The sequence below is a fragment of the Haemaphysalis longicornis genome, unplaced genomic scaffold (genome assembly GCF_048455015.1).
Source record: "Haemaphysalis longicornis isolate Haplotype H1 unplaced genomic scaffold, Haemaphysalis longicornis Haplotype H1 scaffold_7, whole genome shotgun sequence".
In the NCBI taxonomy this organism is placed as follows: domain Eukaryota; kingdom Metazoa; phylum Arthropoda; class Arachnida; order Ixodida; family Ixodidae; genus Haemaphysalis; species Haemaphysalis longicornis.
Genome location: NW_027526422.1, coordinates 162,453,050 through 162,525,138, shown reverse-complemented (window position 1 = coordinate 162,525,138; position 72,089 = coordinate 162,453,050). Strand labels below are relative to the sequence as shown.

Here is a 72,089-nt window from a genome sequence, read left to right as displayed (position 1 = left end):
TGAAATTGCACCCCCAAGACATCCTTTTCGTCCCCGAACTTCCTGGAAGCCTCCTTTGAGGTCGCCCGACACCACCACTGCCCAGCTTAAACCATTCCCCCTATTTTCTCCGACCCTCTCGTAATCTTGCCTCTTTCTCTACTGCGGGGTCCTGTCACAATAACCACACCTCCCTTTCCCTCTCACTATTTTCTCCTTTCAACAGCCCGTTGACCCCTCTGTTGTCCTCCTTCCGGCCCCGCTCTTAACAACCTTCGCCCTCTCTCTCCAACTCAATCTGTATCTATCAAACAGTGTACCAGAGATGACTCCTGATGCCTTCAATAAGACAAGCCTCCTTGTCGAAACGCTGGCAGAGGTCTGAGGCCGCTACCCTCTCCAAAGCATTATTTCTATCTGGTGACCCTCTTCAAAGCCCTTTCTTTCCCTGGTTTTCATCTACGATGATGACTGGAGAACGTAAGCAACCTCTCCTCTCTCTTGCACACGTAGCTCTAATTGGAGGCAGCCACTTCAAATTCGTTCAAGATCACTTTCCGTCTGGACAACATGCACCGTAGATTAGATTCCAAAGCGGAACCACAAGACAGGACATTAAAAAGCTCATAGATTCCGCCCAACGCAACATCACGCACTTCATGTTTCATTTTGGAACTAACAATCTAAAGTACAACAGCGCTGAAAACACTTTCAAAGCCATCAAATTTATCGTACGAGATGTTCAGACAAAACGACCCAACGTGGAGATAACACTGACAACAGTGCTTCCCAGAATTGAAAACAATCACCAGCCACTCACACCCCAGTTACCCGGAATGAGAGTAAATAGCTCACTACGAGCGAACAGTTAAGCTCAACGACGCTCTCCTTGACCTAGAACTCACCCACCAAACGTGGACATCATCTAATACACAGAAATTTGTCATGACCCCCAGGGACATCTGGCCGAAGACGGTGTACACCTCAACTTCCCAGGTGTTTGGATAATGGCAAATAACATCAAGTACACCCTGCGCAAGTACTTTCAGGTGACGCTCTCCACTACCGGCACGACCGGCCCGTCAGTGGCCAGCAACGAGCAGCAGACCGAACCTGACATTCCCCAAAGTAGCGAACCATTTTGTCGCCACAAGAACCCCACATGCGACGCGAGCACACAAACGGTAGATGCAGCCACAACACCATCTGAACAGCACGTAGGAGAACAACATCCCGACTAACCAAAACATCCCGCTCAATGTTCACAAAGACACTAACACGCACTAAAGCGCAAACAAGCACCCAAACCGGCATCGATGTGGACATCACCGCTAACAGCCCTCCTAAACAACAGAATCCGTACAAAAAAGAACCATCCTGTAGGTCCACTCAGAACAAACAGAAATGACCTGCACCGCGTAGACTGCAGGCCTTGCCCCTCAAATCCCGCGCTTTCCTAAGGGTTCGGAAACTCGCCGGCAAACAAACACACTACCTATTCCTCTTACCTCCAAACCACAATAATCCCCAAAGGCCCCCGCCCTAAAAATATTTGTTCCCTCGGAGTTCTACCCCCTCAACAAGAAGCTAAATGGTAGGACACTTTGAAGCGTGCATCGCTTTCCCTTCTAGAAATTTTCAGAGAGAACTCTGACAAACAACTTAGCGTTTTAAATCAGCAGATTGAAATTATTCCACTCACTGTGCAAGAGAACCTTGATCTTGTTGCCTTTAGAAGCCGTAAGAAACACGAGCTGAGCAAGAAACAAAGAGTTAAATTTCAACGTGAACTGCTCCTTTTGCCTGACACACATTGCACCATTGAATCTCCTGTCCTTGGTAAGCCTAGTGACGTGGCACTAAATCATCTGGCGGCCCCCGCAGAAACATGAGAATCTGGTACGGTGGAATTTTTCTCTCCCGCTAATAACCAAAATGTAGAATCTAGCTCCCACAGTAGGAGTACAAGCAACATGACACCCCTTACAGAACAGAATGTTGCTTCTGCCTCACCCGTCACGTGTAACAGCAACGTTATAGATACTTCAGAAACATTATCGACAACCGAAAAAAGTATCCTAGAACGAGGCCTCAGTTTCTGCCCTACCAACAACCAGGTGAATGATTACGAGTTGCACAAGGATCTCACCGAATATTTCAGCAGAATGAGGCTGAAGAAAGTCTTTTCCGATAAGATGACAATAGTGAAATCAATGACCACACACTTCGTGCACCAAGCACTTGTACGCCAGATACCAAGGAATCTCCAGAACTAGATTTGTAACTAAAATCAGTATCAAAAGAAATAATAATCTCAACCAAGAAATCAAATAAAAGCAAGAACTAGACCCCCTGAGAAGAAGTCACTCTAAATAACCTAGCAGTCGTAACGGACATAATCATTAAACCTCTAGACAAAGGAGGTAGCGCTGTCATTTTACCAAAGGAAAAATGTAATAATGAGGCCTATGGGTAAGTTAACATCTTTTGTCAGTACCAGCCTTTAAACCATGATCCCACCAACAAATACAGTCATACGATTCCCATATAGCATTTCAAAATGTCGTCTTGTATATATGACTACTGTGAGTAAAATAGCTGTTGCCCAGGCGCAACAACTGAGAAGCGGGAAAAGCTCGGCAACAATAAATGCAGAGCTGTCATAAAATTAGTCTCTATCAAGCTGAGCATTGCTTGTTTCGACTCCACGCTCGAACGAAATCCTTGTAAACAAGGGACACGCATCGAGGGAGACCCAAACGTCGTCGTAATTTTCGTAGATATACCCTTCACCTCAAAAATATTTACATTTGGGCGTCTTTCTAGCTTACACGTTTTTCACAGACGCGCCACAGTGACTTTGTGTAAGTATCGCGGCATTGAATAGAGGAAGCACTTAAGCCCACAGTCGTTTATAACGAAGTGTCATGCAGGGGCCCAAACTTTTTTCAAAACATTTGGCAATAAAAATTTACTTCCCATTCTTAAAGAAAGTTCAGACACGCGCGAAAGATTTCTACCATCAAAACTATGGTAAAATTGCGTCAAAACCGTTGCTAAATGTCCTTCCAACCATCGCTCAAAATGCGTCCAATCGGTCTTGAAACTTTGAAGACCGAACCTATGCAACAATTTTTCCACACAAAAATAAACGCATCTAGAATTAGTGTAAGTGGATACCGATATGTCGTTTATAAGATAAAGGCATTCTATTTTACTCCTTTTTCATTATCGAGGCTCGTATTGTCCTATCTGGAACTGTTCCTTTGTCGCAACTTTCAAGTAACTGTTTTAACACAATAAAAGCTCGGCTTCATGTATGCTTTGAGTGTCCAGAGATCATATAACAACTCTTGGTCGACTAACCGATATATCGGAAAATGCGGGAGTTTTTTCCCAGTATGCCGTCGGTACCGATACGAAAGCTTTCGCTTATATAGCCTTGTTGTTTGATAGTTTTTGCTATCTGCGAGCAGCTGCTGAAAATCCGCTTACGCCTCCAGCTGGAATCTATTAACATTTGGCTCTAAGTCATGTTATGTTCCGGCGATTTTAACACCGTTGTGTCGTAGGCAGGTCTAGGCTGACAGTAACGTTCTCGGCAGAAAGCAGTGCCATATTTGTATTTTACAGTAGTGCCTTTATCGCATTCTCTCTTTGGTTTTTGATGGTGTTCGGATTGTTTGATTCCTGTAACCTATAAAAAACAGTAACACCACCTCTTCGCTCTTAAGCTTGTATATTTTATTTTAGCAGGTAAACTGCATCTTCAACAACGGATTAGATTTTTAATGTTGGGCGTCAAGGTAATCTTTCAGGTGTGGCAAAATTGCAAATATTTGATTCTTTATGTTGTTCTGCCTGAACAATATAGAGCTAAACTTATTTCAAAGTTGAGGAGGAACGTAATGGCTTCATTGCTTTTTTAGACGTCCTTTTAGACGTATCTTGTCGGGCTATCTGTTACATTGCACTGAAAAGGAAGCGCAACGTTTACCTAGTGCAGCGAATTTTCGAGAACGATTTGCGTTGCCCTCCCTGCTAAACCGAGCAAAACAGTTTTCTCAGACGCGGAAAGAATAAATTATTAAATGAAACCTATTTAAACAAAGCTTAAAATTGGATACTCAATGCTTTCATTTCACAAAGAAGAAAGCAAAAGGGTGACCATGAATTAAAGTCGGCAGCACGACACTGGTGCGAAGGCAAAGTGTACGTCACGGTAGGTCCCGTTGTGTTGCAATAAAGTATGCCGCACACGTCACCTCCACGCAGGCCGCTTTTTTTTCAGAAACGCACATGGCACTTCACGCGAGTGCCCACTGGCAAGCTGTGTGTTGACCTTTTCTATGTGAAAGGTCACACACAATTCAAAATAATAGCTGTTCTCTACAATAGTTTATTCGCCGAGTGAAATTTTGTGTACAGAGGAGAAACATTCTATCTATAAAGGAGACTGACACAGCCCCGGAGGGATGTACCGAATGGTAAAGCGTACAAAATGCAATTGCCTAGCTTTGTCACAAGATCGGACATTGACGAAACGCGCTAACATTAAGTTTCGACTGCGGGCGTAATTTATCATCACTCTTTCTGCTTTGATTATTTAGACATGTCGCCGAACCACCTAACAGAACCAATGGCAGTTTGCGCCTAAGATAATCGAAATACCTCTCGCGTAGTAAAGAGTGCATCAAACCCCGTCAAGAGGCATCGTGAACAAGGGACGTATCACCACCTTTTAAGAGCGAATGCTCTTTATAAGCGACCCCAAACCATCCACCGCCGGCGTCGGCGGCGGCGGCGGCGGCGTCCGCAGTGCTCCTCTATAAAGAAAAACAGCATCCGGCGCCAGGTTTCGATCCGCGGACTTTGCGGCCGCAGCGCGACGCTCTACCGATCAAGCCACGGACGCGACGGTGATATCTGTGTTGACGCGCCTTATATCTTTAACGCATTCAAACTACGTCGTCAGCGGCGTGCGTTGGCGACTCAGCGGCGTTATAGCGGCTTGATAACTGCGTGGTGTACACGTGATACTACAAACCCGATGGAAGAGATGGAAGAGAAGGCAGCGAGGCGGTGGGCTGCGGGGGCCGAGCGCAAGCGCCGCAAGCGGGCCGACAACCGTGCATTCGCACTTTCACATTCTCCCCCTCGGGGAAATGCGGGGGAATTTTTTTTGTTCCCTTTTCGTTTTTCTCCAATAAACGTATGCCCTACTAGTAGTAACAAATACACCTAGGCGTTTACCTCCGCACTCCACACGGTGGCCAAGATACCCGCACTGGTACCTAAACATCGAACGGTTCTTTTTTAGTGAGGCAACACTACTCTACCTCGGGCTGTCTTCACGGTGTAACCAGTTTTGCCCTTGAGGGCTAGAGGTCAAACCACACCCACTTCCGCAAGCGCCCTGCATGGAGCAGCGGCCCGATAATGGGAGAGATAGCCGGCAGGGGAGAGATAAGCGAGGAGGTAAAGAAAACGGCGCGGGATCCCTGCGCGAGACGTGGTGGAGGAGGGCCAGGTGGCAACCGCTGCATCGATAAGCGTGCGTCACGAAGAAAGGCCACGAGGCCACGTGCGACACAGAACAGAGTGCGACAGAGGACGACGAACATCCAGCTGTGGTCCCACGTACAGTGGTGAGGGTAAAACAACGCGGTGAGGCGAAACAGAGGAAAAACGCCATGGATGCGTACAACTTTGCTACCTTCAAAGCCAAGGTGTGAGCATCCTTCATTTTTTCATTTTTCATGGAATTTTTTTGCTACTAAACACCATGTGTATAAACATCCCTGTATGTGGATGGATAATGCGATGTACAAAATGCACTCAAGTATTATGATCAGCAGCTGGCTGCCCTTAGTGTCTATAGTGAATGTGTATGTGCTAGAAGGCCGCGGAAGATCAGAATGTCATCGGTGATCTCACGAATATTTTTGTCAAGTGACCAATAATTCTCTGTACTAAAGCGACATGGGGGTATATGTAACCTTCTAGCCAAACCTAGGGACGATACAAACATGCGTAACTGCTTCATGTGTATGCTGTTCACACCACACCTTAATGACCACTTAGGGGAAGTATCATTGTCTCTTCTTGGGTGAGGTAGATATTGCGCCCCCTGATCCCCGACCACCTGTTGTATCAAAAGAGCTTACAAATTTGCCCTCACCCCGGTTTCCTTTTTTTTTTGACACGCACAAGGCGGGAACATCGAGAAAAGGACTTTTTACGTAGAAAACCGAGTGATACTGCCCACCGTGGCTAAAGAATTTTATTAAGAGCTTGGGTACTCAGAGCACTCATGTCAAGGCCACATGATATCATCTTTACACTGCTACAATTTTTAAACAAAGTCTTTACGAAGCGACGCGAGAGTCGAGTTCTGAGTAGGCTTGCAGAAAAGGGGTTGCGACCTACTCAAAGCAAATTTAAAACAAATTACCGACAAAGGCTGTTCTCGTTTTCCGCCTAACCACAATAAAAGTATAATTTTTTTATCCTGCTTTTAAAGGTGCGGTCATTCGCGCATACTACGTTTGGCTGGCAAAAATACTGAGGTTTCTGCTGAGGGAACGTAAATAGCCAGAAATGCCGCTTACCACGCTACACCAGGAGACAATGAATTTGGAACCAAGGCAGAAACCCATATGTTGTGAAATAAGTAATCCCTGAAAGTAATTGAAAGTCGACGTAACAGCACAATTGTATTAGCGGCAAAGTGGCATATATTGTTTGTTGGAGAAGCTTCTATGAAACAAACCTTACAGCCGTGTTGTGTAACGACACTCCTCTTATACGTGTGCATGCACTGAGAGAAAGAATTCTTCTTGGCTCCTCTAGTCGCAATACCAGCGGTGAATTGACGGCCTGGCCCACTTTCGGAGTATTTATCGCCCAAAAAGAGTTTCTGCAGCTTCTCGCAGGTAACTTAAGGGCAAGTGCTTTCCAAGAGACCGATGCGTGATCCGGACGGAGGCGCGGACAGCCTTAGTGGCTACCAGTGTTGGGCCTTGGAATGGTAATTCCATAAAAATGTCGGTGATATAGTCCTCTTAAAATTCGACGAAGCCTTTTCCTCCTGCACGACGAACGTGCGCCCACTGCCGACGCGGACATTTCAGGTCTCGAACACCAAGTCCTACGAGGGAATTTATGATGGCCAGGTTTCGAACTGACACCTTAGAAAGCAGTGGCTGGAGCGCAAGTCGTGGTCTAGATCTCCTGGGTAAAACTAGGAACGAGCGAATTATTACACTGACCGGCTAAATCCTACTTACTGATTACCGGCAAGTAGGGCCGGACTGACGTCCTTGGCACGATCCCATGGGAGCCTGAAGATTGGTGCTCCTCTGAGCGAAAGAGCAAGCTGGAGGAAGACACAAGAGGTCGCACAGAGAGGAGCGATCGGGAGGGTATACCTGTTTTAGTGGAAAACGCTCTCGGGAGCCCCTGCTGTCACAACCACATACGTTTTGTCGGCCTCCGACTGTCGGAGCCCAGAAAGCAGCACCTTCAGGTGAGTGGCTACCCGTCGAATAGGCCGCAAAATTTGTAAATTGGCACAATTCGACGATCACCCCGAAGTAACAAATCAGGCCGGAAAACGAGTAAGACATCCTTGTATCAGAAGAAAAACTTGCTGTCCCCATTCCCTTCACATATCTGATATCCTCTTTTATTTCCCTTGAACCCAACCCTTTTCTCTACGTCTTCGGTGCGATAAGGAGCGTCCTCACGGGTCCGTACTTCTGGCTGTGAGTCAATGTGAAGCTGTTCACCTATATTTCAATTCCACCTACGCATAATGAGGCTTGCACTTGCCAGTTGGCTAATCCAATCACTTCACGATTATCTTTAAAGTGGCTGTAATTTGTGTGGCACCGGTCCAGACATTTGATTTTTATTCTTTTCTCTAATTTACTCAATGTTACTGATCATAACTCAAGCTACAAAAATATGTAAAAACTTTGAAGAAGATTGGGTGGCAGTAATTATAGCGAAACAAACTATCCGTACTCTTAGCATGTTCCGATTATTAAGGATAGCCTGTCCACCTAGGATTGAATCGGCAAGCTTAGACAAGAACCGTGTAGTTATTTATATTACCTGAAATACCATGTAATTAGCAAACATTTCAACATTCATTTCATCTACGTGAAATCCCGAAGGGCAATTAATGGCAATGAAGTAGCAGACGAGCTAGCTAAACCCGCAAGGAAAAAAGAAGAGTTCCTCAATCAATGCGGTTTACCATCAAGAAAATAAAAAGACTGCTTCCCAAATTGGCATAACACATGAACGGTGAGGGTCGAGAGGCATCATTCTACCCATGGCTTAAAAATGCGAAGCACTGTGATGAATGGCCACGCGAGCGGTTGACCGCGCCATTGAACCAGCAGGATATGATGCAACGACGACGAGGAGGAGCAGCCGCGCGGTGTCGGGATCGCGAGGGCTCGAACGACGACGGCTCTAAGGCAAGCGGCGGAACAGGGCACGGTTCGTGGGAAACAACCCCGTGGGACGCCTGGTCCGTGGGCCACCTGGAACAAGACCGTTGTCACCCGTTGTCAATGCTCGAGAGCGCGTCTGCCCACGCACCGTCATCGTAGTACTGGTGCACCAATTGCTGACACTCCGTTCCGGCTGTCGGGCGCTGCCGTTCCTGCTGTTGAGCCGCCAGAAACGCATCGCGACGGAATGTGAGCTTAATCGCACCGGGCATTGTCCTCAGACCTCCCGAACTGCCAGAGTGTATTGTGTACCGGCAGACTTTGTTGTGCTTTCCCCATCGCATCTTATGCTCCCGTCGAGTGCTTGTTCTTCATCTCGTGAAATATAGCGTCAACGTGTGAAACAGCGTTCGTCTCCGCCTGCGTGGTCCTTGGTCCATTCATAACAAAAGTGGCGAGCCTGCCAGGATCCCACCCATAACATCTGCAGAGAGAAGTTGAGTACTGTGAAAGCACGTGATTGAAGACTCCACCATGAAAGCGGGGAAGCTAATGGCGATCGGGACGCAGCTGGGTTTCTCAGTACTGGAACTTCGGCAGTGGATCGACACCCAGCGGGAACAGCAGCGTGCGGAGAGGGCAGCTGAAGGAGAGGCACTCCGTGAAGCTGCAGAACGAGAAAGAGAGGGACGGCGAGAAGCTGCCGAGGTAGCAAAGGAGGCTGCTGAACGGGAAAAAGGGGGATGGCGAGAAGCTGCCGAGATAGCAAAGGAAGCTGCCGAGATGGCCAAGGAAGCTGCCGAGAGGGAAATGCGAATCCTGGAGTTGAGTATTCGTCTTCAAGAAGGGTCGCAAAGCACCAACGTCGTTACTGCCGGGAACGAAATCAACCCAAAGCGCCCGTCGTGAATCCGCAGACGCTCCTGGCCCTGTTTTATGAAAGACGCGACGACCTGCGCGCGTACTTGCAGCGCTTCGAGCGCGTGGCGACTGGACAGGGGTGGCCACAGGAAAAATAGGCTGTCGGCCTCAGTATGTGCTTGTCAGGGGAAGCGCTGATCGTGAATGGCCGCATGACGGCAGAGAAGTCGCTTGAGTACAGCAAGGTCAAGAAAGCGCTGCTGCAGCGGTTCAGATTCACGGCAACAGGGTACCAGCAGAAGTTTCGGAAAGCCCGAGCTGAAGACGGCGAGACGGGAAGGCAGTTTGCTGCGAGGCTCTCGAGCTACTTCGACCATTGGGTGGAAATGGCCAACATTTCCAGAACCTACGAGGGTCTTCGCGATTTGGTAATCTCGGAGCAATTCTACGGTTGTTGCCACCCGAAACTTGTCGTCTTCATGAAGGAACGCGAGTGCGCCACCCTGGATGCCTTGGCAGATACCATGGACCGTTTCCTGGAGGCGCAAAACCTTGCGAACATAGGAAAGGCTCCCACTGACGTGCAAAGAGATGTCAAGGCCACAACCGATACACAGAAAAGGTCGGTGCAGAGGTGTTTCTTATGTAATCGTCCCGGACACCTCGCGCTAGACTGCCGAACTGCGATCAGAGAGCGGGAACACTGTTCTAAGTGTGACAGACTAGGGCACACTTCCGACAATTTTCGTAGCGGTTCGGGAAGCAAAGATGACATGGCTGCTTGTGCTCCTAATGCACTTCCAAGGAGGGCCCCAGTAGTGAATATCCAGAACCCTAGCCGTCTGACGCAACTGGTCATGACTGTGAAGACACCGGGGAAAATTCACCGTTCCTGGTCAAAGGGATGCCAGTTGTTCTTGGACGAGTGCTTGGAAAGGTTGCTAGGGTTCTTCGAGACACTGGGAACAACACTGCCATCGTCCGCCGTATCTGGTCGACGGCGACTGTTTCACTGGGAAAACACGCCGTGTTGTCCTTCTAGACGGGTCCATCAAGGAACTACCGGAGGCAAGAATCCAAGTGCACACGCCGTATTTTGTAGGCGAGATTAGTGCCGCCTCCATGGCCTGCCCCCTTTACGACTTGGGTCTGGGCAACATTCCCGGTGTCAGGGAGCCTCACCAACCAGATCTTGACTGGGAGTATGCAGTTGCTGGCGACAGGGAAACACCGTCGAGCAGCCTGGGCCGAGATCTCTCGTCGGACCCTAGTAATTTAGTTTCTGCTGTTGCGAGTACTCAGGAATCAAGGACATCACCTTTAAAGGTGGCTGCCGTTCCCCACGTTGATGTAAACCGTGGCAAGTTAGCTTAAGAACAGAACCACAACCCAACCTTGACTCCCTGCTACCGGAAAATTGGAAAGGAGTTTCGTTCGGGAAAAGGAAATTACTACACCTTCCTCGAAAGTGAGGGCCTTTTGTATCAGAAATACCACCTCGCGACTGGGCGAACATTCAAACAATTAGTAGTACCGAAGGCGTTCAGAGATACCATCCTTCGAGTCGCACATGCGAGTATCATGGCGGGACATCAGGGCATACGGAAAACGAGCGATCGAATTTTAGAAGAATTTTATTTGCTGGATGTACAAGCGGACATCAAACGCTTTGTGGGGTCGTGCGACATCTGCCAGCGAACCACCCCCAAAGGGAAGGTTAGCGTAGCTCCCTTAGTCAACGCGCCATTGATCCGGACACCATTTCAGCGCGTCGCTGTTGATCTGATAGGGCCGCTCTCTCCTAACTCAGACCGAGGCAACCGCTACATATTGACTCTAATTGACTTTGCAACCCGGTATCCCGACGCCGTAGCCCTTCCTGCGATGGACGCCGTACATGTTTCCGAAGCTCTCGTGGAAATTGCTTCTAGAGTTGGAATACCCCAGGAGATAATTACGGACCAAGGGGCCAACTTCACATCAGAGCTCATGAAGGAAGTGGGTCGGCTACTGTCTGTCAAGCTTCTCCACACAAGTCCTTACTACGCTATGGCTAACGGTCTTGTGGAAAAATTTAATGGCACACCTAAATCCATGATTAAGAAAATGTGCCAAGAGAAGCCACGCACATGGGATCCTCGCCCCACTCCTTTTTGCATACCGTGAGGTGCCACAAGCAAGTCTCGGTTTCTCTCCTTTTGACCTAATTTATGGACGTCACGTTCGTGGCCCATTGACTGTCCTGAAAGAACTCTGGAATAACGAAAACATCGACAGCGAAGTTCGCACTACTTATTCCTACCTCGTCGACCTTCGGGATCGGCTAGAACAGACCTGCCGACTAGCCCACGAGAAACTTCAGAAGGCCCACATCAAGCAGAAAAAATATTATGACCGCAAGTGTCGTCGTAGGAAACTCCATCCTGGGGAGAAAGTTCTCATTCTGCTTCCGACTGCACTCAACAAACTGCTGATGCAATGGAAAGGGCCATTCAAAGTCCTCGAGGCAAAGAATGACACACTACTTGATTGACCTGGGTGGGAAGAGCAAGGTGTTCCACGTGAATATGTTGAAGCGCTACGAAGACCGAAAACCTTCGCCGTCACTTCAGGCATCATTCGCTATCACAACCAACGATGTTTGCTCTGGCCCTGTTGGAACCGAAGGCTGCGGAACAGAAGATTGCCCCTTATCCGTACCAACCCGCCGTACACAGACGGCCACAGCCGTCAAGCTCGCTGCTGCCCTCGATGATACCCAGCTCACTGAAGCTCGAAGTCTGCTCCAGCAGTACAAGACAATCTTTTCGGATTTGCCAGGTAAAACTAACCTTGTCCCCTGTGCATTGAGTTTAACATCAGAAAAACCGGTGCACATTTCACAATTTCCCGTACCTCTCGCCTTACTCGAGGCAATCGAAAGTGAAGTCCAGGAAATGCTGCGAATGGGTATCATGAGAAGTCCCAGTCCCCATACCACGCACCCATTGTGGTTGTCCGGAAACCTGACGGCACCATCCGACTGTGCATTGACTTTAGGAAGTTGAACAAGATTCTTCTCCCCGATTCAGAACCTATTCCTCGCATTGACGTTGTCCTTGCGCGTGTAGGTTCGAAGAAGTTCTTTTATAGTTTGACCTTACAAAAGGATATTGGCAAGTGCCAATGGACCGTGACAGCCGTGAGAAGACTTCGTTTTCCTGTACGTCGGGTCTCTACCACTTCCGATATATGCCCTTCGGAATTAAGACGGCCCCAGCTGTTTTTGCCGGTCTCATGCGAGTTGTTCTGGGTGACTTACCGAACGTATACCACTACTTCGACGACGTGATAATTGCCACCAATACGTGGGCAGAACACCTCGATGCCCTCGGACAAGTTTTTGAGAGAATCCGGGAAGCCAACCTGACCATGAAACCCAGCAAGTGTGAAATAGGCGAACACAGCATAACGTTTTTGGGTCATCGGATTGGTGGCTTCCAAGTAAAACCAATGCTTCAGACCCTGGAGAAGATCCTTGGTTCAAAGAGACTAGAAACCAAGAGAGCTCTGCAGTCCTTCCTGGGGTTGGCTAATTACTACCGGAAGTTCATACCGAATTACGCCACGATTGCCAAACCTCTTACCGACCTGACAAGGAAGGGACAGCGCAACAGAATTGCCTGGGGGGCAGCACAAGAAGACGCGTTTAACGCCCTAAAGCGCTGCCTTGCCTCCGCTCCAATACTGCGCGCACCGGATCTCACCAAACCGTTTGTACTACGCACTGATGCCTCAAACACGAGCCTTGGGACAGTGCTTTTGCAAAGCGTTGGTGACGTCCTGCACACGGTGGCGTACGCCAGTCGAAACCTGTTGCCACGAGAGACACGGTATTCGACCATTGAGCGTGAGTGTCTCGCCCTGTATTGGGCCGTCTAGAAATTCCACATCTACTTGTATGGCAAGCCGTTTATTATTGAATCGGACCACCAGCCATTGCAATACCTCCAGACGGCAAAACACGTCCACAACCGAGTTCTGCGCTGGAGCTTGGCGTTGCAAGAATACAGTTTCACCGTCCACTACATCAAGGGCGCCGACAACGTGGGCGCAGACTACATGAGCAGAACTTGATCGCTCTTCCATCCTCTCCGACTGCGTCAACTGATTCTTTTACTTCAGACTGCATTATATGTGTGACAACCTGGAACCACATCCAGTTACTTTACACTCCCGTTAGGACGAATAGTTGTCTGGTCCCCTACCAACTTTCTTAAGATGGGGGTGGTGTGATGAATGGCCACGAGAGCGGTTGACCTCGCCATTGAACCAGCAGGATATGCAGCAACGACGACGGGTAGGAGCAGCCGCGCGGTGTCGGGATCGAGAGGGCTCGAACGACGACGGCTCTAAGGCAAGCGGCGGAACAGGGCACGGTTCGTGGGAAACACCCCCGTTAGACGCCTGGTCCACGGGCCACCTGGACCAAGACCGTTGTCACCCGTTGTCAAGGCTCGAGAGCGCGTCTGCCCACGCACCGTCATCGTAGTACTGGTGCACCAATTGCTGACACTCCGTTCCGGCTGTCGGGCGCTGCCGTTCCTGCTGTTGAGCCGCCAGAAACGCATCGTGACGGAATGTGAGCTTAATCGCACCGGGCATTGTCCTCAGACCTCCAGAACTGCCAGAGTGTATTGTGTACCGGCAGAATTTGTTGTGCTTTCCCCAACGCATCGTATGCTCCCGTCGTGTGCTTGTTCTTCATCTCGTGAAATATAGCGTCAACGTGTGAAACAGCGTTCATCTCCGCCTGCGTGGTCCTTGGCCTATTCATAACAAGCACATTTCGCGGCACTTCACTACTATTCATTTCACGACGCAGGCATTAAATGGCCATGGTCGTCTGCCACATTAAAAATGGCAGAGCTTGGAATTAAAAAAATGTAGCCTATGTTAGTATGGGGAAAAACTCTAGGACATAGGTACAGACATACAGAATTACAGATACAAACAACAACACACAGTTACAGAATTGCCAAGGTAGTAAAAAATTTATAGACGCACTTACAAAGAGGCATCCCGAAAAATGGTGGAGGCCAAACATAAAATTGAAAAACGATAAGACCTAACTAGAAATCATAGCGTCAATGGTCAGGTTGATTTGTTTAAGGGAAGCATAGGTTTCATAACAATGGATCGTCCCCTCCCTAACATCTCTTACTTGTGCTCATTTCGTCTTGTTGGGGTTTCTCTCCATCGCCAACTATAGTTAGCCCTGGCTTTTCCCGGAATTTTTAAAATTTGGTTCGGTTCAGTAGGTTGCGGAAACAAGGTACGTCACCCTGATCAGCATCCAACCCACAAACATCGTGTAAAATGACAGCTGATGCAACGGCCACTGCACCGCGCTTTTAAAACCACAATAACAACGGAGAGTGTTGCTCGGTAGCTACCCTCGCCACCCTCTTCGAGCAAGATGAAACTTGGAAGTTTGCGGCCGTCGGCCCTTTGTCAGGGTGGCTCTGAAGACTTCCCTCGGCCTCCGCTTGTTGCAGATTCTACCTTTAAGCGAGATTCACACGACGGAGAAACCCTCTCACGGAGGCGGACGGATATGTGACGTCAACAGCACGTGACCGGATTATCCGGCCGCATCCACACGTGTGGAGATACACGGAGTGACTAGCATACGACAGCGCCGAGGAACAGGTTCCATTCCCCGCCGAGGGCCACCGCCGTCGAGCGAAAACATGCGGAGGCATTTTCTTTCGCGGAGCAACCGCGGGCTATCCCCACCGAGGGGCGGAGCCTAAAACCGGTTACGTGAGCGGGTCCCGCGGGCCAAAAAGAGAGGGTTTCTCCGTCGTGTGAATCCCACTTTAGGAGCTCCGAAGGTCCACGCGGACCGTCCGCCAGGCTCCTACGACTACGATGAAGTGGACACCGCTTTCCTTAGGCGTTGGAGGATACCGCCCTAGGAGTGGTCTGCATAGGGAAACGCTGGAACCAAATGTTACAAGGGCTGTTACACGTGGATTTGCTTTATAATTAACGCAGAAGTGAATCGTTTCGAGTTGAGCAGTACTGGGCACGTGACCTGCCATGCCACCAAAGAAGCCCGGTGTGGTGTTCATTGCTGCCCGGCACGAATACCGGCTCGAAGAAACAAGGTTCGAGTCAGTCGAGGAAGCTGAAGGGCAAGATTTTATGCGCAGAGTGTGTGTGCTGGCGTCGCCCCTCGACCTGCTCGAGGTAGAAACCCAACAGCACTGGGTGCACGTTAGAGATTTACAAGAAGAGCTGAAAGGTCAACAAGGTCAGCGGGGGCCGCTCAAACAGAAGGTAGCGCAAATAGCGGGCAATCTACTGGTGAGGGACGCCATTCTGGCCAAGAATGGCGTACGCAGCAACAAAGGCGCGCCGCGTGTGCTTGACCCCAAGGAAAACGGTGGCGGACAGGGAAGCGGTGGTACCCGAGGGAGTGCCAGTGCGGTCATTATAAAGGGGGGTAGCGAAGCAGGAAAGGAGGCCGAAAAGGGTCCGAGGGATAAGGAGGTCAGGCTGACTCACACGCAGCCGGAGCATGTGGCTGCGCCAGGGCTCATTCAAAAGAAAGGAAAGGGGCGCATTGTGATCGTGGCAGGCGATTCGAACATGGGCTACTCCGAGGGCGAGATTAGAGGACAGGTGAGGGGAGACCAGAGAGTGGAGGTGAGCGTGTTCCCTCGTAAGACGGTCAGGTTAGTTTTGTGAAGGCGAAGGTCAAAATTTGGGAAAACACAGTGGCTGAAACTCGTGGATACAGCCGGAGGGACTAACGACGTTCTGCAGGGAAGTGGGACGGGTGTGAGAAAACAGCTGCAGAAGGGAGTGAGGGAGCTTAAAACGCTGTGCCCAAATGGGCAGCCAGTCGTGAGCATAGTAATCGAAATTTTTATGAGAGTGGTGGACATCGAGGCGGAGGTTACGGCTGTGAACAAAGCTACGAGTGCTAGGTAAGGCAATGGATTTCGCAGTGGTCGAAAAAAAACGTATATCCGACGAATGGGCTGGAAGAGGGCGTTCCAGCGGGAACAAGTACACTTCAGTGGGCAGGTGGGAGAAGCCGTCGGGCACAGACAGCGCCGGCATTTGTGAAGAGGGAGTAAACGGCAAGCAAAGGGAGATAGCTAGGTTGGTACAGAATGGTCCAGGAACAAAAAGGGGGAGACGCCAGTTTGTGAATAAGAGAGGGCGAAAGCTGAAGATTGCGCACATGAACATACAGGGTGGCAGGAAACAAGAAAAATGGGAGGGAATTCGTAAAAAGCTAGAGAAGGAAGACACCCGGGTATATGCACTGACTGAGACGCACCTAATGGACCCGGAAGAACCTCCGGTAATCGGAGAGTATATTTGGGAAGGTTGCAATAGAACAGCTGGGTCGAGAAAAGGCGGGCGAATATGTATACTTTTACGTTAGGGGGCAAATTGGAAAATAGTGAAAGAAGAAAGTAAAGAGCATGTGTGGGTGAAAGGGATGTTACGGGGTAGGGAGGTGTCTTTAGTAGTGGCGTACGTATGAACTGTGGAAGATTTGAAACGGTCCGGGGAGGTACTTTTGGTAAAGGACAAAAAACGCGCACAATAAAGATATGGATGGGTACACAGACAACAACGTACATGTAATTCTGGATATATGTGCGGAAGAGAAACTGATCATAGCAAATAAGGAACAAAAAAGCGATGGTCAAAACACGTTCGATTTTGGCAGGAGACAGTCGAGTATCGACAACTGCCTCCTCACAGTAGGGATTAAGGCTTGGTTGAATGGAATGAGCATAGATGAGGAAGGGGGCCAAAGCCTGGTCAGTGACTTTAAGCGGATACAGCTGACATTTGAGAACCGGGGGCGGAAACCAGGACGAACCAGGGCAGTACGTAATGTTCAGCAGTAAAAAATTGCTGCTATAGCCAAGCGTATAGAGGCGGACATACATAGAAAGAAATCCTGAAGAAATATTGGAATATGACAGGCTCATCAAAACTATGCCGAAAAATAGTTAAGGCAAAAACGCCGATCAACAGCAAGAAAAGAAAGCGCCCAGAAGCTGGTGGAACGCAGAAATTTAAGGAAGCTATGGAGAGGCGTAAACAGGAGTCTAGAGAACAGAGGCAGGCAAGGAGGGCAGGGAAGCAGCAGGAAGAGGTGGATATAAAATGGGAGCAATATAAGCAACAAAAATTAAATTTTTAACTGTTGGTCCAGGCGAAAAAAAGGGTCACCGAGTGATGGGTGGTGCAAATACAAGGGAAGCGTAGAGTCACGCCAAAAAAATTTTGAAACCATGTGCGGGCATTGGGGAAGTGCAGGGGTCATACGCAGGTAGTACTTTAGCAAAGGAAGCAGGGCAGTTGATGAGGGGAGAGAAGATATTGGCATACCTTCAAAAAATTATCACTGAGAAATTCAGTAAGGTTGATAGAGCGGCCCCACAGCGTCACAGTGAAGCCACGAAACAGAGGCCGAAAGGTGTGAAAATTTGGGGGACAAGTTCAAGTGGGGAAAAGAAGAGGCAAAGGTTCCCACAAATGCTGCGGTGGGCACGGATGGGTACCGATGGAGTTGATCTACCAGTAAGACCAAAGAGCAAGGGAAGGCTACTACAATCCATCAGTTCATGGATAGAAAAGAACGCAGTACCGGACACGTGATATACTCACAAGATGAGCCTAATCTCTAAGTGCAAAGGAGGCAAGACTAAACCTAGCTCGTATAGGCCAGTCACCGTCACGTCCGTACTATACAGGTTGGGAATAGATGCAGGGACATTTGAAATAGAGGAGTGGGTAGCAAAGAATAGAGTTCTGGGGAACTTGAAAATGGGTTACAAAAGGAGTGATGACTAGATGCAAAACCTGCCTTTGTAACTCGCTTTTCTGGACATTAAAGCGGCGTAAATGTAAACAGGAAGCGGCTCTGGAGTATCCTGGAGGACGAGGGAGTGGTGGCAGATTTTATTGACTTACTTGAGGAGCTATAGGCACCGGACACTGAAGTTTGCACGCTAATGCAACGCCATTTCTCTCCTCCGCTCAGCAGCTCTGGGTCGGTGGATGTCGCGACCAGCCGTTCAGCGCACGTAAAAACACGCGCGCTGCGTGCGGTTCGACGTTGTGTGGCGGAAGTTTTTTTAAGAAACATAGTTATGATTGCAAGTTGCAGAGTCCGAAAGGATCAAAATGCTGTAGAAAAGAATTAGTGGCCCCGCCGCTACTGCTGCGTGAAGGACTGCCACAATCGCGAAACGCAGCCTGCCATCGTTCTGTACAGGTTTCTCGGGCAGCCCTGGAGAATAAGCGTCGCAAGGAATAGGTTTCCGCAATAAGAAAGCCATGATATTTTTTGTCAGTGGAAGGCGTAAAATTATGAGTACGATGACTGTTTGTACGCAGCGCAGACATGAAGGGCCGTAAAGCCTAACCGTATGCTTTCAGCACTCCATATACATTGCGCGCTGCGATGAATCACATGCCGTCGTAGTATTTTCATAACACAAGGTATTACGGCTTCGGCCACTATTGTTTTATAGTAACCTTTGTTTTATTAAACTTTTTAACTATTATTGTTTTAGTAACCTTTGTAACTACTGTTTTAATATAACCTTTTTTTAGCGACATTCACGGCACCGAATGGATGTCGAAAGGCGGCACAAGAATAAGCTCACAGCACTCCGCGGTTGGTGCCAAAAGCAATGTTAAGACGGTCAATACGCACCCCATTTACCGCCCTACTTTGTTCCCTGAAGTGTAAAATTCGGCTACGCATTCCAAGCGGGAGCGTGGCAAGCTGTCAAAGGCAAGGTTGCATTCACTGCCGCTGACTTCTTTAATACGTTTTGCGTACTCTGAAAATTGAGGTTACTATTGTTTAAGCAGAGGATGGCGAGGAGCAGGAAATATTTTTTTTTAATTCTGAACGGCCTGAACAAACTGTATCACAATTAGCCGCTAAGACGACTCTAACCTTACGCACAAGAAAAAAGCCGAAACTAAACGGATTCTTCGTAAAGACAACCGCAGCTCTGCAGCAGATTTCCAAGTGTGTGAACTGCGTTTACTTTGTCATCAGCTAATAACGTTTGGAATCCACTGTTAATTAGTGACAACACCAACCGAGCTGAAGAATGGCAACGGAAAAAAATTCGCCGCGTATCTGCTCTTTTCGTTGCAAATGACGTCAAAAGATGATAGTCTTTATCGGCTTTTGCGAAGTAAATGCCTCTCTTCGCTTTACCGCTCATCTCTCATGTTGTTCCTCTTGCGTCGCGCTCCTGCCAAGGTAAAGACGCCAAATGTTTGCTTAAATCATTCTAAATTTCCCGCGTTCCACTGCTCCAAACCGGGTGTCTCGATGCGAACGCTGCCGTACGGCGAAGACGCGCGTTAATCGAGGCACCCTACTTCAACGTTTATAGAACCGCGTTTCCGTACTCCACGTGCGTTGCAAGCAGAACGTGGAAACTATCTAGTGGAACCTTGCGTGACTGTTGCCGGTTGATTTCTTAAAATGGCGCCAGAAGCTATAGTGGCGCGGGCGACAGCAGGCGACGGCGGAGTGAATTGTTTTTCTGCAGTTGATGAAGTATTTAATTTCGCAAAAGTCAAGCATGTTTGAATTTTTATAAAGGAACACTGCAAATATGACTTCTGTATTGATTTGTTGTCTCATATTTGCGTAATGTCTTGTTCTTCTTCAACAATGTTGATAAGTATGAACATTACACCGGACCAAGACGGGTAGATTTAGCTGTGACTATATAAGACTATTGCGCAGGCATTATTTTGCTTTGGCCGGGTGGCTGAATAGAGTCACCGACAGTCAGACGGACAGACAGACAGACCGACAGACAGAAAGACATACGGACAGACCAAAATTTCTGGGTTTAAGTAGCCCAAAAAAGACTATCGTCTTTAAAAGTAACTGTAGTTTGGTTGCGCGAGCAGAGCAAACAACACAAACACGCTTCTGTCGTGGAGCACCGTTGTATGCGCTGGGGTCACTTTATTAGGCTGCAAAACAAGTAAAAATTATTATTGACCTCAATTGGCACTGTATATAAGCTTCCCTTGCTGAAAATGGGACTTTGCATCGATGTCTGTCCCATAAATTTCGTTCACGGCGCACACGCGCGCGGGAACGTACAATCTCTGAAACTTCTCTCGCACGCGTGCCGACAGTAGTAGTTCAGCCTGTAATTGTCCGGAAATCGCCCAGAAGCACTTAAGACATGGAGAAAATATTTGCCAGAACATTTTTCAAGCACAAGACACCTTTCGAAAACAATCGCAAAATCCCAAAAACGAACAACCGGGAGGTGCCGGATATATGAATGCGAGCCCGCCGTCTGGCTCTCACCGACCCAAAGTTAGCTCAAGCTTGCGTGGGGTGGCGCTGGGTGTACTATATTCGTCGCGCTTTCTGAGCAGTTACCGGTCCCTAGAGGGCGGGAGGGGATAACATACAATAGACCTTTATACACACACAATGGTTTTAAACAAGGACGTCCTCTCTCTGCACCGCTGTTCATGATTGCATGGCGGGGTTCGAAAGGAAGCCAGAGGGCAGTAGGTGGAGATTCGATTTATCATACAAAATTACGGGCACGTGATGCAACAGCTTTGTCGAACAAGTGTGGTCAAGAACAAATAAAAATAAAGCAAAAAACCCTGAAAAGATGTTGTTGATGCTGTTCCTTCCTTCTAGAGCACATGGCCACTTGTTGGATTCGCCCGCAATCGGGGACTTTGAAAAGCTAAAGTGCCGGTTCGAAAAATTCATAACACTGTAAATTTGAAAAGCAAAATTTTTAGAATCTTGGGGGCCCTGTGTCGCCTGAACGTGATGACGCGGGAGAATAGGAGGTGCACCACACCCTCGCAGAACCCCGATTCTAGGGAGGCTGGAGCGTGTTCTGGTCTGCTTCCTGACGTAATTCGCACACTAAGAGAAACTAATCAAAGGAAAAAACTTTCCGAAGACGTTATAGCATAATAGAAGCCGGTCAAAGTAATCTGTGCCAAAAGACAAAGAAACAAAAGTGAGCAAAAGGCGGAAATACAGTGTATCAGAGAATGAGTAGGTGATACGTAACACCAGGAGTTCTCCTTAAGAGCACGTAAACAGACTTAGATCCACGGGGAAATTCTGTATTGAAAAGCGGAGGATTTTGATAACGTAAAACGAGCAGCAACTGTTTGGAACGTGCTGCGATTACATCCCCCGCTTTGTTTTTTTCAGCTGGAAGTAGTGACGTGGTTGCAGTGTCTGCCACCGACAAGAGAAACAGCTTCTTAGGAAGAAAAATCTCCAAAAGGGTAATATGAACGAATGCATAAAAAATAAATGAACCTGAAAATGATACTAGAAGTGCAGTAAAATAATATAGCTGGATTTTCATGCCGCCAAAAGCCACTGGTGCGAAAGTGGAGCGAGAGGACACAATGAAAGATGCGCCACGCCCTAGTTTTGCACCCTTGAAGCGCGTTGCCCTGGAACGGTTATGTAACCCCACTAATCAACAAATTGCAATTATTGCATTTTTAAAGCATTTTAACCCCGCCTCAAAATATTATTAAGAGCTTATTACTATCACCACAGCTCCGCCTTGCCTGAGTTTCGCTCAAACTAGGGCCTTGTGGTATAGCACTCAGGGTCGAGGATTTGCGCCATGACAAAGCTGCAGACTTCATCACTACCAAAGTGTTTCTTGTAAGTTAACGGCAATTTAGATTTTACTGTGCTAGTTGCCAAAAGGGCTCAAAAATTCGACGTCCTTTGCACAGCGACACATCTGATGGATGGTACCCGCAATATATGTATAAAGGCGGCAGGCAAACCGGTTGGCTGCTCAAAGTGAAAAAAAAGATCGGGTTAATGAGTCACCGAAGTGAACCTTCAGTGTTCAGCGTCTTGTCGGTACTTCTTCATAAAACTTATCCCTTTTTGTTATTGCCCTTCAGCGGAATAGCTACTAGCCCTGTATATCTTCCCAGAAGTCACCCTGGGTCTTTTCTTCAGAATTTGTTTCAGAAACCAACGCCCTGAACAGAATTCAAACAATACTTCAACTGGAAACATGAGAGTCATAGCCCTCCCACCACGCCCACGTTTAGTTCCGGCTTCATCAGTGGCCCAGGTTTTATTTTTGGAACAAAATTCATCGTGGAAAAGATGCTACGGTTAACTCGACGTCGACAAAATAGCTTCTTTAGTAAGTTACCCGCTTGTTTTTTTTTGCATCAAATATCCGACGTTACCACGATAAAAAACTTTTCACCGTGATAACTTTTTTCCTGCTTTGATTTGTTAAATATTCTACATATTAAGAGTAACCCCGTTGTGATTAACTACCAGAAATTATGGAAACTTACGAAAATCATTTCAATTCTTTTGTTTCGCTAAAGGCGCGCCGTTTTATTTAAGTGGGATGTGATATTGGAAGATTTTAATGGGGTATAAATTTAACAATAGCTCTTAGAAGGTCCTCGAACGTCTGGGCAGTAAAAGCATAGAAAACCGATGTCAGCACTTCACGAAACAGTTCACCGCTTAACCCTTTGACGAATGTCCGCAGCCGGCGACGACGCCTGCGTCGTGCGGGACGGCCTCGCTGCAACGCTTCCAGAAATTGAAGTGACGTGCACGAAACTGCCATCGAGGTACGCCACGTATGAGTCTTTTCATGTCTCTTCTAAAGCTGAGCAGTTTGATATGATTAATGAGGGATATGTGTGGCCTGTGGGCTGCATCTTTCGGCCTTTTCGGTGTAAGCTGCGTGCTAAAGAAAGTGTTGAGAACGAATGATTGAGTGCTTCCTTCCTTTTTTTCGGGCAAGCATGAACTGTTTCCTTTATTATCAAAATGTACGTTGCGTTCGGACGGAGTTTAATGAGTTGTTGGAAAACATTTCAACGACTGAATATGATGTTCTTTGCCCTACAGAAACGTGGTTCAGTCACAATTTTAATTCTACGGAGCACTTCCCGCGGGAGTACATTGTGTTTAGAGCTCACGGTGACTATAACACGCTTTCAGTCAAGTATGGGGGCGGTGTTCTAATCGCTCTAACAAAGGTGTTTAAAGCAAGGGATCGTCAGGATTTAGTTCTAGAGAGAGAGTGTGGGTAGACGTAAACACGACAGATCAGGTTAAACTTTTGAATGGTAGGTCTTACTACCCTCTATGATATTCTTCCGTCTTATTTAATGAGCAAATGACAGAACTTGGTAATATGTTGAATAACCAAAACTGCCGCCTGGTGATTGCTGGAGACTTCAATATTCCCCAGACACGATGGAATTTTACTGAGCCCTCATTGCAGAGCGGACATGCAAAGGGAGAATCGCAACTACAGTTCATGCACTTGCTAAATCTTACTCAACGCAGCAACATAGAAAATCCAGTGCGTAAAATCTAGCGGGTAATATACGTCATCTTGTATTTTCAAAATTTTCTTTCAGCGAATGTGGAGACGAGTGCAGACCCACTCGTCCCGCCCGATGCATGGCATGTTTCCTTCGCTTTCACCTATATAATTCTTCATCCCCAGAAGAAGTATCTTAAATGTAAAAAGTTTTTTTTTTCTAAATGTGATAATTCAGGCCTGTATATTTACCTGATCATGATTGGTCACACGTTCCTAATATCAGTAATGCAAATGAAGCTTTCCATGCCCTCACAAGCGTTTTACATGAAACAAGGCGGTTATTTATACCTCGAAATAAAAGTTTTATTAGCAGCTATCCTCCATGGTTTTCGCGTGAACTGAAAGACTTGCTACGCAAGAGACTACGATATCACCGAACCTTTAGGCCACGCGAAGCTAATATTGACATCAAAAATTCTGTGGAGCCAGCTCTCTGGTAAATGTAGCCTACGAGCGTGATACGAAAGTACATATACTTTCAGTTGAATCTAAATTAAATCGTGAGCCCAAACTGTTTTGGAGATATGTGTGAGATATTTCAACACCTCGACGAGCATCACGTCAGCCCAGGATGGAACGGGGATGGAAAAACCTAAGGATGTGGCTAACTGCTTTGCGGAATATTTTGAATCTGTCCTGTCTTCAAACGCCTTTCCTTCGAACTCACATTGCACATTTTTCATGTAAACAACAGCGGTAAGGCGTTGCACTCGTATTCTTTTTCCGAGTGTGATATCGAAATGGCGATATCAGCACTGAAACCAAAGTCCTCGCTGCCTTTTGATGCCATTGCTAGCTTCAGGGTAAAGGGTGCAGCACAATATTTGCCCCGCATTTGACTCATATCTTTAACGTTTCTCTTTCGAACGTAATTTTTCCTGAGTTTCTAAAAAACGGCGTTATTTTTCCTGTACATAAATCTGGTGATTCATGTGATGTCCTTAAATAGCGGCCTATAACTTTGTAGAACTCATTTGCGAAAGTTTTTAAAATTGCCCTGTTTCCTCACCTATGGTACGTTTTTAAACGTCAGATCCGGAATGCGCAACATGGGTTCTATAAAGGCCAAGCCGTAGAAGCTAATGTAATAACATTTTTGGAGTGCACAAGTAATCATATTTAGTAGCGTGGTCCGGTTGATGCCGTTTACTTTAACCTCTTTAAAGCGTTTGAATTAGTAGACCACCAGAGGCTCGTTGAAACATTAGGAGCGTATGGCATGCGTAATCAGCTTTGTACTTTCATTAGCGGTTTTTTGTCTCGTTTATGTAATTATGTGCGTGTTAGGCGGGTGCTGTTTAAGCCTCTTATTTTTACTTCTGGCGTTTCACAAGAATCTATTTTTGGCCCTCTCTTGCTTCATGCATTTATTACGATAACTTTCGGCACCCTTTTGTACGCAAATGATATCAAATTGTTTCGAGAAATTAGCACGCATGATGACTGCGTCCTACTTCAGTCTGCCATCCTAAACATAGTTGATTCATGATCTGAAAATAAGCTATTGAATATTGTCAACAAAACCTATTTAATGTATTTTAGTAGAAAAAGTGTTGCTGTGCTACAAAATTACACACTAAATGAAACAATGCTCTAACGGGTTAAAGAAAGTCGGGATCTTGGCATTGTTGAAGATTCAGCACTCCAATTTCGTTCGCATGTTGATTCTGTTGAGATTTGTTTGGATTCTGTTGGAAATTGTGTCATAAATTGCGAGACCATTTTCTAATCCTTTGTGTTTTTTTGAATATTTTTAACTATGGTAATCCCAAAACTTTGTTTTTTGCCTGCGGTTTGGAACAGGTTTGCCATAACAAGTAGCGCTAACCTTGAAAATGTACAATGACGTTTTATATTATTGTATACAACAGGCATTTCGATCCCCGAGTTCACTATCAGTATGAAAACTTATGGGAGAAATAGCAATCGCCTAAATTGTCGAAAACAAGGCTGTACGCGGATTTGATTTTTACTCCAAAGCAGTATATGTCTCACCTCCCGCCCTCTTACTCCCTCCCCCCCCCCACCCACCCCCCGGTTTTCGTTCCGGTTTCATCGATTTACTTGGCGGTCGCTCCAAGGCTCCTCCTTACCACTGCTGACACTCCTTCTACAACTATTTTCCCCCTCACCTCCACCGATGCCCCTTTGGCAAGTTTCGTAGTCGGCAGCTAACGGCGGTATGTGGTTATCAGATAATTCAGAAAAATAAACAGAAGCACGGATGTGCGCAAAAAATGCGCTTACGGTTACTCCACTCCCTAACATGAAATTTGTGCGCCCCGCGAGCTGCCGTCTTCTCGGTCACGGAGCTTTTCTGTTGCCTCTCAGGAAGTGTTCCCGTAATAAGCAAACGTACGCCGGCGTGTGCAACTCTGCTGCTACGTCGCAGTGCGCCGCCTCCACGGGCGGCCAGCATGTTGCAAATCATGTTTGAACCTCCCGCGCAAATTTCACGTGGTTCGGATTAGCCCCGTACAAAGGAGCAGCGAGCATGTTTGCATATCGTATTTTAACCTGCCGCCCAAACGTCACGTGGTTTCTATTAGCGAAGAATGGAACAGTGTCTTGGGAAACTGCCAGGGGAGGGCGCTCCTTAGTGGTAACACATGAAACATGTGTGAGGGAAAGGCAGTGAAAGAGATGACTCCCCAGCGGCACGTGTTGTAATCCACTTCACCCTTCGCTAAACGCTTTTTTTCGTTTTCTCTCTTTCGCCGCAGCGGCGCTCACTCACTCGGTTACGCGGACATAAATAGACGCCGCCCCCGCGAAGCCCACGAACGACTGCCAAGGACTTACCCCCTAAAACGTCCAAACGCCGGCGTCGCCGTTTCCACTCAAATTCACTTTGCCAAGTAGCTGCGAGTCCATCACGGTAGAAGAGAAACTTCCCCAGCAGGAACGCAGGCTTACGATCATATTTAGTTTTCACGATGGAAGTCCTTCGGAGCGACATTTTCACCGGTGTTTTTCGCGCCTAAGCATGCGCCATGACGGGTTCCCGGATTATGCTTGCGCGGTTTGCATGTAGAAAAAAAATTCCCCGCATTTCCCCGAGGGGAAGAATGTGAAAGTGCGAATGCACGAGTTCAATTTGCGCGGTTCGGTAATGTTCGCGAAAGAGAGATCACACACACACACACACAACTACAAAGAAAGAAAGATGCATTTATTCACAGACACCTATTTGTGTTGTCGTTGTACTTGATTGCTAGAGCGGATCTCAGCTTTGAAATTTCGTGCCAGTACTCCTTTAAGCGGGTGCATTAGCCCTTCTCACGCCCGATTCCTGGCCAATTCCCCACGTGGGTATGTGCCATGTCAGCGGCCAGGCAGCGCGCGCCCATCTCCCCCCGTTGCCAAGGAAGACGAGGAGATTCTTGGCCAATCTCCCACGTGGGTATGTGCCATCTCCCCCCATTGCCAAGGAAGACGAGGAGCGCGCGCACCCGCAGCTGTTGCTATGTGGACGGACTGCGGTCAACGGAATTCAGGGTCGCTTATGAAGTGCATTCGCACTTAAAATGGGGCGTGCATTCACAGCTAGGCTTCATGCCGCTACCGAGGAAATGCCACATGTGCTGGTATTTGATGACGAAATTACATGGCTCAATTCGCTTAGTCAGCTGTCCTCAATTGAATGGTTCGTGTGTGGGTTGATGTGGTGGACAAACATCTTACACGCACAGTAATGTGCATACGAGGTGGAAGGGAAACGGACAGCCACATGTTTGTACGCGAGAAAAGAGCTCGACGGCTTCCAAGTTTTAAATCGTAAAAGGGCGGATGCATGCTGTTCGTTGGGAAGAAGTAGCGAAAGAATCGAAGCGTTTGCCCGAAAAAAACACGCGAATGGGTGCAAAAACAACTAAACGCTTCTGTCACCACCGTTACCGCCTCAAGATCAGCACGTGGAATTGCGGCGAATTCGTTCCGGGTGAACAGCAAATTTACCGTTTGGAACGCCAGCGTGAGCCAATAACCCTTCTTCAGAGGGCTTTCATGGAATATTTTCAACAGCTTCTGTCACTTCTCAGAACGCGTCCAGGACCGTTTGCCTGTTTATGTGTGTGCAGGTTGTAGTGAAGAATAGTGGGAGGGAGGAGCGGAGGCGTGCACGCGTAGCTATAGGTTTCATGAGCGTACAGGTGGATGGCATGTCCGTGTGCTGGTGAGAGATTTAAACATGAACGTTAAACGACCCATTGGGACCTGTCCGGAGTCCTTAGTAGTAGTGCGGATAGCGTTTGTGTGTTGGGATATGTTCAGATTACCGACTCCAAAACTGTATCGTGGTTTACCAACTAAAAAAAGTCCATGTCACGCAGTTCACTTGTCTGAGACGTAAAATGACCTCATTCTTTAAAGTTATTACGGGAGTTATGGCAATAGTCTGAATTCGGCAGAGACAAACAGTAAGATGCTTACGACGCGAGATAGACACAGGCAGTTGCATGTTTATCTGCAAGAACAAAGCTTAGATCATTCTGAGGTTCCTTCAGCTGATTGGCTAGGAAATATTCTCAATGGCAAATTCGATAAACGTGTTTGCGATAAACAGTCCACTCCGTGGACTGCGTCCAGCTTTGCAGGTCCTGCTTCACAGACTGGAAAGGCACTAATTTTTTGTTTAAGTCCTTACACAGCATCATTGATTTTGAACACCCTACTTCATCAATTGAGAAGAATGTACCGGGCAAGCCTTTTCGTGACTTTCTTTTATTTCATATCAGCTCTACTTTTTCTCCCATGAAAAGATTGTTTAGACTGTAAGATTTACAGGCAAGTCATCATGATACTTTTTAACAATTTGAATTTGTTTAAGCTTGGTTTGACTCAAGTGTACTGATTGAGTTTCTCTGTCTTTCTCATTCCATTCATTTTCCCTCGTTTCAGGCTGCATAGTTAAATTGTTTGTGTTTCCTATAAATTTTGGGTTACTCCTGTGCACCACCGCTTGAGGCCATGGCCGGTTGGTGGGCACGCAGAAAATAAATGCTGATGATGATCATGACACAACAAGGAAACGAAAGGAATCGTGCTGAAAGCATTCTTTGTTAGTTATCCCTCACTTAATCGTTATACTAAGACCAATCCAAAAGATACGAACTAATTTATTGCTCAGGAAAAGTGGGACTCGTATGTCCCACTGTCCAGTTGGGTCACTTCGTTCAACTTGAATCCATCTGTCCCGCTTCCTAGTTGGCGCAAATACTTCTGGTGAAATGTTGCGAATAAACTCCCACACCGGGGGTCGTTGCCGACATTCCATGTCCAGTTAGCGTGGAATTCTTTTTTTGGTGGTTCAGCACTAGCGGCGCCACTACGAGGAGGAGGTCTGATATGGGAGCAGGGATAACTGTCTTGTCTGTCTCACAGGGATATGGTGGCGATAACTGTAGACTTATCCCTTTGAAGTTCTTGCAGTGAAGATGCTTCTCCAGTTGTGATATGTCCCTTGTTACCTTTCCACAAAAATAACATCGGTGTGGCATGAACAGCCCCCGCTCTGTCGCGAAGTGAATTGCACAGCTTTTCGTAAAAATCGTATCCTATATCTGTACACGTTCGAAATCCCAAAATATAGTGAGTAGATACTCTCGCTCAAAGAAGACGATATCAATGAAGACATAAACCAGTAGTTTATTTTTGCTGAGAAGTAGCCCATAAAAACGCAAAAAATCAAGATATAGACACAAAAAACCAAAGGATTCTGATTGTCAACATTACGAGAATACATGTGGAATGTTCTGGTATAGTGGCTAGGTGACGTAAGTGATGCAGTACACAGTGGTGCGAGATTTGTCATGGAGCAACAGGGGCTGGAAGGTGAAATAGAACGTGGGACGCCTGTGTCCCACTCTTCATCAAAGGAATAAGCATGGGGCTCAGTCTCAAAAATGCTGCCACTTACTAAATACGTTTTGAACAGTCTACTTATCTCTACACTGCGGATATCCAAAAAGCAATGTCCAGAACCTCTGAGCTTAGTAAAAATACAGATAACTCATCAGCCCAGTTTTAGCCACTGTGTAGGTAGCAGCATTTTTAGGTTTATCTCATTCAGGTTGTAGGTATTCTCGCCTCTGAGCTGTCGCGTTCCTGCATTTGAATTACCGCGCGCCTCCTCTCCTGTGATGTGTGAACGCACGGCCGAAAAACTGCGCGATGGAGGGGGCCATGGCGCGTTTTGTGCACGCTAGATAAGCGCAGCTGGGCTTGTTAACGGGGGGAATCACAGGCGGCGATTTCCGCCATCCAGGGGAGACAAGCCACCGCCAGCCACCTTTAAGCAACCCGCACGGCAACAAGCAGTCAGCCGTCCGTCCTGTCCTGCCATAAGCCTCTCGACGTTGAAGTCCTTTGGTGATGTGCTTTGGTGATTGTATCTTCTGTACCCTCTATATTTCGTTTCCACTGCTTCAGTAATGCTCCTTATTCCTTTCGCAATGTTCTGTGCTGTTGTGTTTTTACGAGGCTGTTGCTGAACCCCCTCTGTAGGCAGGACTACCTGCAAGGTTAAAACATTTTTCTGTGGCAAGTCACTCCTTAAATGTGGCATCTCGAAGTCAGCGCTTTCGGTGCTCACAGAACGCGTTTCTAAATGTCTCCTCTGTCTAGATATGGATTTAGCAAGGGCCGAAAATTTCTGCTCTTGAAATGATGGGAACCCCATCAGGTGCATCTCGACGAAGCTGGTGACAGCTACCGTTTGAGGTTTGTGCTCTTCAATTTAAAACTTATCAGCAGGACACACCGTAAGTATGAAGACTAGGTGTTGGCAATGTCGTCACGCATAGGAGGCATTTTCAGCTGTTCACTGAATTTAAAACCCGAATTCCGGAAATTACAAACTCCGTGTGTTGTGAAAAGGCTGTAAAGCCATCAGCAACAGCAACGCCGTGGTGTCATGCGACACTGAAAAGGTTCTGCCATTCACCTCAACTTTCCTTCCCAGGGAAGGTGACAGATTAGTTCGGTGGCTCGGTATCAGATGCGCAGCCCCGTACGGTTACCATGACTGCGAGAAGCTGTCAAATGCAGGTATAATTCAAAATATCAGTGGTAAAGTGCATTCTCCACACAGTTAACAAAACACAAAAAAACTGACTGCGGCCATTATCTGCTACTTTTATTTAATTAGCAAGTGCGTGTCCTGTCCGTACTTCAGAATATAGAGAGAGTATATGCAAAGAAATAGAAGAAGCGCAGTGGAATTGTTATCTGTAGGGAACTCCGAATCAATAATTTCACTGCGTTATGGGCACATATTAGGACTCGTCAAACACATGCTGTCTCATATACTGTTTTCATTAGTACATCCTAAGGTTACACAGTTGTATTCGAATTTGCCAATGACGCTGAAATGAAATAACACGCGGGTTAATACGGAACACTATTAGTCACAACGCCTGATTCTTTTCGGAAGCCAGCAATTCATGTTGTGGGAAAGAGTTTAGATGACCGTGAAGTCGTCTTCGCAGAGGTCGGCGGCATGCAGTGGCACAGCGAACCCGCAAATGTCTCCGAACTGCTCAAGGCAGTGTTCCGGCACCAAGTCTTGGACCTCCATCGACACCCACAGGGTGCACTCTGCGTATAGCGTAATTCACGTGATATAACTTTCTTGACGAGCAGGCATAGCTGTCACTGTGATCAAACGCTATGTGGCGCACTCGCGTGGATTCAAACTAACCCACATTTCGGCCTCTTTTTTGTTTGCAAAAGAAACGCATGTGCTGCACCTTGTGGAATGACGACATCAGTATTTACGTCGGCCTCCTTTTAAAATTTACCATCAGAGCTAGTTAGCGATAACTGCCAGGTTCATTTAAAATTATTTCTCCCGCAATAGTGCAAAATGTTTGATGCTGACTACAGTAATTCCCTATCAAATCATGACAAATTCCCATTGTTCTTGGACACAAGGAGACATACGTCTAGTGATAGGTGCATGGTTACCTACACCCTACGACAGGCACACAACACGAAATACCACCTCTTTCCTAAAAATGTACCCGCTGTATAATCCTTTCATCTGCTGCCAGCGCCGAGCAACTAGAAACAAATATACGACAGTCTATACCCTTGTCGTAACTGTTTGTGAAGTTTGAAAGTGGCATTTTTGAAGCACTCCACTGGGAAGGTGGTGCAGCACGCTATCGTGGCAAATAAACTATCAAAAACGACATCTGTAACAAAGCGGTCAAGACGCACATAAATGCGATACGTGATAACCTACATTCGAGGAGCATATACTCCAGTTTTAACAGTAAAACGACGCAAAACGTTGGTCAAGAAACTGCCTTTTTTTCAATATTTCTTGGGTACCTGTATATGAGTCTCACTGGCACCTCCTTGCGTTTTTTTTTTAATTACCACACAGGCAAGTATGGAGATTTCCTCCCAAGGAGCGCGAAGTCATACTGAATTACTTCAGCTAAAGTGCCGATAGAAATAACTTGTAGAGTGGTACTTGATTTCCAGAAAATAAGCAGCAAACTTGATATCCCACGGGAACATTCGAACAGAGGTTTCCTGGAAGCAGATTTTCTAGAAAAGCTTTTAAAGAAAAAGTGCTATTTGCCTAGTTATGGTTACTCATAAGTGTCTGTTTATTCATTAGCCTTAACCTTATAGCAAGTACTATTACAGATTCAGTGGGTAAAACAGCCAAGTAAGGACAAATGAAGGAAAGGTGGCAAAACTATAGCGTTCCTTAGTTGCAAAGTATTAAGGACCAAATAAGGAATACTTCCTAGGGAAAGGAAACTACACAGACTGATGACTAACTAAAGCAGTGTTTGCGGCTCTTGTTTTAGTTGTGTGGGTTTAAACAAGGTGACTTTTTCCTATTGGATACTTCAGCTCAAACAAAAGAATTAAAAACATGGCCGTTCTTCATTGTTTGAGCACTGACTGGTACAATGCCTGATAGCGTCGTATCAGTTTTGTTATCCACCGCCTTTCATATTTATTGCGGAACGATTGACATTTTTCATGCCTTCGAACAGCGCATTTTCTTTAATGGGTGCTTTTGGTCCTGGAAAGTTAATTTCTTCAAGCAAAAGGCACAAAATAAATTATTTCAAAAGCATTGCTTCACCAAGCGGCTATCCCAAGCTGGTTGATATGGTGTAGACTAAAAAATAGAAAAAGAATCGCATGATGATTGCGATACTCTATAATCCGGAAGTTGTGCTGACGGCGAACTGCAGTCTCTTCTGTGAGGGCACACACCTGGTGCGTCTCATGAAGGGATCGCGTGAGCAGCTACCGCGCGGCGGTACGCGCTTCTTTGCCGTTTTTTCGAAGCGCTTCACTGCCGAGCAGCACGCTGTTAAAAATTGTGTTTGAACCTCCCGCACCAATCTGACGTGGTTCGAATGAGCCATAAACAGGGGAGGCGGCAGCCCATTGCGAAAGTGTGAGAGGGAGCTAGTAAAACACTCTGTGGCGATGCTCTGGGAGATGTCGCTTTAGCAGCGTGCGCCAGCCTACCCCTCACACTTTGCCAGGTGTCCATTCCCCCGCTTTCCGTCTTCTGGGCTGGCTCTTCGCTCGCTAGGTTACGGAGATGCCTCCGCAGCGGTTAAACCCGTGTACCGGGGGCCAAAGTGCTGTGTTCTAAAAGGAAGATAAAGTATGTCCTTCCCGCACCTCTTCGTGATGAGTATTATGACAGACATTGCCAACCCTTTCATCCAAGAAATACTTTACGTACTGCATATTCAGTAACTTCCCGGTGACATTGTTTTACTGTTATCGCTTGCTGGCAAGGAAAAAAGTGGTGACCTCGTTTACCTCAACTTCCGTGCATTGTAATCGTTCGAATTTGAGGTGTAACAACGTCTGTGCAACGTTTCTTTCTGAAATGTGCCTAATTTACCGTTTTCTTGTTTTCTCAATCCTTATTCTTCATTGAGAAAGGTAGTTGTTGGCCTTAAATATCAAATAATTGAGAGTAGTACCATAAACAGCTAATAATACTAGTAATTGAAGATGGGAAGAGATGAAAGAAACAATGAAAGCATAACTTGGCACAAGCGATTCGCCGCGTTCCTACCCGGGCAAGGTGAAACCCGGAAGCTCTGACAAACAATATAGTTTGCCTTTGCTATTAAAAACTTAAAAAACAAAGCGCACTTTCCGGGCTCTTTTTGGTAGGAAAATCGGGTTAGCAATGTGGACTTCTAAGCCTCTGTTAGGCAGCTGAAAGCGTCATGAGAAGGAAGAAAGAAACGTAACTCTAAAAATGCAATAGGAACACCCAGGGCCAATAAATTGACTCGGGTATAAGACATTCTTCCGCGAATAAACAAAATGAAGGACAATCTCAGCAAGGCACGTGAATTGGATAGCCGCGCCAAAGGGGGTTCCTCGAGTGGCGTGACGGTTGTGGGTGAACAAGATCAGAAAGAAAGGCATAAACCTAACACAGGAGTGACAATCTGGGGAAATGTGTGTACTGAATAAGGCAAAATAGGAGTTTCTCAGTCTACAGGATCCGGATTTGGCGTTACGGGGCGACCCGCGCTAAAATAGTGAACTGTGCAACTGATAGTCTGGATTTTTATTGATTGATACTTTTTGTACATTGGCATTTATATTGTGCCTGTGGGAATCCGATTGTGTTATCGGGGCCTTTCACACTATATATTTGTGTTCCTCAATTAGGTTTCTTGTCGCTGGGAACGTGTCGTCTTGCGTACTTGTTGTTCTCCTTTGCCTTCTTTTTTCGCGCCGTTTCTATAATACAAGAGTGTTTGACAGCAACGAAAAAATTATGTTTTGCACGCAAACATAAAAGACTGGATTTTTAGTATTACTAATACACGTGTGGTAATGTAGGTGTTCTCTATGGGCAATTTATGAAGAACTGATGAGATGGCCCCACTTCCGGCAGACCCAAATAATGGTTTAACAAGTTTTTATGAAGAATTGAGATACTACGAACACGGCGTTCAGATGTTCTGATAAGCTGAAGTTAGGAGAAGTGAAATTCACGACGAGGTGGTAGTGGCGCCTGCCAGATGGAATCAAGAAAAGAGCTCGTTCAGCAGCCGCTGTTCTGTGGCACTCCTTTCTCTTGAATTTCCAGATACTGTAAATACGTTTAGATGACTCTCTTACGTGATTTTGAGAGCTTTTGAGACTCCTTTTGACACTACTATAAGTCGCATTACAGCGCCGACACATTATGTGCCTACAGGAAAGCTGAAGGTTACAATAAATCCCCAATGCTGGTATACACAAATCTTCACAGCAGTCTTCTAATATGGCTGCTAGGATGAGTATGCTCAAACTATTCACTCGCGATAAACAATGGGTACCGCGGAATCGTCGTATTGTGCTAATATGTTTGTTGCAGAGCGCAGACAGGCAGTTCCTTTATATTTAAAACTGCTTGTAATGAAAAGCCTTCCACATTCAAGTAGGACTACGATGCTTTGTTCCTTGCCGTAATAAGTAATTTATAATTGTTCCAAGCGAACGAGCAAACGCGTGCTCGTACGTGTAAATTTTGAGATATTTTCGCCATCCTGGTGATTGCTTTCGCCCACAAGCTATCCGTGCGATTTCTCCGTGCTATCATCAGGCGAAATGGCGACCACTATGGTGCTGCAACTTCTAGTCTCAAGCGATTGCGGTGATTTCTGAACCTCAATGACGTAAAGAGCTTCACCAGGGGTGGAGAGGTTATTATAAGCTGTTTGAGACAGGTGAAATGTGATTAAACTAGTGTTGGTCAGGAGCCCCTACCGCTTTTTGGCCCGCTTTATTAACATGCATTTTTGCACGTCTATTCATATTTTTTGTTGCATAGTGCAAATATTCTGGCCTGTAGATATTTTGTGGACAATATTTTCTTTAAAATAGAATTAAACAATGTTAAAATAAATAAGAGATGACGGGCCTTGCATGTGTTTTAGACGCTGGCCGATAACCTCGTAAATCTGCACCCCATCTCATTACACCGGTATTGTGCAAACTAATCGAGAGGCTCATCAATATACGCGTCATCCACTACCTTGAATACGTAAGACCCTACTTTCATCCAGCCCAGACTGGTTTTCGATCCAACTTAGCGACGCTCGACAGCCTGTGGCTATTACGGAGGGGCCATGAACCGGGCCCATTACAACAAAGCAGATCCAGATCTCTTCATGGCCATCGATCTTCGGAAGGCATTTGACAATGTTAGCCAGGTGGTGATACTTGAGGAGCTAGCTCAAGCCTATCCTAGCATCCGAGCCCAAACCTGGATCCCCAATTTCTTGCAAAGCCGCCCCATACGACTTCAGGTGTCTCACCCGGGACAGGATCATCTTACTACGTGGATAGAGGAGTCCCTCGAGGCTCCATCCTGGGACCTCTATTGTTCAACTTGGCAATGTCCTGGGTAGCACGCGAGCTCGACATTGAAAGCGCGGCCCGCTTCACCATTCGTGCAAACGAGATTACTATATGTACAGAGGCAGCTGACTTTTCTTTTCTGGAAGATCAAATAATCGAATTTCAAGCGGCTGCCCACAGTAAAGAGTCATCATTTTCCGAGTTGGGGCTTACACTTGCTCCAGAGAAGACAGAGCTCTTGGAAGTGTACGGCTGCAAACTGCCTCGGTCGATCCCCACCGTTCCGGTGACAATTTCGAACCAGACAATATTCGCCTCAATAGACCCTATAATGTTGCTAGGACTGCCCATTGTAACGAAAAACAGCGCTAACACGTGGCTGCAACACCCGAAGAAAAAGTGGAAAGGTGTCCTTCAAAACATTCGGCGTCTCTCTAACAAATATGGAGGAGCAACTCAAGCCGCCACACAGGCGTTAGCCAGGACCGTCACAGTGAGCACTCTTACATACGGACCACTGGCTTACGACGTCAATAAAACCCCTGCAAACACCATACAGGTACTACATAGGGCCACTCTCCACGTGATCAGCGGACTGCCTCGGCACAGTTTGGAGCAATCGGTTTTTATTGCACCTGTCTCAGCAATCATCGAAGAGCCCAAAGCACAGGCCTCCTTCAAGCGGCCGCTTACCTACCAAGGGCTGTCACTGATTGCAAGGGACGAAAGCAAAATACCCACAGCATGCACATTTCCAGTGCCAATCGCACCTTGGACACGACCGGACTGCGCCAAAGCGCCGCACTCGCACTGCATCTGACGCAGAAACCCTCAGTTGCGTAGAGAACGCATTCTGCAGATGGAGTCGGCGCAGCAGGACGGTGCAGTTGAAATATACACTGATGCCAGCGTTACCCCTCAATGTGTTGGCCCTGCATAGACGTGCCCCGAACTTCCTGCTCAGTCGGGATATTGCACCATGATGGACCCCACCTCAGCAAGTTTTCAAGCAGAACTGCACACTTAGAACGCCGCTGTATCATCCCTCATGTATGAATCTACTACGGCTCTCCCACCTTCGCTTCGACTCATCAACTATGCTTACGAGGTCATACAGGCACTTCGCTCCCATACCACCACTGACCCCATTGTGCGTGAAATTCTCTATCAAGGGCAACTTCTTCAACGGAACCTCATGACTGTCCGCTTTTACTGGGAACCTGACCACGAGCGGAATTCGACTGGTACCAAGGTGGCTCAGGCGGCCCCACACGAGTGTACCTCAACTCAAACTCCGCTGGTATCTGCCGAGGAACCGTCTCGTTCTTTACCCCACCTCCGTCGTTGCGGATTTATTACTACAAAATTGATAGACGCCTAAGACTAAAACCCTTACTCCTACAGGCTACCTAGGTAAACTTCCGCCCTTACAATGTAGTGTCCCGATCTTCATCAACAAGTTTATAACCAACACTGCCTTCACACCGGAAAGACTTCATAGATGGTGCACGCCCCACCTTCCTCCCCGATGTCCTCATTGTCAGTCAAGCCTCCACCCCGACCTCCGCCACTTGGTCTGGGCATATACATCCTTCAATCGCCACTGTACCTTCACTGCCCCGATCCCTCAACCAGACCAAACTCTACTGGACACTCCTTTACTCAAAAAATAGCGACGTATTCTGCAAAGAGTGGCCTAGCACGACTGGTATAAGAGCACATCGACGACTGTCGTGCTTGGACTATTGAGCAATAGCCATGATTAAGTCCCCGGCCTACGACACCCTCAACTATTAGATTTCATTGCGACATCAATGTGGACAAGTGTTTGAGTGATTGGGTTTCATTTCCCTCCTTTCTTCCTTTACTACGCTCGGACATGTAGTTTTCCGGTCTTAATAAATGTTTTCAATCAATCAATCAAAAGCTGGACTGCAAAAACCAAAAGATGTCCTCATAATGTCCCCCAGTAGATGTCCTCATTCACAAATCTGGCGACACTGGCTCCCCCAACAACTATCTCCCCATTTCTTTAACTTGCATTTGTTGCAAAATGCTCGAACATATCATTGCATCCCACGTGTTCAGCCATCTGGAACATAGCAAGTTTTTCTTTACTACCCAACATGGCTTCAGGAAAGGGTTGTCGTGCGACACGCAGTTGTTCGAGTTCACCATTGATCTGCATTCTAACATGAACAATTGCTTACAAACTGACTGCGTGTTTCTCGACTTCTCGAAAGCATTTGATCGGGTCGCCCATTCACGTCTAATATCAAAGCTATCAGCTCTTCCCCTACATTCGCACTTTATCATGGCTTCGCAACTTCATCACCCTTGGACAACAGTTTACATTTGTCAACATCTTTTCTTCTCCGTTTTCTGACGTGACTTCTGGTGCGCCGCAAGGCAGCGTCCTAGGGTCTTTACTTTTTCTAATATTCATCAATGACTTGGGAAAAGATTTCACATGTAGTGTGCGGCTGCTTGCTGATGACTGCATTATCTATCGCGAAATAACCTCCAGTGATGACCATTCTGCCCTTCAAAACGATCTTAATCTCCTGTCCAGCTGGTGTGAAACAAGGGTAACGACACTAAACTTAAACAAATGTAAAGTAATGATGTTTAGTCGTAAACATTACTCCGACTTCCCCTACATATTAAATGGTAGCTCCCTAACGCGAACGTCGACATACAAATATCTATGTGTCATTCTAACTACCGATTTGTCTTGGTCTGACCACATTTCAACCATTTGTGCAAAAGCATCTCGATCACTTGGCTACTTACGACGCAATTTACGGCATGCCCCATGAAATGTTCGCCAACTAGCATATCAAACCTTCGTTCTCCCACAACTGGAATTCGCTTCGTCCATTTGGTCACCACTTAAAAAATATTTAATTGACATGACTCAATCCATCCAAAATCGAGCTGCTCGCTTCATAACTCGAAATTATAACCGGCATTCTAGCATCACACAAATTAAACGCCAATGCTTTCTCCAGCCATTGCAAACACGTCGCTATATCGCAATCAAATGCCTTTTTCATAAGTACATTTATGCGTCGACAACGCCACCGTTTAATCTTCAACGACCATCTATCACGTCACGTCGACTGTTCAACCACTACAGTTTTTCACGCATTTACGGTGCCACACATGCTTTCAACTCATCTGCCCTCCCAAGTGCTATACGCCTTTGGAACGATCTTCCCGATCATATCGCATCTGTGTCATGCCGTGTAACCTTTAGGCGCCTTGTGTCTGACTATTTTGCGTCTGAACTTTTCGCAGACAGTTAAACTGTTTGTATTTTTTACTAGTTACTTTTTCTCGCCTTCGGCAAGTGTCCGATATTCCAAAGAGCATTGATGGACTTATCGTGTCCTGTATCATCCTGTTCATTTTTCACTAAATGCTGTTTGACTAAATACTGTGTGTTTTTGAATACCTTTTCACTAAATGTGCGGAAATCAACAAAATTTCTGTTAACGCGACTTCAAGTTTCAAGGCTCGCGCGCAGAGTCGATTTTGTGAGTGTGTGTGTGTATGCGTGTGCATTTGCTTGATACAGTTGACTTCATATTGGTTGTTAATCTTGCCCACCGGTGTTATATAATTTGTAAACTAACTCTGTTGATTTTATGTGCTCCCCCTTACTCTATGCCCCACCTCATGGGCCTGTAAGGTATCTTGAATAAATAAATAAATAAAAAATAGGAGCCGAAAAAACTGTTCAATAATGCACGCGAAATAAAACAACACTTATAACAAATATATTATAGGTTCTTTGTTTAAAAAGAAAGAAGAGAATATGAAAAAATATTGTCTCAGTATAGCAACGAGCTAGCCGATCGTTTAGCTTATCTCGCTGTCACCGCTCCCGCTCAATGCGGAATACCTAATCTGCCTCTTTTTGTATCTTCAAAATTAAGACGATATTAGCATTATGCGTTACGCCTTCAGACTAAATTTTATGATTTCAATAGTATCAACACCTAAAGTCTGTGTGTGGAATATTGATTTTTGTGGTTCTCGGCAATGCGAAGTGACCTTCACCGAGCTGTGCTGCAGGATTCCAAGGCTTAATTTCTATCTGTTAGGATCAGGACTTTCCCCTACGGAAATATGTGTACGTGCCAGGTCCCTGAAACAATCGAACATTTTTTTCTCGACTGCCGCCGTTTCTCAACAGCTAGACAACTGATTTTGAAGGACCCGATTGAGTGTTTGGTGGTTGCCTTTTTCTATTCCACTTATATTATCTATTGGCGTATCAAATTTGGGGTTTGCAAAACGGGTTATATATTAATTGCATTCAAAATTTTCTTTGTGCTTCAGGTCGTTTAAATCGCTGAAGGGTGTTAAATAATAAGTAGTTCGGGTTTTACTCATAACTATGTTTACTTTTTACGCCCTCTTTCCGGAAATAATTTATTATTTTGAGGTCCCCGCTCATTTTAACATCCGATTTAGCCCTGGCTAATACCCCCTTGTGGGTACGTGCTAAAATCTTTGAGGACATCATCATCATCAGCAGCACTTGCAATATTCTACCAAGAGGTGTCTATTTTAAGAACAGCGAACTGGGAAAAATCACCAAAATATTGGAAATAATGCCAATCTGGCGTATCGTGATGCAAGTTGATATAACGAGTGGGCACCTCAGTAATCGCGAGATCCCCTCTTTTTTGCGACTTCGCAGCCGTGTGAGAGATATGCTGTCGTTACGATGATGAGACAGTTTTCAACTACAGGCAAGCAGTCACTTTCTTATTCATGTCTCTCCCATAAAATTTGTCTTTTCATTTTACACTTATAAACGTTAACTAACATTTCTGTTCTTAAAAGGGAAGTGCACCCGGTGAAGGCCGGCCTTGGGTAATTTTTGACGCTATTGAATTAAAATCGGCTCAACCACGGGTGGGAATAACATCGAGGATTTAGATTATGTTCGGGACACTGGAAATAACAGGTTATTCAAATGACTGGTGCTATAAAGCCAGCTGCACTTATGTTTGCTGTGGAACGGAATATTTTTTGCCCTTCAATGGCGCAAATTTGTACGACTTGTTTCATTAAAAATCATTTTCTCTCGATTTTTATTAGTCGGTGCTATGGCCAATTCTGCGCTCTTTGGCCAAATATCAAATTTCAGAGAACAGAACATCAAGACTTGGAGGTTCGTTCTCATTATTCACGTTCTCCAAAATATGATGCTTCCGATATAAGGCAGTCCTTGTAGTCGGTGTAGCGAACGTACTCCACCTGAGGGACGCCGTCTGCGCAAATGTTAAGAAACACTAGTTTTATTGCTTAAGGGAGGCAGTGACTATTTTTGGCCAAACAGCTATACCCGACCTCTAAAAACCTTTAAAACACCAAGAAATCTGCACAGAAGCAGGTGTTGCAGTACCCGGCCACTTGTTATTGACTGACGACGTAATATGTACTGTGCGCCGGAAGCGCGTTTTGCGTATTAGAAAAAAGTTGGTGGTCCAACTTTGTTGACAACCAGTTAAATGCAAAGTTTACCACGATAACCTTAAATACTGTAATTGACGACGACCCTTATTGAAGTAGCAGGGGTTTCAAATAAACATTTATTATTACTGTACATATTACGGCAAACAGGAACTGGAAATCCAACGATTCTTTTTTCAGGCGTAAATGTTTACAGAAAGTGTGCAGAGCACGTACAGACTCATTGCTCGAACTCGCGCGAGCAATTTTTGAATTTTTTTATAGCATTTGTTATTTTCAATGAGTATTAATTTATTTCTCCAAAACATGGCGCATGAATGAATTTTAAAATAAACCGACACTGCGATTAGCAATTGTGCATTGATGCTCTGCCTCAAATATGTTGAATGTTCTCGCTTTGCTAAACAATCGTGACAAGTGCGACGTGTGTTTTGGTGCTTCGTTAAGGTCTTGGCTCTTCAACCTTCAAGTTCAAAAATCTCTTTACCTTTTGGCAAGACGTCTGAATAGAGGTACAGACAGACAGACAGACAGACACACAGACACACAGACACACAGACACACAGACAGACAGACAGACAGACAGACAGACAGACAGACAGACAGACAGACAGACAGACAGACCGTGTTGCAGGAGCCCAAGAAAGACTATTGTCTTTAAGAAGGTCGGTCAGAGGCGACTGATAAATGGTAGGGCGGAACGTATATTACAACGCTACTGAGGATGTACACGATACGACAGCTTGATATTTCTTTTGTGCGAGAGCTTGTTTGCTCCATATCTGCGAACGTGAGTTAGGTGTGTAAAAACCTTATTCGTTAGAAGCTCACGCTGCGAAAATTGAATATTTATCCGTTTCAAGCAATCGCCATGCGTCGAGAAGTGCCGTCGGTAGCAATCAAGGAAGAAATTTGACTTGAATAAACAACAAATCAACAAGAGATGCTTGAAAATATAAAAGAAAATTAGTACCTTCCCACTCTGTGAAGAAGGACCATTGCAAAGCTGGACGCAGTCCATGGAGTGGACTGTTTATCGCAAACACGTTTATCGAATTTGCGATGGAGCATATTTCCTAGCCAATTGGCTGAATGAACCTCAGATGGATCCAAGCTTTGGTCTTGCAGATAAACATGGAACTGCCTGTGTCTCTCTCGCGTCGTAAGCATCTTACTGTTTGTCTATGCCGGGTTCAGACTGTTGCCGCAGCTGTCGTAATAACTCTTAAGAATGATGTCAGTTCACGTCTCAGACACCTGAACTGCGTCGCATGGAATTTTTTTCATCCATAAACCACGATACAGTTTTGGAGTCGGTAATCTGAACATAGCCCAACACACAAACGCTATCCACACTACTACTAAGGACTCCGGACAGGTCCCATTGGGTCGTTTACCGTTCATGTTTAAATCTCTCACCAGAACAACGGAAATTCCATCTATCAGTATGGGCTTGAAACCTATAGCTGCGGGTGCACGCCCTGCTCCTACCTCCCACTATTCTCTACTACAAAACTGCGGACGCATACACAGGCAACCGGTTCTGTGCGCGTTCTTAGAAGTGACAGACGCCGTCGAAAATATTCCATGAAAGCCCTCTGAAGAAGTGATGTTGGCTCACGCCGACGTTCCAAGCGGTCAATTTTCTGTTCATTCGGGACGGATGCACCGCCACTCCGCGTGCTGAACTTGAGGCGGTAACGGTGGTGCCAGAAGCGTTCAGTTGTGTTTGCACCCATTCGCGTCTGTGTTCGGGCCAACACTTCAATTCTTGCTCTACTGCCTCTAAAATAACAGCATGCATTCGTTCTTTTGCAATTTAAAACCTGGATGCCCTTGAGCTCTATTCTCGCGTACAAACATGTGTCTGTCGGTTTCCCTTCCCCCTCGTATGCACATTACTGTGTGTGTAAGATGTTTGTGTACCACATCAACCCACACACGAACCATTCGATTGAGGACAGCCGACTAACCGAATTGAGCTTTGAAATCTCGACATCAAATACCAGCACATGGGGAATTTTATCGGTAGCGGCATCAGGACTAGCTGTGAGTGCTAGTCCTCATGCCAGCACTGTGAGTGCTAGTTTTCTACCCGCTAACCGCGCACGCATAAACCGGCAACCGGTGATGGCGCATACTTAAGCTAGAAAGACACCGGCGAAAATGTCGCTCGGAAGGCCTTCCAAGGCGAAAAATAAATATGGGCATAAGCCGGCGTTCCAACTGGGGAAGTTTCTCTTCTACCGGGATGTATTCGCAGCTAATTGGCGAAGTGAATTGGAGTGGAAACGGCGACGCCGGTTCTTGGTAGTTTTAGGGGGGAAGCCCTTTGGCAGCCGTTACGTGGGCTTCGCGGGAGCGGCGTCTGTTTATGTCCGCTAACCGAGTGGGTGAACGCAGCTGCGACGAAACAAAGAAAACAGAGAAGACCGTCTAGCGAAGGGTTAAGTGGAGTACGACACGTGCTGCAATGGCGTCGCCTCTTTGACTGCCTTTCCCTCAAACATGTTTCATGTGTCGCCACTAAGAAGCGCCCTCACCCTGACAGTTTCCCCAGACACTGTTCTATTCTCCGCTAATCCAAACCACGTGACGTTTGAGCGGGAGGTTCAAATACTATGTGCAAACATGCTCGCTGCTCCTTTGTGCGGGGCTAACCCGAACCACGTGAAATTTGCGCGGGAGGTTCAAACACGATTTGCGACATGCTGGCCGACCACGGCGGAGGTGCACTGCGAGGTAGTAGCAGAGTAGCGCACGCCGGCGTACGTTTGCTGATTACGCGAACACTTCCTGAGACGCAGCAAAAATGCGCTGTGACCGAGAAGACGGTAGCTCGCGGTGCGCACAAATTTCATATTAGGGAGTGTAATAATAGTAAGGGCATTTTTTTGCGTCCATCCGGGCTTCTGTCTATTTTTTGCAATCATCTGATAACCGCAAAGCGCCGTTAGCTGCCGACTACGCAACTTGCTAAAGGGGCATCGGTGGAGGCTAGGGGGAAAATAGTTGTGGAAGGCGTGTCAGCAGAGTGCGGAGGAGCCACGGAGCGGCACCGAGTAAATCGATGACACCGGAATGAAAACCGGGGGAGGGGGGGGGGGGGGGGCGGGGGGGACACCTATATTGCTTTGCAGTAAAAGACGGCACTGGTTACACATCCGGCAGAGTGCTTATAAGCAAATATTCAAGTACAAGAAAAGACAAGAACATACGCCATCGCTTGGAAGCATAAGGAATGGCCGATGCTGCATCAAGGATTGTTGACTGACAATTGCTTAAAAAGGAATGTGTAATGCGTCCGAACCAAACCCACTTTTCAGGTGCGTGTTATCTGGTTCTTTCTGACATTAAGATGCTCCTTTCAGCACCGCCAGAATGCACATATATATTATATTTTTCTGTTCCTTCAAAAAAAGTACCAGCAGGAATACAGCGCCTGTCCTATCTCTCCCTGCCTCTGTCCTTCGTCTGTTGGCGTTTTTTTACACGAAATTGAACAATTAATATCGTATCTTTCTTTCTGTATTGTTACGTGGAATGTATTTTTCACGAATCTAGATCTCACTCGTCAGGTTTAGATGCTCTTCTCTCCTACTCTCGATTATATTGTTCCGGTGGAGCTGAAACCGGGCTACTGGCTGCTCACCCGTTTTGAACAAGCCTTTAGACGTGTCCGCACAACTTTGCTAAAGGAAGCGCAAAATATTGAGTAGCATCTCTTCAACGACCACGTGGTTTAGAAGCGCGCTCTAAAGATCGAGTAAGCCATGTTCGAGCAACAGTACAGACAACGTGAGATGTTACGGCCGGAGTAGGCTTATCGACACCATTAACCTGGCGATATGATAAAACCCGTTGCGAAGCGCCTGTGCAGCTGCGCTTGAAGTTGCAACTTTATCCCTCCACCTTGTGTTATCTTTCTTCTTCATGGAGCCCATTAAACGTTCGCTTGACTTGTCTTTTGGTGTGTAAAGTTGCTGAAAGTCAGATTGTTAAAGCTATTCAAGGCGCAGCCCGTCGGAGGTGCAAAGTGACATTATGGTCGTCGTAACAAAGAAGAAAGACGCGTGGTTTCGTTGAAGTCGATTGCGAATACTTCCTTAAAATAATTGGTTGTTGCTTATTGGTACTTTTTGTTAGTGGTTAACCCAGTGCCTTTCTAGGAAGCGTCCAGGTTTCGATAAGGTTCAATGTTGAATTCGCAATACACTTTACACGGTTCCCGCTTCATGGAAAGAAGTGAAATGTTTAGTGTGTGCATCTTAGTGGGGCGCGTGTTTCACTTCATATACCATAAACTATAGAATTTATGCACCCTATGAGCAGTGTTTAAAATTACGCAATGGTTTGAACGGAACCCGCTCAAGAAAGGTTTTTCAGGTACCCTTCACTAGTTTGAGCAAAATTGACCGGGCGTAGAACAAATACTAAAGTGTACACATGTGGAATTACGGACGACGTTTCAGCCACTGTTCGCTCATACAAAATATTAAAACTTGGCAAAATGTATTCCAACCTGCAGGGCTTATACAATATTTCATTGAAGCACCGAAAGTGCTCAAACAGCTTCGACATGTACCTTTTCCAACAGTGTAGTCGGCCGCATCTAGTGTAGCGCCTTGCGTGTAGTGGAAGGGGTAGCCCTTTCTGCAAAAAAACAAACTCATAGCACAGTGTTTAAGAGGTGGTTATTGTAAGGGCTACACGTTTTCTGGTAATTGATTTTTTTGGCTTACTAGCAACACGTGCCTTAACTGTACCGGTTTTCCTTTGTGTATTCGTGTGACTTATCTAGCGGTGCTTGAGATCGTGCTTATAAACGATGTGTAGTTATTTTTACATGTATTGCAACCAGCAAGTGCAACATTTAAGCCTTCTAGCCATGTTTTATGTATCAGCTGCGCCAACCGTATACTTTTGTTAAAGTGAGTGTTCTATATTCGAAGCTGTCAACGCAGATATGTGCCTTTCCCTAAATGAATTTATGTTGTCAAGACACGGTTAGGTACGCAGCTTTTCGTTTATCGTGGACCCTATCAGATTTCATAGATCGCACCAGAAAGGACACGCAAGGACTGATAAAATTTGTCATGGTTTGCTGCTGAAGAGGAGATAATTTCAGCCATGCGTAAAGGCACATCAGTTATGCACATGCATAAAGGCACACTTTTTCAGGGCAAAAGACAAAAAATTGCCGTTTCAAAAAAACCAGATGTTGAAAAACTACACTCCCAAATTTCCACTTCTTCTACCTCTATTTTGTGTAGATGGAAAATGATATTCTCTGTAAGCGTGGTGACCAGCAGTTCATTATAAAAAGTGGAAGGAAATAAAAATTTCTAGAAGTACGATTAACAATACTTCAAGAGCCTATGTACACCCATAGCCTATTTAAGCAGAGTGGTTTCAAAAAGTAAGTTTTGATTCGGCAACGCAAGACTGCTCAAAATTTGGTTTTGTTCATTCATCTATGATCTATGTGTCTGCATGCCCAAAGGGTGTTTACGGGATTGTTAATGACGAAGATATTTACGCATGCACAAGGTCTTCAGAATGCCAAAGTTAGTGTGCTTTTGCCGCCTGTCATTGAGAGTGCTTATGGGTTCTGAATAGCGTCTTTTCTATAAGTTTTGTGCAATTTTATCTGCATGAAATAACCTACATTGACACCCGGCTTATGCTCTGGTGTTATTTTCTATAGTCTTCACTTTGTTAGAATGACTATTCAGAATTTTAAAGAGTTATGTTCCTTATTGGTTGATCACGACATGACAGTCAGTTGCGAAGGTTTTCTGACAGCGCAAAGTGGTGTAATCCCACACAATCCAGTCTTGGGTTTGCTTTGTTATCGTAATACTCCACTGCAAAACCTTCCGGACAATATATTGCAGATTTCTTCTCTACCCTTCAGAGTAATATTACCGCTCCCAACAATCAAGAGGTACATCCCTTCAGGCAATCTCATGGCCTTGGGTAGAGATGGCGCAGCCTTTGCTTGATAACAAAAATATCTCATTATTCTAGATTTTAGACACATTCCCCTTCGAGCAAATGTTCACGAAGAACCAGGAGAACTGTTAAAAAAATACTTTTCGCACCCCACCAAATTCTGCTTCATATGTCCTGCGCAGTCCTCTGTATAGATTCTGTGATATCCCCAGCACCTTATTTTACTGGGTACGGTAGCGTTCGGCAAATACGAAAACTGCGAAAATCCCATACCCTTCTCTAAGCAGTGCGAGAAGCAACTGCCCAGCTCCGATGCCGACTCCCAGCTTCTGCTATTGTAAAGGACCGTTGAAGCGGGAGTCTGTTTTTTTCAGTCCTGAGCCGATGAACCCACGCCAACCTAATGCTGGTAGTGAAGGTTATTCGATCTCTCTTTAGTTGCGCAAGGATTGTATAACAGCGGTAAGAAGTCTTGAACAAAGGGAACTATACCAACTACATCGCCTTTTGTTATTGAGCTATTAATTATATTTGAAATATTCAGAGGCATGTCAAATGCTAATAAAAATATTACGGAAAGTGGAGTTCCTGTGAATTTTTGCTGGTAATATTTCAAGCAGTTCTTTTAAAGTTGAGTAGAAACTAATGGCGAAAGTTTCGGTATTATAAAATGTGACATTAGTGATTTCTCGGTCATCGTCAAGTAGCCTATGTGCACTGAGAATCTCGGATGCTTACCTTAAGTTCTCGGGGCCATCGCCGACGAACCAGACATACGTGGCCGTTTTCGCCTCATAGTCAAATTCAGTCCGTTTCGCCGCGAGGCATTCAAAAATGGTGTCGTTGTTGCTGTCAGTTATGGCTATGGCGTAAGGAAAAGCTCCGTATGCCTTAAAAATAGAATCGTTAGGAAAGACAAAACACGTTAGAAAAAAATGAGCACATAGTCAACTATACAATGCACAAACGGCTCATGGGGTGAAAAAATAGTAACGCAAGTCAGAAACCGTGCACCTTCACGCGAGCAAACTTTGTGTGAAGGCAAGCATATACAACGGCGAGTAAAAGAGGAGGTTGCAAAGTGGTGGTTTTCTCTAACTTTAATGCTTTTATTTATACACAATAGTAAAGCAACATTTAAATTGGCGTCCACGAATATTGATAAAAACAACGGCGGCTATCCACCTTTAGGGTCTCAATTTTAAGCTTCAAACAAATTTGGCTGCGATACACAGGAGTGCGAAAACTCCTAAAATGTTCAATTTTCGGCACGATAAGTAATTGTTCAATAAAATTTTAATCTTGTATTCTTCTATATTTAGAAACAAATTTACAGCACGGTTCGTCTGCCTTCCCTCGTTTTTTATCAAGATTCCTAGCAGTGCCATTCAGCTGCCTTTTCAAACATTTGCTCAAAAGCTTGTGATTGAATGCGTGTGCTTTTTAGTGTTATGCATTTCGCTCAATCCACAAGCCGCGATGCCTCAGTGAGGAAGGCATTGTGCTGCTGAGCACGAGGACATGGGTTTTATTCCCGGCCGCGGCGGCCGCTTTTTTGATGGAAGAGAAAAGCAAAAACGGCCGTGTGTTCGAGATTGCTGCGAAAGTAAAAATTTTCAGGTGGTTGAAATTACTCCGGAGCCCTCCACTACGGTGCGCCTCATCACCTGTGAAGCACCGACACATTAAACACTACAATAAATCAATAAATCAACATATCAATCAATCAATAACTCAACCAATCAATCAATTATTTTGCTCAATCCCCTACCACATGATATTTAGAACATTCTGAATGGCGCCCAGAGTTATAGGATAGTTCTGAAAATTTAAAAGGTGCTACGACGACAGGGGATACTTTCTTACATTGCATGAGAAACACATGGGGCACGTCAGCGAAATTGTGCGCCTCCAATCTAAGGAACACAGCCTCGAAAAAGCGAGAACAATAAAGTGTGCATTGACGGATTGAGGTTCGCCGACTATTGGCTGCGGTAGCCCAGAGGTTGTATCCCCAAAGATTTCGCCTATAGGCCCCGAGATGCGCGACTGCTTCCCCGCCTGCAGCCTCCGTTAGGCGGCCGGCGTTTAAGGTGTGAGCCCTGCGTGGCTGATATTGGCAATCAACAATGTTGTATGGTGAGGTCTGTAGAAAAAATAGTACGTTTAGCGCACTTGAAAACAACAGCAGCGCTTGGTGGAGTACCCGAACGCTAACAAAAGAGTCCCGAGGGCCCTGGTCCTCGTGCTTCCGGGTCGAAATTACAGGCGTCAGCAACGACGGCTGAACATCTCCACTGTCACCCCCGAACTCTTCAGGCGCAAGTGAATCGTGTTGTCGCCTCATTAAGACCTGGTAACGCTACAGGGAACGTTATGTTTGTTCTTCAGTGCGTTCAACAAATGAGGCTTCCTATTGAATACATGCGCATGTCCCATAGGAAAATACGTTTTCGTGATGGGATTACTTCATACGCGGCCACAAATTTTATTTTGATTGGGAATATAATCCACACAAAAATGTTTGAATCACTGGAAGGCTCTGTGTCGTTAATATAGCCCTACTGACGCCTCATTGCAAAAAGGCGCCGATGAACAACTCAAATAATCCGCCTTTCCTGACAGGCGCTGTAGGTATTTCTAAAACGAGCCCCACATGGCCCGGAAGAGAAGTTGCTTTATCGCGTCTATAATAGAAGGAGCGAAACTCGCACCAAAGGGCCGGCTACATTTTACTCGGCTCTTTAACTCAGTTGGCTGCTCTTACTCCATGGTTTGCACTGCAGTGGCTCGCTCCATAGAGTTTCAAACTAATATACGCTAGAGGGGTAACTGGCGCTAGTGTCTATGCGATCCGCCGAAAGCGGCTTCATCGCCCAAGCAGGCGGCCATGCCTTGAGGATGTGTGATTTTAGAACATGGCTTGACCCAGCCATTATCTTGACTTGACTCAAAGTACTTTTCGGTGGCGAAGCAGCTTATGCTCGAGCCTGTTCCCTACGCCGTTGTTTGGGCGCCATTGTGCGGCGTACGCACCCCAACTGCGTATACCTGGCCAGGCACCACTGATGATGATTGCGGCAGGATGCCCCTAGGATTTGACCAACCGAAGAATCCATCACGAGATAGCTTCACGCTCAACCACCGTCGTCGTCTTCCCGTAGGGGAACCCTGAGTACTACACCCCCACTGCGTATGCCAGGCCAGGCACCCCTGGTGATGATTGTGGCAGGATGCCCCTAAGGATTGACCAACCAACCAATCCATCACGAGATAGCTTCTCGTTCAACCACCGTCGTCATCTTCCCGTAGGGGCACCCTGAGTAGTATGTGAGGCATTCCTACTCTCATCTCCGACGCTCCTCTCCTCTCCGGCACTCCTTCTCTCCTCTCCGGGATTGCGCAACAAATGCAAACACCTACGGCTCCGCGCGCAATAATGCTAAGCAGCTTAGGGTTACAGACGTGACGGTAACCAGTGCATACTCCACTGGGGGCGCCACTGTAGCTCCGCGGCATAAATGACGCGCCCGCGCTCAACTCCCTTCATTCTCCTCCCGCAACACCGTGATCGAAATGAAAACTTATGGGAACTTGAGCCTACCCCATGGTTGCTTCGCATACTACTCAGGGTTCCCGTACGGGAAGATGGTGAAATTTTTTTGGAAAACAAAAGCTATCACAATGTTGAGTAGTGTATAAATTATTATTCGTGAAAACAAGTTGTTCTGTCTGGTACTTTTATTTTGTAGTTTAGAAAACTTCTCTCAGTCGAGAAGATATTTCAAAAATGTATACACGACTGAGCGTAGCGGAGCCGACGATTAGGCCGATAAGGCCGCTAAGAGCCCGCCGACTGATTAGACGGGGAAGTGTTTGTTTTTGTTTTTTTTGCGAGGGAGTCATTGATGGAAGGAGGCTGAAGCAGGGCGGATGCACTGTGTTTCACAAGTACGCATGATGACTCGCAGTGAGAGCGATTGTGCGTGTCCCTTGTTCAGGCCAATAATTACAGGCAGGAGATTACCTGCGGGAAACGGCAGCCGATCAGATGACGGTTGCATTGCGGGAATCGTTTCGTGAAAGCAACCTAGCCCCCGCTTGTTTTGCCGCTTTTTATGACAATAAGGTTCTGAGCACAGTCATCTTGGTGATGGCCCACCACAGGACGAAGCTCCAGCGATATTGTTTTCTGAATTAAAATGAGATGGCTGTACACAAATTGCTGGTAAAGTTTTTTTGGTTTAGCCGCTTCCCCGCTCATGTTGTTCTAGAAAACGTCGTCATCAACGGGACTAGGATGGAACAGCGTGCTGGTACCGTCTACCTTGTGCGGAATCTCCAGTTGTCGTTTGGTTTCCCAAATGTCAAAGAAAATTATTAGTTGTAGTGTAAGGGCTACACGGCGATGCTGCTGTCTTCCTCGTCCACTTCATTCCAGCCGAGAAGTATTTGATAACTGCAGCCACTGTAATCGGGCGCTGACAGCAATTCTGCCTAGGAACAAGTCCTGGATTTTGACACCAAAATCGAAACTGGTGCTGCAGAAAATTCTGAAGCCAAGTGCACATAACAATCGCCAAGATTCAAGTTAAGCTTAGTTGAAAAATCATGAGTCTATGTCACACAATTAGCCCAATGGTGGCTGAACTCTATGACTCACTCGCTTCGACAAGAATGACTTAGCGGGTGTGAAAGTACTTGAACCGCAGCTCACTTTCACTGAGCCACGGCTCACCCTTTCTTCAAAAAAAAATGTCTCCAATCAACGCTGTCTCCAATCAACGCTGTCAAGGTGTTTGGAAAGCAAAGCCTAAACGAGACCCACGAGAGTTTCTTGTATGACGTCACTTGAATTTACACACGTGGCTCTACAAAGTGTTGAACCAGAGATTCTGCCAGCCGTTACCTCGAATTCGCGGGGCGGCGTCCGACCGCAGCAGCAGCGCCAGGACACGGCCGGGCTAGAGCAGCGGACACCGCCCCTGTTACCGGCCGTATGTCGGGGGAGCATCGGGGGAGTATGTCGGGGGAGTATGTCGGGGCAACAGAGAGGATCGTCTTTCGAAGGATGAGACATCATAAGCTAGCCATCCTGATGTCCGAGCTCGGGACTACACCACCGCGCGTCACAAGCTCAGACACCGAAATAATTCGGTATGTGAGCTTAGTGATTCCCATTTATACCGATTTAAACTAGTTTGTTTAGTAAGCCTGGGAACTGTGAGAAAGCTGAGGGAATCTATATAAGCGCTATTTTTCAGAACCAGTTTCCCCTTGCGCCTTCTGTAATACCTCCTAAAACCCAACCGAATTCATATTCACCAATTCAGAAACTTGCGCCTTCTGTAATACCTCCTAAAACCCAACCGAATTCATATTCACCAATTCAGAAAACAGAGGCCCATTACAGAGTCCTATTCGTGGCAAGCAGTGAGCAAAAGGGAGCGTTTCTCTAGCGGCGAGATGTCTGCAAGTGCTCTCCTTTTTTGTTTACCCGTCGTGCAAACCAATTTTTAATGGATCTTGGCCGTACGACCCCATAATTTCGTTGGGTGCGGGTTACCCAGGAGGTGCTGTCGAACAAGTAATCAAGCCCTATGAAGAAAGCATGCAATGAACTCGAAGCTGCGCCTAAAAAAGGCCAAAACAACCATCGCTAAAGCAGACGACAAAGACGTAGCGCGGACGCCGCCGCCGGGTAACGGCACTCCGCACGGAGAACGCTGAAATACATTCGCCGCACCATCTTCAGTGTGCTTTGTGAGTTTGAACGGCAGCCACCCCCCTCCACCCCCGCCACCACCGCCACGGCCGCGCTGGGAGTTTATAGTCCCGTTGTCAAGGGTTGTCAACGGTTTGTTCGCCGCGAAAGAACCGTTTGCTGGCAGAGGCAGGAAGCTTTACTTTAAAAAATGGCTCCAAAGATCCGGGTCACTCCTCAGCGACGCATCTCTATAGAGATTATAGCTAAGCTTACATAGTTACAACGCGAAGCTCAGCGAACGCGGTCTCAGAGATTCGTCTGAGGAAAGTGGCATTGTCTTCCAAAACCGGATCTAGGCAGTGATGTTCCGCGCACGGAATATGTACCTTTTTCGGGGAATGTTCGGCAGTAATTTCGCTCAAAAAGAAAAACTGGAATCGTCAAAGATGCAGAGAATTTTAAGATCCGTGGAGCACAAAAAAAGAAAATACTTAACTTCGCAACATTTATTACTTTGCTTTCTTTTAAACAATTTCCTTCCCACCTCACGGGAACCCGTTACGGCGTCTCAGTGCTGAGTTGTTCTGTTGCTTAGCACGAAGACGAGGTTTCGCTTCCCGGCCAGGGCGTCCGCTGCTCTGATGGAGGCGTAAAGTGAAAACGCCCGTGTGTTGGTGATTTCGGCGCATGTTAAAGATCCCGATGTAGTCACAATTAATCCGGAGATGTTTACCATGGCGCTCCTTATCGTCTGCGTTGCGTCGCTCCCCTTTACCCTACAATCAAATCAATCACACTTCTCCAATTAATGTTAAAATATGCGCTGTCGCGTCACCGCAAGCCACAATCATTTACGCTATGTCGCCACATTTGAAAAGACGTTTTTTCTTAAAATTCTATTTTTTCTTTTGATACTTTGAGAACTCCAAATATTTTAAAATGTTCTGGAGGAAAAATACTGTTCTTATCTCAGTTTGTTCGAATGATATATGACGAATTTTCTAACGGCTGATCGGTGTTTTGAAACCGGAACTAAAGTGGTGTAGTAACTGAAATTGATAATGAAGCAAATATCTGCAGCGTACATAAAAATGTTCTGGTGTCTTTTAGTGTGATATGAAAGAGTTCATTGAAAGACAATTTTTGATCGTTCCTTTTTTCTAAATATTGCTTTAAACATATGTAAGGGGATGCGTGACTCCGCAACCGCCTCTGTTATTCACATTACGCAGGATTTGTGTTCCTGCTGTGAATGCGAGGAGGCTCGTAATTTTTAGGAATTATTCCTAGGAGCAAATGTAATTACATAGGCTGGACGTTTTAATAAAAAGGCGTAGTCAAGACCAGGCTAAGAGGCACCGAAAGTAAAATTTTTGTGATAATCGGTACACACTGAATGCTCCAGTCCAAGACCGTGTGGACTTGAATGTGTCGGTTAATGCAGCCAAGTTTGTGCACTTGGAGAGCTACAGTTAGGTGTCACTGCGAGAACCTTCACAGCAAGGTAATATTAAGATTGTAGGTATGCGAACCCTATCATCTGTTTTTGCACAACTGGCCTGGGCTGCCCAAGACGTTCACAAGAGCCGGCACATACTTCTTTTTCGTATATATGGGGCTGTGGGACATTCTAGCGTTGGCAAAAGAAATTCAGCAGATATTTTGAGTGAAGCGGACATTGAACCTGGCCACAACACTCCCGTAGCACATTGTACCATTGAGTGCAATCGAGTGAAGCTGGGTAAGCGCCAATCAATGGGTGGGGCAGAACACCTCCGCAAAACAGATGGGCGGAAACAAAAGCCAAAGAAGAGGTCGTGGCAGCTAAGGAGAGCTTCAGCTATGAAACTAGTGAATTCTACAAAAAGCGAAACCACTCCCAGAACTGCAAATAATTTGGACTCCAAGGCCTGAATCCCTCGGGGGTAGCGAAGTGGCAAACGCCGCTGCCCGCACTCATTCACGCCGGGCCGTATACCGCACCAATGTCTGTGGTAAAGAAGGGCATTTGCCTTCTCTCCACGTGTAAAGCGATGCAGCGATGGCGTGGAGGTAGAACACCCTCCTCGCGTGCAGAAAGACCGTGGTTCGAACCCCGATGCCGGACAATTCCCACCGGATTAAAAAAAAATCCCCGTAATGCTGGAATTGCACAAAGGGGCTTGGGGTGCGGCCTGACCCCGGCGACCATTTCCGGTAATGCACTCCCTCACCAGAGCAGGATTGGCAACTCTGGTGTAGTAATGGCCACAACCTCCCATGAATACGCCAATTAACACTCGGCCCTCAGTCCCCACCGGCTGCGAAGCAACTGACCACGGCGGCGGTCAGACCTGTGACGCAGCAGAGGGTGCTAAGAATCCCTGGATCCGGACAGGCCGCCAATAGAATCTGAACCTGGCAACGTTTAACGCGCGAACCTTATCTAGCGAAGCAAGTCTCGAGGTCTTGTTCGAGGAATTAGAGGGCATTAAATGGGATGTAATAGGGCTTAGCGAGGTTAGGAGGGCAGGCGAAGCCCGTGGTCTAGAGGACAGAAGAGAACTGGCAGTGGGATTTCTAGTCAATAAAAGCATAGCTGGCAACACAGACGAACACTATGGCATTAACGAAAGGGCAGCAGGTCTTGTAATTAGGCTCAATAAGAGGTACAAGCTGAAGGTGGTGCAGTGCTACGCGCCCACATCCAGCCGCGACGACCAAGTAGTGGAAGGCTTCTATGAAGAGGTAGAATCGGCAATGGCTAAAGTAAAAACACAGTATACCGTAGCTATGGGGGGACTTCAATGCTAAAGTAGGCAAGAATCAGGCTGGAGACAAGGCAGCTGGGAACTATGGTCTGGGCTGTAGAAATAGCAGGGGGGACCTACTACTTCAGGTTGCAGAACGGAATAACCTACGCATAATGAATACCTTCTTCTGTAAACGGGAGAGTCGGAAATGGACCTGGCGGAGCCCGAATGGGAAGCACAAAAATGAAATAGACCTCATATTATGCGATAACCCTGGCGTCGTGCAGGATGTGGAAGTGCTCGGAAGGGTAAGGTGTAGTGACCACCGTATGGTAAGATCTCGAATTGGGCTAGATCTGAGGAGGGACCGCAACAAGCTAGTACGAAAGAAGCCGATAAATGAGCTAAAAGTAAGACGTAAAGTAGAAGAATTCAGGATCGCGCTGCAGAACCGATATTCCGCCCTTAACGAGGAAGCCGAGCCTACGACACAGGAAGCCACCGACAACCTTACACGCATTATCACGGAGTGTGCAGTAGAAGTGGGGGGCACTATGGCTAGACTGGATACTGGTAAACTTTCCAAGGAGACGAAAGATCTCATCAGGAAACGGCAAACCATGAGAATCCCCACCGCAGCTGACAGAATAGAACCAGCCGAGCTCTCGAAGTTAATCAATAAGCGTAAGACAGCTGACACACGGAAGTATAATATGGAGAGGATCGAATACGCTGTAAAGAACGGAGGTAGCCTGAAAGCAGTGAAGAGACGTCTTGGCGTGGGGAAAAATCAGATGTATGCACCTAAGGATAAGCAAGGCAATGACATCACAAATAGGGATAAAATAGTCACAGTGGCCGAGGAGCTCTATAGAGATCTGTACAGTAGCCGGGACATGCAGGATAATGCCGAACGAGACAGTAGTTCAGAGGAGATAGACATCCCACCAGTAACGACCGAAGAAGTAAGGAAGGCCTTGAAAGAAATGAAAGGGGGCAAAGCACCTGGTGAGGATCAGATAACAGCAGACCTCTTGAAGGATGGCGGAGAAATTGTACCTGAAAAACTGACAAACCTGTATACGCAATGCCTAAAGACCGCAATGGTACCGGAATCTTGGAAGAACGCGAACATCATCCTAATCCATAAGAAAGGCGACATGAAGGACTTGAAAAATTACAGGCCGATCAGCTTACTGTCAGTCGTCTTCAAGGTACTTACCAAGGTAATCGCTAACCGAACCTCTGCAACCTTAGATTTCAGTCAACCTAAAGAACAAGCAGGTTTCCATAAAGGTTATTCAACAATGGACCATATTCACAGGATCAATCAGGTAATAGAGAAGTGTGCTGAGTATACTTAACCCCTATATATAGCCCTCATAGATTATGAGAAAGCATTTGACTCGGTCGAAACCCTAGCAGTCATTCAGGCATTACGGAACCAGGGGGTAGATGAGCATTAAGTAAGAATACCAGAGGATAGCTACAATGGGTCTACAGCTACCATCATCCTCCATAGGAAGAGCAGTAAAATACCTATAAGGAAGGGTGTCATACAAGGAGACACAATCTCTCCAATGTTATTCACAGCATGCTAACAAGAAGTATTCAGAACGTTGGATTGGGAACACGTGGGAGTAAGGGTTAATGAAGAATACCTCAGTAACCTCAGATTTGCTGATGACGTTGCCCTTCTAAGTAACTCGGGGGACGAATTGCAAAGCATGCTTTCCGCACTGGGCGAACAGAGTAAAACCTTCGGCCTGAAAATTAATATGCAGAAAACTAAAGTAATGATCAATAACCTCGGGACAGCACAGCAGTTTGAGATAGGTGGCGAGGCAGTGGAAGTGGTAAGCGAATATATCTACTTAGGCCAAGTTGTGACCCCAGATCCCAACCATGAGGCAGAGATAATTAGAAGGATCAGAATGGGGTGGGGTGCATATGGCAGACATTCTCAGATAATGAATAGCAGCCTGCTATTGTCGCTGAAGAAGAAAGTGTATGATAGCTACATGTTACCGGTACTCACCTATGGGGCAGAAACTTGGAGGCTCACTAAGAGGGTTCAGCTTAAATTGAGAACGACTCAGCGGGCAATGGAGCGGAAAATGATAAGTGTAACATTAAGGGACAAGAAGAGAGCGGAGTGGGTCAGGGAGCAAACTGGTGTTAAAGACATATTAGTAGAGATTAAGAAAAAAAAATGGACGTGGGCAGGGCATGTAATGCGGAGGCAAGATAACCGCTGGTTAAGGGCTACAGAGTGGATCCCTAGAGAAGGCAAGCGTTGCAGGGGGCGGAAGAAAGTTAGATGGGCAGATGAGATCAAGAAGCTTGCGGTGATAAATTGGTCACAGTTGCCACAGGACCGAGGTAATTGGAGAATAATGGGAGAGGCCTTTGCCCCGCAGTGCGCGTAGGTAGGCTGGTGATGATGGTGATGATGATGATCATGATTACGTGTAAATGCCCGTGATACAGAGACGAATTACGCGTCCAAACCTCTTTTTTTTCAACGTTCAAGCAGATTAAAGGATTGCCGCTATTCGTGGGCATGACCTTACCAACGAGTCGATTGTGCACCTTCAGAATTTTGAGGTGTCGGTTCCGGTCCGAATAATGAGGGGTAACGACAGCGACGTTCACAGTGAGTTGTGAGAAACGTAAGGGCGATGGTTTTCTCCTGCTTATAGGCAGCCACAAGCGATGCCCTATCAAACAATAGCCCTCTGATTGACCATGTACATAAATATTCTAACCGGAAATCGCAAGTATGTTCTGGGGCTTCCTTGAACGAAAAATTACATTATTTCTTTTTTTATACGGCTACACCAGTTGGGATGCTACAAGCAAAACAAACTTGTTGGAGCTACGTCTAGACGTTGGTGCTCACGCGCGGACAAACGTTTCATTTAGTGAGGCGCACAGGATACGTTGTGGGCGTCGCAAGGGTACGCCGCAGCTACCTGGAGGCGAGTGCCTTGTAATGGCGAAGATGCCACCCAGGGAAGTTATTGTGCGCGTCCAGTGTGACTTATTTACTTCTGAAAAAAATTTCACCATCTTCCCGTAGCGGAACCCTGAGTAGTATGCGAAGCAGCCATGGGGTCGACTCAAGTTTCCATTAGTTTTCAAGTCGATCGCGGCGTTGGGGGAGGAGAATGAGGGGAGGGGAGCACGCGCGTGCGTCATTTATACCTCGGAGCTACAAAGCCGCCCCAAGCGGATTATGCAGCAGCTACCGTCGCGTCTCTAACCGTAAGCTGCTTCGCATTATCGCGCCCGGAGACGAAGGTGTTGCCATTCGTTGCGCAATCCTGGAGAGTACAGGACGAATGCCGAAGAGGAGAGAAGCGTCGGAGAGGAGAGGAGGAATGAATCGCTTACTACTCAGGGTTCTCCTACGGGAAGAGGACGACGGTATTTGAATGCGAAGATATCTCGTGATGTATTCTTTGTTTGTCCAATCCCTAGAGATATCCTGCCACAATCATCATCAGCGGTGCCTGGCCAGGCATGCGCAGTGGAGGAGTGGTACTGAGGTTTCCCCTACGGGAATATGACAATGGTAGTTGAACGCGAAGCTATCTCATGGTGGATTCTCCGGTTGGTCAATCCCTGGGGGCGTCCTGCCACAATCATCACCAGCGGTCCCTGCCAGGCATGCGCAGTGGGGGTGTGGACGCCGCACAACGGCGCCAACACAACAACGGAGGGAACAGGCTCGACCATAGGCAGCTCCGCACCTAAAAGCCTTGTAACACCTTTTCGTATACTCCTCAACCGCGGGATGTCTCTTTTCGTTACAACATGGCGATTCCCCCCTTGCTAGTGTTGTCTCTCTCTAAGGCGGGGCGGCTACTTTCTAACAGGGCTGATTTGACGGATAGTTACGATGCAGGCCATCTTTACAACCTCCCTAACGTATTTAGCGCCCTTAAAGCGACACAAGGGGAAAACAAAGGTTGCTTGATATCGATAGGTTAGCTCACCGAGACAATGAATGTTCCCCTCCCCCGCGTAGCTCTTCCAACAGAAGGTTGGATATAGCGCTTGGCACGCAATCTGGAAACATTGGGTTTCATTCCTACCCAATCCTTAATTTTCCTTATTTTTTACATTCAAGTACTCTTCATAATGCTCATTCCACTGTGCCCTATTTCGTCGGCCACTTCGCAGCTACAGACGCGCTTGCGGTTACTTTGTTATTTACGGGCAGTTGCTTGTTTCCGCAGCATGCACTCAACAGTACACACTATTCTGTAGCTGAAGATAGATATGAAGCCTTACAAATCTAACTCTTCTGAAATAATTATCACTATCCCCTATTGCCTGTGATCACAAGCACTGTCATCAAATCGTAAGGCCCTGCAAGGCAGTGACCAACGGTTGAACTTCACTTCACCGGCCCACGTTGGTCTTCCCGTCGTTACGGCAAACGGATGTGGACAATGCAGCCACATCGGTAACTTGTGTTTTTTAAACCTAATTCATGTAAAAAAATGTTTGCACTGTCCTGCTGACGTCGTTATACTTCTTCCGCTGCTACTGCTGCTCACATTGAGGTATTTTAGAACGTCTGGCTTTAACAACGTTGAGATACAGGGCACGATGCTATTTCCAGGTTTTTTTTACTTTAGTATTTAGGAGCCCGCTAATGCTTGCCCATACAACCAGCATTAACTTTGCTTTTTACCAGCACGGCTTGTACATTCCTTTAACCGTTAACTAGGCAGACCTGACAGCTTTCAAACTGGACATTTTTACCTTGAACGCATCTGGAACGTCACGTTGGAGCTTGTTAGGCCCGCTACCTGCTCGCAAAACACTAGGGCCGCAGAAAAACAGGAACAAAATGATGGGCAGGTACTTCAGCAAAAGCATGGTGGGTTGCGTTTGTGCCGTTCTGCTGTCGGCCGCAACGTCTGACGCAGGGTGGGCTCAGCGCGCCATATATAATATGGCAGTCCCACTTTAATTGGGTTTCATGTTTCGCGAGCAGTTGACTAGTTTGTCACTAAATTTCGGATGGCCTTCAAAAGAGTGGAGGAATAACATTCTGCGCGTAAACAAAGTCGTGTAAATTGCGTATTGTTGCAATCAAGGTTTATAACATCTGTTTGCTTACATGCCAAGTTGGGACATCTGAAGGACAGTTTGAATATGTTGCATGGACTCCGCTTAGTACTTTGTGTAAGAACGTTATGTCAGCTGTCGCAGCAATACTTCTGACACCGCGTGACGTTAGACCTGCATGTGAAGTGAGAAATGAGAGACCCAGAGTTCCACGTAACTCGTCCTTGAACACGCCATAAGAGCTAATGCTAGAGTAAAAGGCTAATACAGACACGTGGACTCACGCCGAAATGCCCACACAAGCACCTCCGCAGACGCAAGCGTAGACAAGCACTCACCCGCACAGCAACAACACGTGCTTGGCCAGGTCTCCGCATAGCAACTGACGCTCTTCCTAATAAAAAAATCATGCACCCATCGATATAACGACGATGTCCTTGGGACGCGAAGCTTCGTCGCGATAGATTCTTAAGTGGGCCAATGCCACAATGAGAGTATGTGCTACTCTGGGGCGGCGCACCACTTCTTAGAATACCCACACAGCACTCTCGGAGGTACTTTCCGTAGGCTTAAAATTTGGGTTGGGGTGTACCGCGGAAATCTGTACTTGATGCTTTGCATGCGCTTCGAACATACCAAAATGGATCAATCGGATAGGCGCCGGCGTCTTACGTGAGGTGGCCAGGTTTGATTCCGGCCACAGGAACCGTATTTTCTTTAACATCACCCACAATTACTCATCAGTGTCGTCAGGGGAAATCGGCATTCCTGCACTGCAGATTTCCGCGTAAGGGCATCAGTGAAGACACTCTATTTTTTCTTTATAAGGGAAATGCGGTTTATTTTCAAACTTTTTGAAAATTTTTCGTTTCCTTGTACATTAAACAAGTCACAATTGCAGTCTTTTGCGTTGGCTGTGCACATACATATACGCGAATGCGCAATGTCACAACCAAGATAGCCGTTTTCATCATCCTCACTCCATTTCTGTCCGGTGAATGTATGGGACTCGAAAAAAGTTCCTCAAAACCTGCAAATTTCTTGTTATCTTTCAGTACCAGGTGCATAGATACAACAGAAAATTTCATGGAAGTCTTTTCAAAGTGCTCTTTGTACCTGCAAAAGTTGCATATTTGATTTTTGTGCTGAAATAATTCAATGTCTTGTGACTGTGTGAACCGGATGTGCGCGAAAATTGACACTCGAAAATATTCAAGGGCTCTTGGATGACACTATTATATATATATATATATATATATATATATATATATATATATATATATATATATATATATATATATATATATATATATATATATATATATATACGTATATATAAATATATATATATATATACGTATATATAAATATATATATATATATATATATATATATATATATATATATATATATATATATATATATATATATATATACACACAAGTTTGCTGGTGTTTCTTAGTAGAGATTCTGTTAAAACAATACTTTGCCCAAGTTCACAAAAATCGACCGAACTTACAAATTCCTCTAACCATATTTCTAATAATTTCAAAGCAGTACCCATCTCCTCGAATGGCCTTCAAAAGGGCAGCTTTGTTGGGTAATGAACCCTGACCGAGCAGACCATTCGCGTGCGTGTGCACGTGCGTGCATGTGCGTGTGTGTGCATGCGTGTGCGTGTGGGGGTGCATATGCGTAGCGCTTCTTATGTTAGCGACTGTGATGCATTCGAGCGAGCTGGAGAAAGTTGTTAGAAATCTAGACTGGTTGTTTACATCGGAAGGAATGCCAAAAAAATGCTTTGACCCTACATAGGTCTTGAACATTTCTAACGGTTAAAAGTGCTACGCTCGGTGGCGTACTTGTTAGCAATAGTCCCGTGAGACACTATAACGGAGCAACAACTGAATGGTTCCTGCGCTGCTGTATGTTTTTTGTTCCCGCTTCGCGCGCCAGCAGTTAGGCAGTGCCCCTCCTTTTAGCGGTTCGTCACAGCGCTCCAACTTGTTTTCCGCGCTTGCGTTATCTCTTTGAGCGCACTTTTAACCCAGATGAAAAGATTGTGTTTTGTTTTTGTAAAAACTAAACAGGTGTCGATCCTAAATTCAAACAACAGCGTCACAAGCCGCTATGTTATTACATATTACTGAAATTGCTTATGAAGATGGTGCTGGTTGTAAAGGCATTAAGGCATCTCATATGCAGCTGCTTTTCGATTAATGTAACTTCATCTTAGTGTGGCACCCGTATTCAACCGTGGCACCAGTATAACAGTTGGGGAGCGTGTTTGTATATATATACCTGGGATTTGCTACTTCGAGAGGGTGGATTTGGGGTTTAGAGTGTCTACTTTGCAAATCTAAGCTATTTCAAGGTACACAGCAAACTCTTTTTAACTCTTGAAAATGTATAGAACAATGGCTAGCGGTGTGCTTCTTTAGAAAAAACACATAAAATAATTGAACCATGCTTATTATTGTAAAATTCGGCTTTCTAAAGGATAACAAATTGCTGTTTTCGGTAGATACGCAATAGCCATAAAACGGATTTCTAGGGAGTCACATAGGCTAAAAAAACGACTTTTACTGCTTTGCCAAAAGCAACGTAGGGTGATAACGGCGCATTATTCCTAGTAATTGGTTGCTCTGCATTGGGCTGTAAAAAAAACACTGAATTGCTTTGTGACCCCCTTTGTATCCTTCTAAGGAGCAAACGAGAGTAAACCTTTTTTACCTGTTAAGGAAATTTGGAGGTGTTAAAATGTCATATATCCATGGGTACGTTATATATATAGTCTCCTATGTTTTTAAATAAAATTAGCCATAAAAAAAGCAATAGTACAAAATTCTATGCCGTTTCTTTACATTTGGGCTGCACATCGCAACTTTTTTTTCAAAGACATCTAAACCACTCAGTATTGGCCAAATAGAGAATGATAGGCACCTCCATACGGCCAGTCACAGTCAAAGTATTTCATCTGATCACCAATATGAAAACAGGTCAGACCCCAGAGGCACAAGTTAGTTTTAAAGCTCTTTGCATCTATTCTGTTGAGTAATACTCCAGCCCTACTACAGCTCTCGGTAGACAGGGTACAAAATCTACATGACTGACAGTTTCAGGTAGTGTCAAATATATATTTTAACGGAGAAAAATCAAAACCGACGAAGTTTTTTAAGTGGTGCGTAATGCTGCTGGGTGCTGTTATGTCAGACACGGTTCTTCCTATCATTCGGCCTCATACCAGGTAAAAATATGTACATATTGTAGGCGGGTGTATTGCACAAGTGTCAGCAGGACGCTTAGCGCAACGATTAGAATTCACGACTGGCTGTCATGTGCTCTTCTCGAACTCCCAGCCGATAACGATCGCTATGCGATGCTATGATTCTGCGCTCTTTTTTTGTTCTAAATGTGCGAGGTACATTCTGCTTGACTGGGTAGGTGCGAGTTATTTAGGGGTAACCAACAGCCATCACAAGGCCAGCGTTGATAACGGACAGCTGACAGCTATATCCACGAGAATAAATATGGATTGGTGGCTGGTCTGGCATCAAGATATATTTATCTCTCTTCCGCACTACAATCATAACCCACGGTGAAGAGAGCCAGCCTGACAGTTATGGACACTCCCCAACAAATGGGTCGAAATAACGTTGGAGGCGTTGCACGTGAAATTTTTCGCTGCCTCGGCGACACACATCTGGGCACGGGATTACTGGTTCGATAACATAATTGACAGGCGACCTTTATTCGACTACGCGGTATTGGCCGTAGTACTCGGTTATTAGCTTCCTGGAGAGACAGGGAGTGGCGGTGGGCATTCAAGGCCATACACTCAGCCCAGAGAAAACGTCACTTTTTGGTTGTCACTATGTCTAACCCCATGGCTTTCATTCCGGTGAAGCTCATATACTTGACGCAGCTCCGGCGTTCCTTTTTAGCTCTACTTTCAAATATAAGATCAACCAAATAAGCAGTTTCCGCTTTATGTGTGCACGCGAAGCCTATAGAGAATTCATCCCCTCGCCGATGATATGTCCGTTGTGCTGATGGGGTCATACGTTGACATCAAATTGCCGAATGCGCCTTCTCCATTGTCTTGACTGGTGGAGTGAATTGAGTTGTGTGTTACACAGATGCCTAAGACGCGGGAGGAAAACAAACAACCCCATGTTTTTTCGCTAGAAGAAAGAGCGGGTCCTTCCAAGTTTCATTCCGCTAAATGGCTGCGAAGTATGCCCAATCGCAAATTACAAACAAATGTCGTTTCTTTTGTAGACTCCGTCGACTGCCTCCAGCTTCGCAGGTCATCTATCTTCAAAGAATACAAGGGCACAAATTTCTTTGGTCGGACTTGTCTTCAGAAGTAAAAGTGCGCGAAAGCTGGCTGTACTCGTCGAAGTGCCTGCAAAGTACAAGAAGGGTCGTGTACTCAGAAACGTCGGGTCGATAGCGGAGAATTGTGCCCAGCGGGAATAATGGTTCGGGAGCGTGAAGGAGGAAAAAAAGGTGATATTCTTGTAGTGTCTTGCAACACAGATTTATAAGCATACAGGAAGAATCGCGTCCCAACTGGAGTGGTCGGAAGAGATGTAGTTGGCGAGCAGATTATTAAGGGTTCCGTTAAACCTCTTCATTAGCCCATTGGTTGAGGGATGCTAGGTGGTAGTGGTGTGCTTCTATCCCCTCGGATAAAAAGTTAAGCTCTCTTTCACTGAGGAGTTCGTGAGGAGCTCCGTGACGAAGTATGCAATGATATAGAAGGAAAGAAGCAACTTCATTCGCCATGGCAGAAGGTAGGACAACGGTCCCAGAGCGTGAGATGATCTGTAGCAAGTTCAGCTCAAAAGTTTTCTGCAGCAGTAACTGGCAGTGGCCTGTATAATAATAATAATACTAATATTGAATCAAGCAACCTTTATTTTCGGTTCCCGGGAACAACCCATGGTCTTGCAAAAGAAAAAAACACAATTTAGGACAACACAGCACACACAAACAATAGGTATGACAGAAATAGGAAAGAAAAAATAGTGACGGCAATCTCAGAAAGCAAGAAAAAAGAGAAGGAAAACGTGAAAAAGTGAAAAGAAAAGAGAATGCCTAGTGTTGCAAGCCATGATACTCAGCCAGCGAAACGTTCGAGGCACTGTAAAATAGGAACTATACAAACAAATATACCATAAACATGACAGTGTTCTGACAAAATGTTACGAAGTTCCAAAATAAAGAAAAAACTGCGTTACGAGAACTGACACTCAAAAACTACAGATATTCAAGCAACACAAAACAAGGAAAACCAAAAAGAAACAAGCAAGAACATGGTGTGCATGTAGTAAATACGGCTCATATATTGGGAATAAAATAAAGAAACTTAAGCTACAACAGTTTTCAACTCATTAGAGAACAAATTAAATGAGCTCTGGAATATACCAAGACGATCGGAACATTCATTACACGCCCATTGAGTTATGCAAATGAACGAGCGTTTTCTATTCAAAGCAACTGATCTGAAAGCTCATAATGTTCGGAATGGTTTATTTGGCAACTTGACATTGATAAGTGCAACCAAGTCATAGCACAAAATATTACCACGAAGAAGTTTATAAAAAAAGACACTATCAGCTCGCATCCGCCGACACCAAACGCAAGGAATGCTTTTCAAAGATGTGCTGCCGTTTGTGTCTCCTTGCACCTGGCGGAAACGGTGCTTCAAGATTGAAAGGAACTTATCTTGCACCTTTTCAATACGGTCATTATGGTACTCGAAAATTAAATTTCACACAACAGAACCGTATTCGAGAAGAGGTAAGCAGATAGCCGAATACAACCTTAAGAAAGGAAGAGGACCTTTGAACTCTCTAGAACACCTGCAAACAGCACACAGACATAGAAGAGAGCGTCGGGTAATTTGCGTAACATGGAAGGAGAGTCAGTGAAGACTCGAACAGTGCTGCCCAGTCACGAATTTCGGTCATCCTCGGCAGTGCAGTGCTTGCAATTTTATACGAGTATTGCAACTGCTGAGGTATTTACTATAGAAGACAACTTTTGTTTTTCAAGGTGTTGATTCTCGATCGCTAAGGAGTGCGCGTGCGCGGTCACTTGGAAGAAGAGAAGAAAGAAGCGCGGGGGTTTGTACGTGCGCTCGTCTTTAATCTGAAGAAAAAAAAGTGGAATGTGTTCCGTACGGTAGCGCGGCGTAGCGTCTTCTCGAGTTAATATTTCTGGTGCCGTGAAACCCGGGAAAAGACCGGCATCGTGTCCTGGCCGATGGACAAGCTCCGCCGTCCACGAGGCGCCCTCCCTGGAGCCGTCAGGAGGCTGCTCAAGGCAGCCACCGAAATCTACGAAAGTCCATCACCGATTCAGAATGACCTGCAAGAGGCCATAGACCAGCTGACAAGTAAAGAACGCTCACTCAAAGAACCTGATGACAAGATCGGGGAAGCACTTGAAGGCGATGAGTTCGACCAGGATATTGCTATCGTGATAGAAAACCAAGAAAACATGTCTTGCAATCAGTAGGCTGCGCTCTGCCTTGAATGAGCTTCGGGCACCTGGCATGAGAGCTTCCGGTGGAGGAACTGCAGGGGAACCGCAGCCCGTTCAACCACACAGCATGGTGCTCGAAGGCGTTCGCCCAGCAGCCGATCCGAACCCGCCGTCGCACGCCGGCTCTCGTCCATTGACATCGCGGGTTGTCCTGCCGACGCTCAAGTCCCCCACTTTTCTGGCGAGCCACGCGAATGGCACAGCTTTTGGGACCATTTTGAAGCGACCGTTCATAACCACCCCGAAGTACCCGACATAGAGAAATCGAAGTATTTAAGGTCTTACCTTAACGGAGACGCAAAACGCGCCGTTGAACGGATTCGCCTAAACGACGCCAGTTACCGTCAGGCTGTGCAGATCCTCACCGAGCGGTTTGGATGAACAGAACTTCTCATGGACGACCACGTAGATAGCCTACTCGCAATCTCACCGATTGAATAGTCGACGCAAGTGGCACGCCTCCGAGGCACGCAGGTACAATTCAGGACTGGCTGTCTCGAGAGCCTTGGCGTTCCAGCTTCCGAGTACGCGGTGATCCTGAACCGGGTCCTCATGCGCTTGTTACCTGAAGACCTGGTGATTCTCAACCGTCCACGCATGAAGGAGACCGCCAACAGCAACGGTGAGCCAACGTCTCGAAAAGAACAAGTCAAGGCCATCATGGCGTTCTTGAAAATTCAGGTGGAGAGGAGGGAAGAAAGTAGAGCTTTTCTATCGAACTCTGACTCGAAGATGTCTTAAATCCCGCATTAGCCGAGAACCTCCTCTGCGCACTCGACGTCCGCATTGGCCTTGTCAGCAGGCTCTCCATCGGGTATAACAAATTCGTCGGCGAGAGGAAAACTGACGTGCTACCTGTGCCGTAGTCAGGGCCACAAGGCAAGGGACTGCCGGGCTGTCTTAACAGTGGCGGAAAAGCGACGCCGCCTTTCACGAAACAATTCCTGTTTTAGATGCGGGAGGCAAGGTACGTGGCGCCCAACTGCCGTACTAGCGCAAAACGCAAATGTGAGACCTGTTCGAGATGGCACGTAACCGTCTTTACGGACTTTGGGAGCGATTGGGGGCCACCCGGCAGGCTGCTTCTCGCCGTGATAGAGACACCGATTGTTAACAACTTGCAAAACGAGATCGTAACGTGACAACCGCTTCTGCCAGCAGCATTTGCTCCTCGTCGGTGCTGCTCCAAACTGCCACAGTGTAGGCATATGGAGAATGCGGCTAGCCGGTGTTGGTCCGGCCACTCGTCGACACTGGGAGCCGACGAACTTTCGTGCGCAGTGACCTATGTCGTCAGCTGACCCTACCTGGTTCTGAAATGGAAGCCTTGGCCGTATTTACGTTTGGCAGCTCGTACCGCCCGACATTGTACTAGTGCCGGAAGGGGGCGATCACCTTACGCAGCCACCTCCATTCATGTCCCGTCACCATGGATGCTCTTGAAGTGCCAGGGGTCGGCTTTGCACAGTAGATGGTCCACCCTTGAAAACTGAACTCGGAAATCTCCTTCGCGACCTCACTTTACTCGTTGCCGATGAACCCGAAGAAGGGCACACACAAACGCCCACTATAAGCGTGTTAGTCGGTTTGGACAACTATTGAAAACTCGTGAGCGGGCGCATCGAGCGCTTCGGTGACAGCCTTTCCGCCGTAGATACAGTGTTCTGCTGGGTTCTGCAAGGACAATATTCAGGTACCGATTACACCCTGGTCAGGAGCCGCAGCACTATGGCCTTGTTTTTGGCCTGCTTTGCAAGACAAGGCGAAAGTTGCCCAGGACCGGTACCGAGTGATCCCTCAGAAATGTTGGTCTTGAAAGCCAGAGAGATACCTGACACGCCTGAGAAGACTGAAGTCGAAGACGACGCTGCGTTTGGGAAGTTTCGGAGTGGACTCCACAAAAAAGACGGCCAGCGCGTATTGCCGCTTATTATCGAACCACCAGGCCTTACGTCCAGCACTAACCACGTTGTATCGAAGGGAAGACTTGGACGGCAGCTACAAAACTGTGAACATCACCCGAATCTTCCGGGAGAGTACGACGGCGCCATCGGCGAGTCCTGCGAGGAAGTTCATGCAGAGTGAGTGCTGCAACCCACGGTCCGCGGGGACACAGCTTATTTCCTCCGTGAACACACAGACATCAAACGGGAGACAGAGTGCACCATGCCAACGTGCGCTGCACCCGATATACGCCGACGTGCTAAGAGTAAGCACAGAGAGGAAGCGGTACGTCGATTGTGGAGATGGTAGAAGAAAGAATATCTGCTGCTGCTTCGATCACCGCATCAAAGCACGTCAACTATCCCTTCACGTAGGGGTCCTGGTCGTGGTTCAGGATGAAACGTGGCCCCACTGAGCTGGAAGTTCGGCCACGTGGTCCACTCATTTCCGGGAAGAGATGGCGTCCAGCGCTCCCACGAGATTCTCCTACGCAACGGACAGCGAATCCGATGCGCCATTCAGCGACTCTGCCTTTTGGAGTCAACCGCGGCCCCGGGAGGATGTTGATTCTCGATCGCTGAGGAGTGCGCTTGCGCGGTCACTTGGAAGAAGAGAAGAAAAAAGACGCGGGGGTTTGTACGCGCGCTTGTGCTTAGTCGGAAAAAAGTAAAAGTGGAATGTGTACCGAACGGTAGCTCGGCGTAGGGTCTTCTCGAGTTAATATACGGGTTCAAAATTAGATACTTTCTGGTGCACCAACGATGAATTGACGCGAAATCAGCCTGAAGAAAATTATGGTCCTGAACATTTTGCACTTCTATAATGATTTTTATATTGTGAGCATAGAACAAAAAAACAATTGTGAATGGCAGAAGCAACATCGTTAATAAAAATGGAAAAAAGAAGGAGACCCAGAACAGAGCCTTGGGGCAAACCACTGGTTGCTTTGTACCTCAATGACGTTTGACCCTTAACACTTACAAAGCAATATCGCTCTTGAGGATAGCAACGTATGAGTCTCACCAAAAAACTGTGGGCATCTAACAGAATGAGCTTGGCTAGCAAGCACTAGTGGTTGACTACATCAAAAGACCTTGCTAATGCCAAAGTAGACCACACCACGCTGGCTTCTGCCAACGATTGATTGCTACTACTACTAGTAATAATAATATTAGTAATATTTATATTATATATATTAATAATAATATTAATAATATTAATAATATTATTATATTACTTTTATTTCCATTCAAACAAATACGATGTCTAATGCCGAGTCAGCGGAAGCCTCACAAGGGCTTGTTTGGCAACACCTGGACGAAAGGGCGAAAATTGGTGCTGGTACTGAATCAAATACTACATAACATATAACGTAAAGTACAGTTCTCTATAAAAGGTAACCAGGCAACAGTCCAGAAGTCAAAGCGCGAACTCAATGAAAACCAAAGTACCAAAATTCCAGGGTTGAAAAAGGAAACGCGGTTCTAACAACCAAATTGAACATAACAGTTCATCACACAGTGTAGAAGATTATCAAACAGGTAAGCTAAAGGGAAGACAGTAAGTAGTTTAAGCAAATAGTAACAAACATAGTGAAACAAAATATATTTTGTTTCACTGTGTTTGTTCCCTATTTTTGTTTGTTTCACTATGAAGCATATTTTGTTTCACTAATTTGTTTTGACTGCGCGTTAAATGGCTGTAACGAAATTTTCTATTCCTTACACCCATTTCAGGCATAGTGAAACAAATTTTTGAAAGTGTAGTTTTGAAGATTCCTAAGTGCTCGCTTATGACCAGACACTGGTTCTTGATCTAAGAAGCTGATTCAAAATTTTAGCCACATAACACGTTCTGCAACACTCACCGTACCTTGTTCGAACCCTGGGAACAACATAACAGGGAATATTGCGAAGGGACATTTGTTTAAATTGGGGTTTAAGAAGTTCTTGTTGCAGAAGTATCGAGGGAGAATGGTACAACAGAAACAAGTATCAAAATCAGGCAGTCCGAGTGCACAAAACGAACATCTGAAGGCATGTTGATTCCATGTGCAGTGCTATGAAAGGTAGATTTGAGTAAACTGTTTACTCTTGATTTTCAAAACGCGGAACTGTTAAAGTAGTTGCGAATAACATATCGGACATGACCGTGAGAAATTGCGTGTGCAATTATTTTTTTTACTTTATAAGGTACGAGTCCCGTAATGCGATGAAGCAAACAAGAAACGCTTCGTAGTCGCGCACAAAGCGAAGCCATGTGCGAATTTCAGCTCACATCAGAATCAAAAAGAACCCTAGCTATTTCACACAATATGTGTACGGAAGCGGAGATACATGAGATACATTTATCAGTATGAAGCAGGAGATGCAAGGTTTTTGGGACAACCATCGGCGTATTTTTAAAACAAAGAAGTTGCGTTTTTGACGGGTTAACTTTCATTTGATTGGCTTCGAACAATCATTGCTTGCTTTGCATTCTCTTGAAGGATGGGTGTTGCATCCTG

General features: G+C 46.2%; 1 protein-coding gene across 2 annotated transcripts; it reads right to left on the bottom strand.

Annotated features, from left to right (window-relative positions):
- Positions 1-29,416: 29,416 nt before the first annotated feature.
- Positions 29,417-60,944, bottom strand: LOC144145411 (uncharacterized). 2 transcript variants are annotated; one of them, XM_077677014.1, is made up of 5 exons: positions 60,776-60,944; positions 48,299-48,450; positions 46,191-46,258; positions 41,323-41,403; positions 29,417-31,351 (listed from the first exon to the last, which is right to left on the bottom strand). In XM_077677014.1, the coding sequence occupies exons 1-5, from the start codon at positions 60,890-60,892 to the stop codon at positions 31,215-31,217; spliced, it is 555 nt and encodes a 184-aa protein (XP_077533140.1). In that variant the 5' UTR covers positions 60,893-60,944; the 3' UTR covers positions 29,417-31,214. The 2 variants fall into 2 exon arrangements, with proteins under 2 accessions (XP_077533140.1, XP_077533141.1); XM_077677015.1 differs by lacking the exon at positions 41,323-41,403.
- Positions 60,945-72,089: the final 11,145 nt, after the last annotated feature.

Excerpts from the sequence above, each read along its gene's own strand:
- LOC144145411 (XM_077677014.1), bottom strand. The coding sequence starts at position 60,892 with ATGCTTTTGCTGAAGTACCTGCCCATCATTTTGTTCCTGTTTTTCTGC. Across the intron at positions 46,259-48,298 it reads GATGGCCCCGAGAACTTAAG|AAAGGGCTACCCCTTCCACT; the intron begins GTAAGCATCCGA and ends GTTTTTTTGCAG. Across the intron at positions 31,352-41,322 it reads AGCATCATATTTTGGAGAAC|AGTGCACCCTGTGGGTGTCG; the intron begins GTGAATAATGAG and ends CGCTATACGCAG.